Raw genomic sequence first — 63,360 nt, forward strand, 5'->3', positions numbered from 1 at the left:
CAATTTCCTCCCAGCACAAGCCTATTGTGTAGTATATAAAGAATACATAAAGAAGAGGGGCTTGGTAGAAGTTTGGTGACTGAACTACCCTAGCAGGTGGGATAGTTTCTGATTTTTTTCTAGGTGAGAAAACAAAAAATCAGGCGGGCACAGTGGCTCATTCCTGTAATTCCAGCACTTTGGGAATCTGAGGTGGACGGATCACTTGAGGTTGAAGTTCGAGACCAGCCTGGCCAAGATAGCAAAACCACGTCTCTACTAAAAATGTAAAACTTAGCCAGGCATGGTTGTGCATACCTATAATCCTAGCTACTCAAGACACTGAGGCATGAGAATCACTTGAATCTGGGAGGCAGAGGTTGCAGTGAGCCAAGATCGCGCCACTGTACTCCAGCCTGGGCCACAGAGCGAGACTCTGTCTCAAAAAACAAAATGAAAAAACAAAGAGTAGAGAGAGTTGTCCTCCAGCCATGAACCACACCCTATACTCCTTGACCTTTGCCCATGCCCAAACAGACCATGTGGGAAAGCCTCCTTGCTGACATAAATGCCTACTGGCCTTCCCGTCTGTTTTGAGTTACCAGCATCCATCTTTATTCCATCACCAGGGACCCTTTTGGAAGGTCATAGTATCTAAGTCAGGAGTGGTCAATCCACGAACCAAGTGAGGCCCCAGTGGGAAGCCTTCCTCAGAGGATCTTCCATGTTAGATCACTTGATATCATAGTCTACTTCCATCTCATGATGGAGTTAATGCACTTCTATCCTCATAGATCACATGCTCAATTAAGTACCTGGAGTGTAGATGGAGTAATAACATACTTATGTTACCAAGGTTCAGCCAAGGGACTTATCAATCCCAAGGCTTCCCTGGCCAGACTTTGTCTTTGGAAAGTACGTTATAGAGTTCTCATCACAGAGGATGTAAAAGGGTGAACAAATCCTGAGAGGTTACCTGGGTCAATGTTTTTCAAATTGGGGTTCGGAGACCCTTGGGAGTCCCACTGATGAGTTCTTAGGGCCTTGACATTATCTACAAGTATATTTTAGATTTCCCTCTATGCATAATTTTGTACAATTAACCTACACTTCTGGACCACCTGGCTAGCCACCACGTAAGTGAATCTTGACCCAAGGTTTCACTGTTCTGCACAAACTATTTAAGATATTCTAGTACGCAGTAATCAACTAAAATAATATGTAACTTTTAAAATTAAATTATGTAACTTTTAAAATTTAGATGTGGACTGAGGGTACAGTGGCTCACACCTGTAATCTCAGCACTCTGGGAGGCTGAGGCAGGCAGATTACTTGAATCCAGGAATTCGAGATCAGCCTGGGTAACATGGTGAAACCGCATCTTTACTAAAAAAAAAAACCAAAAAAACAAAAAATTAGCCAGGCATGCCTGTAGTCCCAGCTACTTAGGAGGCTGAGGTGGGAAAATCACCTGAGCCCAAGAGGTTGAGGCTACAGTGAGCCAAGGTGGCACCACTGCACTTCAGCCTGGGCAACCAGAGTGAGACTCTGTCTCAATCGATCAATCAATCAATCAAATAAAATATAGATGTAATTCATATGCCATAATGCATCCTTTTAAAGTATACAATTTAGTGGTTTTTGGTATACTCACAAGGTTGTACAACCATCACTGCTATATAATTTCAGAGCATTTTCATCACCCCCACACACTTCAAAAAACCCCAAACCCATTAGCAGTCCATTTCCCTCTCTCCCCAACCCCTGGCAACCACTAATCTACTCTCTGTCTCTTTGGATTTGCCTATTCTGGACATTCTATATAACTGGAATCATATGACATGTGGCCTTTGTGTCTGTCTTCTTTCATTTAGCATGCTTTCAGTATTCATCTGTGTTGTAGCATGCACCAGCACTTCATTCCTTTTCATTACCATTGTATCCCATTGTTTATCCACTGATCAGTTGATGGACATTTGGGTTGTTTTCACTTTCTGGCCATTACAAATAATACTGGTATGAAAAATTTGTAATTCTGACTTAAAAAATTGGGGTCTACAAGTCTTCAGATATGGTCTTGGGCTCTGTGACTTCTCAAATTTGAGAAATACTGAATCAAGCTCCATCGCTTAATAAAGAAAAAAATTGATCAGGTCCCACTCACAGTTAATCTATGACTAGATTTGTAGCACAAGCTGCTGTCTTTCTTATCTATAAGAGGTGGACATCTTGTTTTAGGGCCTTCCTAAATCAGCTGTTCGATTCTTTCCAGGAGAGGACTGCGATTAGCAGTGTGGTTAACATTTAACTAATAATACTGATGTATGTTGGTTTAGCCCAGATGCTGGCAGCTTTTAATTCTCCAAACTCCTGGCCTGAATACTGATCATGTTTCCTCAGGCTAAAAGCCAGCAAAAAGAATCACCTGGCCAAACATCCCCATTCAGTCTGCTTTCCTTAGAATGGCCTCCCAGGGGAGCTCTCTGGGCAAACAAAGCTGTTGACCTAGTTTGAAGGCCTGGAAAATTATCATGTGAGTCACTGGGACAACAGAGCAAAGTGCCAGGCCCCTGAGAAACTATAAGCACAGGTTTCCGATGTCATCTATGTCCTCATAGGCTGAGAGAGGAGTCCCAGAGCGGCCTGCCACTTCTCACCCAGCTGCTCCTCCAAGTGGTTTCCAAGCTCCTTGGCCCTGTGCATGGTGCCGCAGGGGCCCATTCCTGTCTTCCTCCCAGCGGGCTCTGCAAACAGCAACTCAGAGAGTGACAGCTCAGTTGTAGGAAACCAAAACAAAACCGGATACTTAGCGGAAGTCGTGTGGTGTTGTTTGGAGCAAGGCCACAAGCTCTCTCTGGGAAGGAAGTGCTGAAGCAGCTACAAAAATTTCAAACTGAAGACCAGGAATCCAGAGGCAGTATTTTAAAATAATACTCACATGAGCGAGGCAGGGCCTTGCAAAAGAGCACCTACACATTACTTAAGGAGTGTTTTATAATGTTCTAAAGATGCTACTTCCTAAATTACACAAAGAGCTAGAGAAACTTAGCCAGAAAAGCAATGTGAGTAAAACTGTTGTTACATTTAAATGGGTTGGACAGTTTGTAGCCCAGATGTCAGAAAGAGTGCTAAAACCTCCATGGGTCCTCATGTAACTTCCCTGGGCATAAAGGACTCCTTACGAAGGGTGAGTATCAAAGCAGGGGCTTCTAAATATTCAGGATAGCATGAAGACAGAAGGAGTACATGTTGACAGGACTAGGTGAGGAGACAGTTCATTCATGGCTTTTTTTTTTTTGGTAACACTTGATTTTTTCAACACTTATACTAGGGTCTTCCTCATCAGGAGGATGTGGATGTTTAACATATATCATTAGGCCCAGGATCATTTAAATCCATGTTTGCTGAGTGCTTTAAGAGACTGAGTGATTATGAAATTCCTCCCATTGTAGGAATGGCAAATGAAAGCTCCTTAATGGTTTTAGAGGATAAGCTTTTTTGCCTGGAAGAGCTAGAAGACAATTCAGTCACCAAATTTTGATGTCTTTAGCCCCACTCCTCTCATTCTCCTCACTTCACTTCTTTCCTTTTTCCTTTCTGCCTTCTGTCTACTTCTGACAGAGTGGGTGAACAAACAGCAGATGTGCAGAAAGAGGGTGTTCACTTCCCACCCTGGTGCTGTTGCTGCAGACTGCTTTAGAGCTGCTGTCTCCTGGGCTCAGGCAAAGTGCCAGCATCAATCTTTGTCATTAAAATCTCAGTGTCTGCTCTGTGTGCCGGGTGCCCTGCAGACCCAGCGGGCCAGCTCCAGGCATGCATTTAGGTAGAAGACTGAACGGGGGACTAGAGAGAACATTCAGAATTAGACAATAAAGATAAAAGAGGGGCAGAATCAGGTAAAAGTAAATATTTCATCGGTCTGACTATGTCTTACTGATGCATACAGTAGTGTGCCAGTAACGCTGTTCATTTCAACTTTTTGCAATGATGGAAATGTTCTATATCCATGCTATCTGATATAGTAGCCACACATGGGTACTGAACACTTGAAATGTGGAAAGCGAGGATGTTTTTATTCAGTTTAATTTTTGTTTATTTATTTGTTTGAGACGGAGTCTCGATCTGTTGCACAGGCTAGAGTACAGTGGTGTGACCTTGACTCACTGCAACCTCTGCTTCCCAGGTTCAAGCAGTTCTCATGCCTCAGCCTCCCTAATCAGCTGAAATGACAGGTGCATGCCACCATACCTGGCTTTTTTGTATTTTTAGTAGCGATGGGATTTCACCACATTGGCCAGGCTGGTCTTGAACTCCTGACCTCAAGTGATCTGCCCACTCCGGCCTCCCAAAGTGCTAGGATTTTAGGCATGAGCTGCCACACTGGCCCAGTTTAATTTTAATTAATTTAAATGCAAATAGTCATTTGTGGCTGGAGACTACTGTATTAGAGACACTAATGTTTCGTTGTTTGTTTTTTTTGAAATAAGGTCTCTCTGTGTTGCCCAGGATAGAGTACAGTGGTGCAATCATGGCTCACTGCAATCTCCGTCGTCTCCTGGGCTCAAGCTATCCTCCCACCTCAACCTGCTGAGTAGCTAGGACTACAGGTGAGTGCTACCATATCTGGGTAATTTTTGTATTTTTAGTACAGATGGGGTTTCGCCATGTTGCTCAAGCTGGTCTTGAACTCCTGGGCTCAAGTGATCTTCCCGCCTCGGCCTCCCAAAGTGCTGGGATTATAGGTGCCCGCACCCTCACCCGGCCAAGACACTGGTGTTTTAAAATATAACAGAGAAACATAGGAGACCAGACATTAGTGTTGGAGTTCTGGGGTCAGATCCCAGCTCTGCTTGTAAAGAAGACACTTAACCTCTCTGTACCACTTTTTACACAACTGTAAGAGGGGGCTAATAATGTTTACCTTATGGTATTGTTATGATAGGTATGGTGGAAGGAGGCTTGGATGGGAGGAAGGAGTCACTGACAAGTGTACTCTATCAACAGAACTGGCCATAAGTATCAGGAAGAGGCAGAGGCCCAGGGGATGTGTACCTTTTCACAAACCAGGCAACCCTGGATTACCAATTGTGTTGCCAAATTGTTGCAGTTGCATTAAGATGTCACATTCATAGCTCTTTTTACTTTTTCAATGTTTTCATTGGAATCTTTCACTTTTATTCTGAGAAACAGATGTTAAAAGAAAAACTGTAGCCAAATTAAATTTAAAAGAGTTTTATTGAGCAAAGAACAATTTGTGAATCGGCAGCCTCCAGAGACAGAGTAGGCTCAGAGACTCCAGCGCAGCCACATGGTGGAAGATTTATGGGCAGAAAAAGGAAAATGACACACAGAAAAAAGAAGTGAGGAACAGAAACAGCTGGATTGGTTACAGTTCGGTGTTTGCCTTATTTGAACACAGTTTGAACAGCTGGCCACCCTTGACTGGCCAAAACTCGGTGATTGACACAAAAGTAGACTACAGCCTGCATACAGCTCTGTTTAGGTTATAGTTCACAATGTACAGAGAAACCTTTAGGCTGAACTTAAGATATGTAAGGAGGCAGCTTTACACTAAACTTGATTTAACACTTGTAAGGCAAAGGCTATCAGTTGGATTTTCCAGATGAGAACACAGGCTAGGCACAGTGGCTCACGTCTGTAATCCCAGAACTTTGGGAAGCCAAGGTGGGAGAATCACTTCAGGCCAAACAGCCTGGGGGACATGGTAAAACCCCATCGCTACTAAAAATACAAAAATTAGCCAGGCATGGTGGCACACACCTGTAATCTCAGCTACTCAGGAGGCTGAGGCAGGAGAATAGCTTGAACCCAGGAGGTAGAGGTTGCAGTAAGTCAAGGTCATGCCACTGCACTCCAGCCTGGGTGACAGAGTGAGACTCCATCTCAAAAAAAAAAAAAAGTGCGTGACAAAACCCTGCTCTCTGGAAGACAGCAACTGCAGTCTTTACCACCAGAGAATCTCATATATGGTTTCCACATGACTGTGAAGAAATGATTTTGTCCTGCAATCTCCTCCTTTGTTTGACTGAGTTTATAAAGCACTTGCTACTCAGGCATCAAGAGTATTTCAGCAGACCTCTGCACATCCATTTGCTTATATTGTCATGCCTATAATTATTTAATTACCTTCTTTTAGTACCTATAAATAAGAGCTCTGTCATCTGAGAGAAGCCCAGGAAAAACAGGACCATAGAATTTATTTTATTTTATTTTATTTAGTTAGTTTTTTGAGACTGAGTTTTGCTCTTGTCACCCAGGCTGGAGTGCAATAACACGATCTCAATTCACTGCAATCTGCCACCGGGGTTCAAGCGATTCTCCTGCCTCAGCCTCCAGAGTAGTTGGGACTACAGGCATGCACCACTACACCTGGCTAATTTTGTATTTTGAGTTAACCTCAGGTGATCCAACTGCCTGGGCCTCCCAAAGTGCTAGAATTACAGGTATGAACCACTGCGCCTGGCCAGAAGGACTGTAGAATTGAAATTCAGGTAGGAAAACCACTTTCCCATGTTGGCATGCACAACAACGCCCCCTGTTGACTGAGGCATGCCAGCTTAAAAAAAAAAAAGTAAGAAAACAAAACAAAACAATCCTCCCCACAATAACAGCCAGCTTTATTGAGGTATAATTGTTGTACAATAAATTGTCTTACTTAAAGGGTACAGTCTGATGAGTTTTAACGTGCACTTATGCTGGTGAAACCGCCACAGTCAAGATAATAAACGTTTCTATCCCAGACAGCTTTTCCATTTCAGTGCAAACAGGGTGAGCGCACCTAGTTCAATACTATGTGGTAAAAGCTATACCCTCCTTTTAAAGGGTACAGCACTGGCCCCTGCAGGGCCTTATTTATTTATTTATTTATTTTGTAGAGATAATGTTTCCCTATGTTGCCCAGGCTGGTCTCAAAACTCCTAGGCTCAAGTGATCCTCCTGCCTAGCCTCCCAAAGTGCTGGGATTACTGGTGTGAGCCACCACACCCGGCTAAGGGCCCTCTTTATTTCAATGTCTATTCTCATTGGAAAGAGAGCCCTCCATTTGATCTGTATGTGGCCTTTCCTCCTTCCTTCCAGTTACAAGGCTTGTCATTCTTTTGAAGGCTAACTTCTGCGGTGCTCTGGTTCTTACCATCTTCCACCTTTCTAGAGATTCCTTGTTAGGGAGTCATCTCTCTCTCTGCTGAATCATCCACTTATCTACTAGTTCCTTTTCAATAGTAAAAACAAACACAAACGAAACAAACAAAAAAAATTAGTACCTCTTTCTGCCTCCCCCTTCCTCCCTTTAGGCACCCCTTGCTGTATCTCATGCCTTCTTTTCTTGGTCAGACTTCCAGAAATAATTGTCCAAACTCACTCTCTCTCTCCACTTCCTCACTTCCCTCACTCTCTTAAAGCCACCCCCGCCACCACCACCACACAGATACTATTCTTGACTAGGTCACTCACTACTTCCCTGTTGCTCAGTCCACTGGACCCGACTCAGTCCTTATCATATTCAGACACTGCTGACCACTCTGTCCTCTAAAAAATAGCTTTGTGGCCGGGCGCGGTGGCTCACGCCTGTAATCCCAGCACTTTGGGAGGCCGAGGCGGGCGGATCACAAGGTCAGGAGATCGAGACCATGGTGAAACCCCGTCTCTACTAAAAAATAGAAAAAAATTAGCCGGGCGCAGTGGCGGGCGCCTGTAGTCCCAGCTACTCGGGAGGCTGAGGTAGGAGAATGGCGTGAACCCGGGAGGCGGAGCTTGCAGTGAGCCGAGATTGCGCCACTGCACTCCAGCCTGGGCGACAGAGCGAGACTCCGTCTCAAAAAAAAATAAAAAATAGCTTTGTTTTTACAAAAGCAATTGATACTTTACAAAAAAAAAAAAAGGCAAACAATAAATGAAAGCATTAGGAGGCTCCTCCATGGTTCAGTCTGTCTCACTGCTGCAGACAGGGCCAGTACTGCAAGAACTCTCAGCAGCCAGACAGCCACCCAGTGCAGCTGCCCAATTCAGAGAGCAGCCCCAGGAAGTCCCAGAAATTAGTCACTGTAGCCTTCTAATTTGGGGAAATTTTCATTTTTTCCCTCTTTTTTTTTTTTTTTAGACGAAGTCTCACTCTGTTGCCCAAGCTGGAGTGCAGTGGTATGATCTTGGCTCACTGCAACCTCCGCCTCCCGGGTTTAAGTGATTCTCCTGTCTCAGCCTCCAGTAACTGGGACTACAGGCACACGCCACCATGCCCAGCTAATTTTTTTGTATTTTCAGTAGAGACGGGGTTTCACTATGTTGGTCAGGCTGGTCTTGAACTTCTGACCTCGTGATCAGCCTGCCTCAGCCTCCCAAAGTGCTGGGATTACAGGTGTGAGCCACCGCACACAGCTAAGAAATTTTCATACTTGCTTTATCATAGACATTATGGAAGCTATGGAAATTTTTTTTTTCTTTTTTTTCTTTTTTTTTGAGACAGAGTCTTGCTCTGTGGCCCAGGCTGGAGTGCAGTGGCATGATCTCGGCTCAGTGCAACCTCCGCCTCCTGGGTTCAAGCGATTCTCCCGCCTCGCCTCCCGAGTAGCTGGGATTACAGGCGTGTGCCACCAAGCCTGGGTAATTTTTTTGTTTTGTTTTTTGTTTTTTGTTTTTGAGATGGAGTTTCACTCTTGTTGCCCAGGCTGGAGCTCAATGGTGCGATTTTGGCTCACTGCAACCTCTGCCTCCCAGGTTCAAGCGATTCTCCTGCCTTAGCCTCCCAAGTAGCTGGGATTACAGGCATGCACCACCACGCCTAGCTAATTTTGTATTTTTAGTAGAGACGGGGTTACTCCATGTTTGGTCAGGGTGGTCTCGAACTCCCGACCTCAGGTGATCCGCCCACCTCAGCCTCCCAAAGTGCTGGGATTACAGGTGTGAGCCACCACGCCCGGCTTTGTATTTTTAGTAGAGATGGGGTTTCACCTTGTTGGTCAGACTGGTCTCGAACTCCTGACCTCATGATCTGCCTACCTCAGCCTCCCTAAGTGCTGGGATTACAGGCGTGAGCCACCATGCCCAGCTGGAAAAATTCTACATAAATAAGTACATACATACCATGGTCAGATGCTGTGGCTCACACCTATAATCTCAGCACTTTGGGAGGCCAAGGCAGGTAGATCACCTAAGGTCAGGAGTTCGAAACTAGTCTGACCAATGTGGTGAAACCCCATCTCCACTAAAAATAGAAACATTAGCCAGACGTGGTGGCATGTGCCTGTAATCCCAGCTACTCGGGACGCTGAGACAGAACTGCTTGAACCCAAGAGGCGGAGGTTGCAGTGAGCCGAGATTGCACCACTACACTCCAGCCTGGGCCACAGAGCGAGATTCAACCCCAAAAAAAAAAAAAAAAAAAGGAATGAATGCCATCATCCCAAACCAGGTGCTCTGGGAATGGGGTTGGCAGATTAAACAAACAAGCAAACAAACAAACAAATGTACATAACTATATAAGCAGAGAAGGGCCTATATTCAGTAACTCTTCCATTCTAGTCCTAGGAGTGGCTTTCAATCCTGCCCTACAGATGGCATGGTCCTGGATCTATGTAACTAGCCCATGTTGGTCATTTCGAGCAGGAAGCCAGTCAGGGCATGGCTCTCCTGATAGCTGCCAGTTGTGTTCCCCTCTTTAAAGCTTATCTTTAAGAGAATGACGAACGAAGCACACAGACATATGGGATCTTGGGAGGCTGATCAAGTCATTTTAAAGGCTTATGCATTTTTAGACACATACAGAAAAATGGGTTTCCCACGACCAGTGTTTTTTACCCAACATAAGAAGGAAATAAAAGTCGCCACCAAAATCCCACTGCCCATAGCATCCATACCAATTTTGGTGAATATCCTTTAGACATCTTTATGCAGTACATATACCTACAGGTATATGAATATAGTTTCACATACATGAGATGATAATTTATATGTTATTCTGTAATTGCTACTTTTACTGAAAATATGCAATGGGTAGATTTCCAAGTCAATAACCGTAGACTAACACCATGATTGTTAATGATCAACAGCTATTTGTAATATTTACAAACCATGATTTATGCAACCCTTCTTCTATTGTTGGCCATTTCAGTTGTTTGCATTGTTTGATACTGTAAACTACATGTGAAAAACATCCTGTGTTCTGCTTTTGTGCAGTTTTCTTCTCACGGTAATTTCTAGAAGTGGACTAGTTCAATACAATGGTGTGTCCATTTTATAATACAGTTACCTAACTGTCTTCTGGAAATTTTACTCCAACCAACACTGGATTTAAGGACTTGTTTGCCCCACTGTCAACCACATTGAGTTTTATTGATTTCTGATTTTAGATATGGGTCTTATAGTCTGATTCTGTTTTTGTACCAACTTAAATATTTTTCTTTCAATAACTTAGTTTATTTCATTCACATAATTGTGATTGTTAGATGTGACTTTAATTCTGTCTGTTTGGTTTTCTATTGTTACGTTTGCTTGGCATATATTGTTTTCTGTCTTTCAGTAAAGTATGTGTTCTTCAGATTTTTTTTTCTTCTGGTAATTTTGAGAGGATTTTACCTGCTTTAAAAAAGTTCTAGGCCGGGTGCGGTGGCTCACGCCTGTAATCCCAGCACTTTGGGAGGCCAAGCTGGGTAGATCACTTTGAGGTCAGGAGTTCGAGACCAGCCTGGCCAACATGGTGAAACCCCGTCTCTACTAAAAATACAAAAAATTAGCAGGGCATGGTGGCGTGTGCCTGTAATCCCAGGTACTAGGGAGGCTGAGGCATAAAAATTTCTTGAACCCTAGGAGGTGGAGGTTGCAGTGAGCCAAGATCACGCTACTGCACTCCAGCCTGGGTGACAGAGTGAGACTGTGTCTCAAAAGATAAAAAAAGATTTTTTAAAGTTCTATAAGTGGACATTTGTGCCTTTCATATATACTTAGTTTTGTTTTTCTCAAACAATGCAATATTTACTCCATTCTAATAATAATAATAATAATAGCTAACATTATGTTTGCTGTGTCCTCGTAATAACCCTATGAGGTGGATAAAAATATGTTTTCCTTCCTTCCTCCAACTTACTCATATCTCTAGGCTTGGGTCATCTAATCTGAGTGCTTTGTGTACTTCTCAAATTCCTTTGGCTGAGTGCAAGAAGATGAGGTGGGAGGATCCTTGAGCCCAGGAGTTTGAGTCCAGCCTGGGCAACAGAGTGAGACCTTGTCTCTGAAAAAAAAAAAAGCAAAATTCCTTTCTGCAGGGAATGATGGCTCATGCCTGTAATCCCAGCAGTCTGGGAGGCAGCACTTTGGGAGGCAGCACTCAGGAGGCAGCCATGAGAATCGCTTGAACCTGGGAAGCAGAGGTTGCAGTGAGCCGAGACTGTGCCACTGCACTCCAGCCTGGGCAACAGAGCGAGACTCCATCTCAAAAAAACAAAAAAAAAAACAAAAAAAAAACACAACAACAACAACAACAAAAATTAGCCGGCATATTGGTGTGTGCCTGTGGTTCCAGCTACTTGAGAAGCTGGGGTGGGAGGATCACTGGAGCCCAGGAAGTTGAGGCTACATTGAGCTGAGATCGTGCCAATGCACTACAGCCTGGGTGACAAAGTAAGACTCTGCTTCAAAAAAAAGAAAAAAAGAAAAAGAAAGGAAAATTCCTTTGGAAAGAAAAATCATACCCTGGTGGGGTCTGAGCTGAAGTAGCTCTCCCTTGCACTACTGAGCAGCCATGATTATTTCTGTTTAGAATTATTGAATGTCCCTCCCTCACTTCCACCCCCATAATCATTGACATCCCAAAGACACTGTTTTTTTAATCAATTCAGGCTACTGTGCTATCGACTGCACTTTCACATGGATAATCCCATTCAGTCCTCATGGCAATCCTGTTAAAATGTCTCTAATCCCCCACATTAGTGACAAGAAAACTGAGTAAAATAGCTTGTGTGATTTGTCTTTGTGCTCAATACTTGGTGGGTGTTCTTAGCTACTGTCCTTTGACTGCCACATTTTATTTACTTGTTTTTTTTGTTTGTTTTTGAGATGGAGTCTTGCTCTGTCACCCAGGCTGGAGTGCAATGGCGCAATCTTGGCTGACTGCAACCTCTGCCTCCTGGGTTCAAGCGATTCTCCTGCCTCAGCCTCCCAAGTAGCTGGGACTACAGGCATGTGCCACCATGCCTGGCTAATTTTTGTATTTTTTAGTAGAGGTGGGGTTTTACCATGTTGGCCAGGCTGGTCTCGAACTCCTGACCTCAGATGATCCACCTGCCTTGGCCTCCCAAAGTGCTAGGATTACAGGTGTGAGCTACTGCACTCAGCCTACTTGTTTATTTAGTTATTTATTTGAGACAGGGTCTCACTCTGTTGCCCAGGCTGGAGTGCAGTGGTGTAGGCACAGTTCATTGCAGCCTCAACCTCCTGGGCACAAGTGATCCTCCCACATCAGCCTCTTAAATAGCTGGGACTACAGGGGTACACTACCATACCTGGTTAATTTTTAAATTTTCTGCGGAGCTCAGGTCTCCCTGTGTTTCCCAAGCTGGTCTCAAACTCCTGGCCTCAAGGGATCCTCCTGCCTCATCCTCCCAAAGTGCTGTGATTACAGGCATGACCCACTGCATCTGGCCCACATTAAAAAAAAAAAAAAAGGATAAAGCAATAAAAATCAGACAATCTAAAACATCAAATAACATCATTCTTCAGGCTTTTGCCAAAGAATATACTTTTTTTTTTTTTTTTGAGACGGAGTCTTATTCTGTTTGCCAAACTGGAGTGCAGTGACACGATCTTGGCTCACTGCAACCTCTGCCTCCCTGGTTCAAGTGATTCTTCTGTCTCAGCCTCCAGAGCAGCTGGGATTACAGGTTCGTATCACCACGCCTGGCTAATTTTTGTATTTTTAGTAGAGACAGGGTTTCACCATGTTGGCCGGGCTGGTCTCGAACTCCTGACCTCAGGTGATCTGCCCGCCTCAGCCTCCCAAACTGCTGGGATTACAGGTGTGAGCCACCATGCCTGGCCCAGAATACACTTTTAATTGGATGCTATTTAGCACTTGTCTCCTTGTTGAAAGAATATATATTTATGAAATACTGTTTAAAGTAACTTTTTGCATCGTAGGATGATTTTACAACTGTGTGCATCTGTCCGGATATTTTCTTCTCTTTTGGTTTTTTATTTTAATTCCTAAGACATTATCAGCTAGTGATATTTTCTTTAAGCTATTAGCAGATTTACCAATATGTTTACTAGTTCCTTTGCTCACAATTGCACTTGGCTTCCACTTTTTTCTTTGGAGTTCAATTTCTTTCTTTCTGAACATATCCTTGAACAGCTCTTTCAGCAAGAATCTGTAAAAAGCAAACTGTAAAAAGCTAACTTTGGCAGCACATATACCAAAATTAGAACAATACAAAGATTAGCGTGGTCCCTGTGAAAGAATGACACACAAATTTGTGATGCAAAAAAAAAAATCCTTTTTAAAAAATAAACTCAATTTTTTTTTTTTTTTTTTTTTTTTTTCCAGCTAGGGTCTCACTTTGTCATACAGGGCACAGACTGGAGTGCAGTGGTGTGAGCACGGCTCACTTGCAGCCTCTGCCTTTTGGGCTTAAGCCATCCTCCTGCCTCAGCCCCCAAGTAGGTGAGATTACAAAAGCATGCTACCATGCCTGGCTGATTTTTCGTATTTTTTTGTAGAGACAGGGTTTTGCCACATTGCCCAGGCTGGTCTGAAACTCCAGAGCTCAAGTGACCCACCCACCTTGGCCTCCCAAAGTACTTAATCTTTGTTATGTCTGGAAATGTCTTGAGGGAGAGTGTAAAAGTGTTTGATTCTGTTACTGTTCCTCAGCATTTGGGAGGTGAGAGTCCATAGTCTGCCATCTACTGTTGCTCATTAGAAGTCTGCTAAGTCTAATAATAGTCATGCCTTTGTAAGATAAGCTTTATTATCTCTGGTAACTTTAAGATTTTTCTCTTTGACTTTGATGTTGTATAATTCTACTTCAATGTGTTTAGGTGAGATGTGTTGTTATTTTCGTTTGGCTAGGAGACTTCAGTTTGAAAAATCAAATATTTAACATTTCACTCATTACTTCTCCAAGTATTTCCTCTCCTTTATTTTATTTATTTGTAACTTCTATTGGATATATGTGGGGTCTTCTCATTTTATTCTCCACATCTCTGGCTTTTTAAGTTTCCTTATCTTGTTATCTATTTTGCTGCATTTTGGATGATTTTTTAAAATCCAGTTTTCAATTCATTAATTTTGCTTTAGCAGTGTCTAATATACTATGTAATTTGTCTGTTAAGTGCTTTTCACAATGATGGTGGTGATGATGATGACGATGATTTTTGAGACGGAATCTCGCTCTGTTGCCCAGGCTGGAGTGCTGTGGTGCAATCTCGGCTCACTGCGAACTCTGCCTCCCAGTTTCAGTGATTCTCATGCCTCAACCTCCCAAGTAGTTAGGATTACAGGTGCCTGCCACCATGCCTGGCTAATTTTTGTATTTTCAGTAGAGACAGAGTTTCGCCATGTTGGTCAGGCTGGTCTCAAACTCCTGACCTCAAGTGATCTGCCTGCCTTGGCCTCCCAAAGTGCTGGCATTACAGGCGTGAGCCACTGCGCCTGGCGCACAGTGATTATATTTTTTTACTTCTGAAATTTCTAATTGGTCCTTTTACCACATTGGTACTTTTAAATATAGTGCCCTGTTTATGCCCTAAGGTATCCATTCCTTAAACATTTTAGAGAAACTTCTTTAAACATCTCTGTAGATTGTTCTACTATTTTGAGTTTTCAGGGTATATTCTTGTTTGTTATTTCTGCCTCTCCCTCTTTAGTGTCTCTCGGTGACATCTCCTTATGTGATTTGTAATTTTTCACTTTGAGCATCTATGCAGCAGAATTGTTTCCAAAGGAGTTCTGTGTGCCATTTGAAGATGTTTCTAGTAGGTCAGTTTCACAATTTGCTATTTCCAAGGCCCTGCAAATCTCACTACCTATGGAAGAGTTTTGTTTTGTTTTGTTGTTTTTGAGATAGAGTCTCACCCTGTCATGCAGTGGCACGATCTCAGCTCACTGCAACCTCCTTCTCTCAGGTTCAAGTGATTCTCCTGCCTCAGCCCCCAACCCCTGTGGCTGGGATTACAGGTGTGTGCCACCACATCTGGCTATATGGAAGAGTATTTTTGTTTGTTTGTTTTTTCAGATGGAGTTCCACTCTTGTTGCCCAAGCTGGAGTGCAATGGTGCAATCTCAGCTTACCACAACCTCTGCCTCCCAGGTTCAAGCAATTCTCCTGCCTCAGCATCCTGAGTAGCTGGGATTACAGGCATGTACCCACCACGCCCGGCTAATTTTGTATTTTTAGAAAAGATGGGGTTTCTCCATGTTGATCAGCCTGATCTTGAACTCCTGACCTCAGGTGATCTGCCTGCCTTGGCTTCCCAAAGTGCTGGGATTACAGGCATGAGCCACCATGCCCAGCTGGAAGAATTTTTATGTGAAATTTTGAGCTCAAGATTTCTGCACCAGATGCAGAAAATTTTTGGGTGTGTGTGCGCATGTGTGTGCATGTGTGAGTGTGCAGTGCCTGCCTAAGGACATGAATAAATCAGTTATTTCCTTTGGCATTATGTAGGCACAGAATTAGTAGAATGGAGATCACGATTTTAAAATCTGTCTCATTTTTCTCAAAGCTCTTTCAGCTCAATTTTTCAATTTTGTTTCAAAGTAGTAAAAACTGAGTGCCTACTTTCATTCCTTTAGGTCATAAAAAGCAGGATTTGTTGTTTTAAATGAAATCAACAGTTCAATACTTGAGTACTTTTTCATGCTTTCTCTGTTAGCTGTTTCTGTTTTCTCCTCTGGGATGGAAGGCAGTGAGGCTTGAAGAATAGACTTGTCTATAATTTAAAGACTTGATTGGAATGCACTGTGAATTATCCTTATGAAAACATAATGATTCACTGCTTGTTGGGGAATTGGAAACTATTGATTTATGTTCTGCCTCAGGAGATATTGCTTCTCTTTGCGAAGGGTGCATTATAGGGTTTAGTCCGGGTTTGCATTCTCTGTCAACAGGCAGACTATTGCCTACTTTTAAATCTAGGATGCAAGGAAGTCTTCGTTAGCTCTGGCAGGTGAAGTTTTGACATAGAACTGCATATATTCCCACATATTTCCCTCAAATGTTAGCCCATTAGACCAAACTTTCCAGAAAATGACAGATTTCTTTGTTCAAGACATGCACTGTCCAATAAAGACGTCACTAACCACATTTCACCTTGTGCACATGTCACCCTTGTGGTCAGTTGGAATTGAGATGCATTGTAAGTGCAAAATACACACTGAATACAAAAAAGATGTAAAATATGTCATTAATAATTGTTATATGGATTATACGTTGATTATATAGATATATTTTTTTTCTTTGAGATGGAGTCTTGCTCTGTCACCCAGGCTGGAGTATAGTGGCGCGATCTTGGCTCACTGCAACCTCCACCTCCTGGGTTCCAGGAATTCTTCCTCAGCCTCCTGAGTAGCTGGGATTACAGGCATGTGCCACCATACCCAGCTAATTTTTTTTGTATTTTCAGTAGAGACAGGGTTTCACCATATTAGCCTGGCTGGTCTCAAACTCCTGACCTTGTTGTAATCCACCTGCCTCGACCTCCCAAAGTGCTGGGATTACAGGCATAAGCCCCCACGCTCAGCCTGATAATATTTTTGATATATGGCCAGGCATGGTGGCTTTTGGGAGGCTGAGGCGGGTGGATCACCTGTTGTCAGGAGTTCGAGACCAATGTGACCAACATGGTGAAACCCCGTCTCTACTAAAAATACAAAAAGATTAGCTGGGTGTGGTGGCGCATGCCTGTAATTCCAGCTACGTGGGAGGCTGAGGCAGGAGAATGGTTTGAACCTGGGAGGTGGAGGTTGCAGTGAGCCGAGATCGTGCCATTGCACTCCAGCCTGGGCAACAAGAGTGAAACTCTGTCTCAAAAGAAAAAAAAAAAAAAACTGGATATATATTAAGTTGAATGAATTATATTGTTTGTCTCACCTGTTTTTTTTTTTTTCTTTTTTTGAGACAGAGTTTTGCTCTATTGCCCAGACTGGAACTCAGTGGCGCGATCTCAGCTCACTGCAACCTCTGCCTCCGGGTTTAAGCGATTCGCTTGCTTCAGCCACCCGAGTAGCTGGGATTACAGGCACACACTACCACGCTCAGCTAATTTTTGTATTTTTAGTAGAGATAGAGTTTCACCATGTTGGCCTCTACATGCTGGTCTTGAACTCCTTGGCCTCAAGTGATCTGCCGGCCTTAGCCTCCCAAAGTCCTGGGATTACAGGCGTGAGGCACCGTGCCTGGCCAATTTCACCTGTTTATTTTTCCTTTAAAAAAGAATGTGGCTTTAACTGGCAGCTCTGGTGTAATTAAAAAAAAAAAACAAAAAGCGGCTCTGTGGCCCACATTATGTTTCTATTGGACAGTGCTGCTATGGAGTGTCCTACAAACAAGGAAAACCATAAATTCTCTAATAAGAACTTCTTTCTGTCTGTCATTCTTTTCCTATACTCCCATTCACCATTTTTTCCCACAATGTCATGATTTTTGGTATAAGTTAATGCTCTACTACTGCAGTCTAGGCAAATGTACAGGGGACAGTATCTCACCTGAGTGAAGTCCAAAGGTCAGCATATAGGTGAACATTGGATATAATAAAAATTGTCCTTGTAAATATTTTAGGAAGGCCTCAAGCTGTCCCAATCTTTTATTAACTCTCACCCAGTTTTTCCTCTAGCATTAGGGCAGATCATTGTTTTTTCAGGTAGCATTAATAGTTGGAGAAGTACTTGTGTTTGGTACAGTATTACAGCAAAATACTCTTAAATTCAGAATCCCCCTCAGCCTGCAGAGATGCCCAACTATTAGAAGCAGAAGGTTCCTGTGGGTGCCTGAGGTTTACACTTCTTGTTCACTTGGGGTGCACATTCACCGAGTGCCAGAGAGGAGGGCCTTGCCTGCTCTGTTTATTTCTCTCTCTTACCTCCAATCAATTTTTCTCTATTTTCCTAATTTTGTGTTTGGTAAGTTCCAGTAGTTGTATTTACATACCTTAGGATGTAAAGATCTCTCTCTTCCCCAGACCCTGTAGATATATGATTCAAAAGGTATCATTAAAGGCCACAAATGAAATTGCAAAGCTAATGTGAATGTACTTAATGCCACTGAACTGTACACTTAAACATAGTTAAAATGGTAAAGTTATGTTATATATTGCTGGGCACAGTGGCTCATGCCTGTAATCCCAGCACTTTGGGAGGCCAACTCAGGTGGATGGCTTGAGCCCGGGAGTCTGAGATCAACTTGAGCAACATGGCAAAACCTTGTCTTTACAAAAAAAAATTATATATATATATGTATATGTATATATATAAAAAATTAGCTGGGTGTAGTGGTGTGCACCTGTAGTCCTAGCTACTCAGGGAGCTGAGATGGGAGGATGGCTTGAGCCCGAGAGGTCAAGGCTGCAGTGAGCTGTGATTGTGCCCCTGCACTCCAGCCCACGCAACAGAGTGAGATCCTGTCTCATAACAAACAAACAACCAAACCCAAAAGTTATGTTGTATATTTTTTACCACAATTTTTAAAAGCCATAATGAAGCATAATTACATCTTGTGGGGAAAGAATGTGGGACTTTGACATCAGACAGAATTGGTGACTGGAAATGTTGCAGATTGAGTTCACTCTTTCCAGACTGCGGATGGGGTCATCCCTGCAGCCCTTCTAGCATGTCTCCTTCAGCTTCCTATTCATTCTGTGGGCTCTTCAATATCCCTCTGATTAAGGCCCCCTTTTTGGGCTGAACTTAGCCAGTTCCTTTTGTTTGCAACCAACATAGCCCTAACTGATGCACTAGGGTTCAGATCCTGGCTCTACCACATTTAAGCATTTGCTCTTGTGTACATCTTTCTGAATCTTGGTTTTCTCATCTGCAAATTTGCCATCATAATATCTTCCTTACAGGGTAGAGCCAGGGTAAAAGATAGTACATGTGCCTAGAATTGTAACTCATAGTCCAATAGCATTAGAAAACTAACAAGGGCAGTCCCTTGTCCCCTAGTTTACAGTGGTGAGTTATTCTACCAGAATGTCAAATGCCATATGTGGGAAATGTGGGAATAATGAGGATTTCCTGTTTGTCAAATTTCTATTTGTTGCTGCGCTTCAACACTGTCTCCTCTATACCGATCTTCCCTCAGGGGTTGAGGGGTAACACCATTCATGACACTACAGCATGAAATAGTGGGATGAGGGAAGGAGACAAGAATCTATCTCTCTGAAAATATCTCATCAATGAATAATCAGATGGAAAATTTTAAAAATAAAATTTGTCCAAGCGGGTTTATAGTGAAGTCTTTTAAAATAGCTGACATTGGCCAGGTGTGGTGGCTCACGCCTGTCATCCCAGCACTTTGGGAGGCTGAGATGGGCAGGTCATGAAGTCAGGAGTTCAAGAACAGCCTGGCCAACATGATAAAACCTTGTCTCTACTAAAATTACAAAAATTAGCTGGGCATAGTGGCACATGCCTGTGATCCTAGCTACTCAGGAGGCTGAGGCTGAGAATTGCTTGCAGTGAGCTAAGATCATGTCACTGTAACTCCAGCCTTGGGGGAGAGAGCGAGACTCCGTTTCAGGAAAAAAAAAAAAAAAATTAAATAAATAAAATAAAATAGCTGACATTGGAAAGAATGACTAATAACTGCTTTAGGATTTCGTCTTTTTTTTTTTTTTTTTTTTTGAGATGGAGTTTCACTCTTGTTGCCCAGGCTGGAGTGCAATGGTACGATCTCGGCTCACCACAATCTCCACCTCCCGGGTTCAAGCGATCCTCCTGCCTCAGCCTCCCGAGTAGCTGGGATTACAGGCATGTGCCACCACCCCGGCTAATTTTGCATTTTTAGTAGAGACGGGGTTTCTACATGTTGGTCAGGCTGGTCTTGAACTCCCACTCTCAGGTGATCTGCCTGCCTTGGCGTCCCAAAGTGCTGTGATTACAGGCGTGAGCCACTGCGCCCGGCCTTAGGATTTAGTTCTATGAAATAATTTTTGTTTTCTTTTGAGACAGAGTCTCAGTCTGTTTCCCAGGCCCAGGCTGGAGTGCAATGGCACGATCTCAGCTCACAGAACCTCCATCTCCTGGGTTCAAGCGATTCTTTGTGCTTCAGCCTCCCAAGTAGCTGGGATTATAGGCATGTGCCACCACAACTGGCTAATTTTTGTATTTTTGGTAGAGACAGGGTTTCACCATGTTGACCAGGCTGGTCTCGAACCCCTGACCTCAAGTGATCCGTCTGCCTCAGCCTCCCAAAGTGCTAGGATTCCAGGCGTGAGCCACTGCGCCTGGCCTTAAATTTGTTTTGATGATTATTTCAGTCCATGTTACACTGTTGTGTATATGATAACACCTGGAATTTTAATGGGATTCTACTGCACTTTACCACACAAAGGAAGATGGGGATAAAAATGAAAAGACTCAGTAATAAAGCTTTCTAGATGTTGTAGCTTTTATACACTCCTCCTTTGCCCCCCAAATCAACCCTTACTGCCAATATCGGAATACTTAAAAATGTTTTAGTTGAATTATTTATGTCTTTGTCTTCCTTAGGCTACAAGTGCAAAAAGCTGAATGAAAAATGGAAAGGTTACTGCTGAAATATTTACAGATGGAAGGATATGATGTCTAGAATTTGTTTCAAATAGTGAGTATGTGGGTGGGGCAAGTAGCTGGTGATGTCGATGGAATAGGACTGGTCACAGGTTAATGTTTTAAGGTGCTAGGTACTAGTACATGGGGTTCATTATTTTATTCTTCTATTTTGCATATGTTTAAAATTTGTCACAATGCTTTTTAAAATTGGATAATTACACTACTTAAAATATGCATGTGTGAAGCAAAGACTGAAAGGGAACAAGAAAAATAAAGTTATGGTGGGTTAAGAGTAGTTGAATTATAGGTGAATTACTTTTTAAAACTTTAATATTACTCTAATTTTATCTTTCAATAAATAAGTATCTGAAGGAAAAACACAAAAACTCTTTGAATGTAAGGACCAGTGGCATGCTGGAGCTGGCTTATTATCAGTTTGAGAGAACTGATGGTTAAATTTTCAGGAATTTTGCATCCTGGCTAATGTTACATGGGCAGCTTGAAATTGACCATGGTGGGAGTATTTATACCTGGAAATCAGCAAACACTACAAATCAGTACTCCCAAGAGCCAGTTGTTAAACATTTACCATTTGTGGGCTGTATTGTAAAGACTTCATTGTATACTTTTCTACCCCAAATTATCTAAAGGTTCTGAAATCAATGGGCAGGTATTTACTAATTTATTTTACACATATTTAATGAGGTTCTACCATGGGCAAGAAATCACGCTAGGCACTTTGGGGGATACAAATAATTATCTAAGAGAGGAGGATATCCTAAACTTTGTGTGAGAACATGCATGTAAAAAATTACAATACAGGCTGGGCATGGTTGCTCAAGCCTATAATCCCAGCACTTTGGGAGGCTGAAGTGGGCAGATCACCTGAGGTCAGGAGTTTGAGACTAGCCTGGCCAACATGGCAAAACCCCAACTCTACCAAAAATACAAAAATTAGCCAGGCGTGGTGGTGGGCGCCTGTAATCCCAGATACTCGGGAGGCTGACGCAGGAGACTCGCTTGAACCCGGGAGGTGGAGGTCGCAGTGAGCTGAGATCAGGCCACTACACTCTAGCCTGGGCAACAGAGCAAGACTCTGTCTGAAAAAAAAGAAAAAAAAAATACAATACAAATATGGCAATATAGGGGTGCTGAGGCAGGAGGACTTCTTGAGGCCAGGAGTTCCAGACCAGCCTGGGCAACACAGTGAGACTCCCTGACTCTATTTTTTTTTCTTCTTTGAGACAGGGTCTTCCCGAGTCACTCAGGCTGGAGTAGAGTGGTGCAATCTTGGGTCACTGCAGCCTTGACCTCCCGGGCTCAAGCAATCCTCCCACGTCATCCTCCCAAGTAGCTGGGACTACAAGTGTGCCATCACACCTGGCTCATTTTTGTATACTTTGTAGAGATGGGGTTTCACCATGTCGCCCAGGCTAGTCTCGAACTCTTAGATTCGAGCCATCTGCCCACCTCAGCCTCCCAAAATGTTGGGATTACAGGTGCGAGCCACCTCACCCAGCCTGCCCTGACTCTATTAAGAAAAAAGAAAACTTGCCATTCAGCTATAAGGAATGTAGCTGGTTGACAGCCTCCAGCTGCTAGTGACTTTAGGATCCACCTCAACTTTCTAAAATACACTGAATTGTCATGCCAGGTATGTTGGCATATGCCTGTAATCCCAGCTATGCAGGAGGCTGAGGTGGGAGGATGTTTTTGGTAAATGAATTGTATCTCAATAAAACTGTTATTAACAAAAGGAAGGAGGTTATGCATGGTGGCTCACGCCTGTAATTCCAGCACTTTGGAAGGCTGAGGCGGGCAGATCAGTTGAGGTCAGGAGTTCAAGACCAGCTTGGGCAACATAGGGAGACCCCATCTCTACAAAAAATTTAAAAATTAGCCAGGAGTGGTGGTACACACCTGTAGTCCCAGTTTCTTGGGAGGTTGAGGCAGGAGGATCGTTTGAGCCCAGGATGTGGAGGTTGCAGTGAGTAAAAATCATGCCACTGCACTCCAGCCTGGGTGACAGAGGGAGATGCTGTCTCAAAAAAAAAAAAAAAAAGGAAGGAAACAGGACAAAGATGTCAAGATGTCAGCTACTAGTTCTATTTTTAAATTTAAAAAAATGTTTTTCTGGAAGGATAGGACAATAAAAATACTTTTGAAAGAGAATTAAAAACATTATTTGGAGGCTATTTGATCTACTAAGAAAATGTCAAGAAAGAAAATAATATTAGTTCAGTAGAGTGGTCAAGTGGATATATACTATATATATACATGTGTGTATGTCTTCGTCTCTTTGTGCTGCTGTAACAAAATATTGCAAACTGGGTAATTTATAAACAATAGAAATTTCTGTCTCACAGTTCTGAAGGCTGGGAAGTTCAAGATCAAGGGGCAGGTTTGATGTCTGGTGGGGGCTGCTCTCTCTCCTTTTAAGATGGTGCCTTGTTGCTATGTCCTCCAGAGGGGACAAATGCTATATCCTCACACGGTGGAAGATGAGAGGGCAGAAAAGGAGCAAACACTCTTGAAGCCTCTTTAATAAGGACATTAATCCATTCATGAGGAGTCCTTATGACTTAATCACCTCCACAAAAGCTTCACCTTTCCATTCCACCACAATGGGGATTAAGTTTCCACATAAATTTTGGAAACACACGTTCAAACCACAGCAATATGTTTATAAACAGACAGACAGACACACACACACACACACCGCCCCACCATATACCAGTTAGAAAAATACTTGATTCATAGTAATAGCAACAGCTATGAAATACCTCTGATAAAACTTAATCTAAAATGTGTAAGACCTTTACAGAAAAAAAACAAAATTCTGCTAAAATAAATAAAATAAAACTTGAATAATAGACATATATATTTATGGAAGGGAAAACTCAATATATAAATCAACTCAAAAATAAATCACTTCTTCACATACTAATCTAAGATTGCAATGGAATTACAAACAAAATCCCAATAGATATTTTAAAATTTGTCAAATTGTTTATAAAGTGCATCTGAAAACACGGTTGTGAGATAAGCCTAGAAAAGTTTGAAAGAAAGAAAAGAATTATGAGAAGCACTGGCACAGGGGTAGAAAAAAAATTAATAGAACAAAGAAAGTCCAAAAGCTAATCCAGGTACTATGGAGTCTTAGAGTGAGAAATGAAGATATAAAAATGAGATTTCAAAACAATGGGATGGGCCAGGCCTGGTGGCTTATGCCTGTAATCCCAGCACTTTGAGAGGCCAAGGCGGGCAGATCACCTGAGGTCAGGAATTCAAGACCATCTTGGCCAACATGGTGAAACCCCGTCTCTACTAAACTTACAAAAATCAGCTGGATGTGATGGTGCACACCTGTAATCCCAGCTACTTGGGAAGCTGAGGCGGGAGAATAGCTTGAACCTGGGCAGCAGAGGTTGCAGTGAGCTGAGATCGCACCGCCGCACTCCAGCCTGGGTGACGGAGGGAGACTCCATCTCAGAAACAAAACAAAACAAAACAAAAAACAATGGGATGGATTATTCAATAAATGATGTTGGGGCAATTGGATATTCATATAAGAAAAACTAATGCTAAAATAAATAAAACTTATATATGGAAAAGATTCCATTTAAAAAGTTAAAATACAGCCAGGCACGGTGGCTCACGCCTATAATCCCAGCACTTTGGGAGGCCGAGGCAGGTGAATCACATCAGGATGGGAGTTTGAGGCCAGCCTGACCAACATGCAGAAACCGTCTCTACTAAAAATACAAAATTAGGCCGGGCACGGTGGCTCAAGCCTGTAATCCCAGCACTTTGGGAGGCCGAGACGGGCGGATTACGAGGTCAGGAAATCAAGACCATCCTGGCTAACACGGTGAAACCCTGTCTCTACTAAAAAATACAAAAAACTAGCCGGGCGAGGTGGCGGGCGCCTGTAGTCCCAGCTACTTGGGAGGCTGAGGCAGGAGAATGGCGTAAACCCGGGAGGCGGAGCTTGCAGTGAGCTGAGATCTGGCCACTGCACTCCAGCCTGGGCAACAAAGCGAGACTCCGTCTCAAAATAAATAAATAAATAAATAAATAAATAAATAAATAAATAAAAATACAAAATTAGCCGGGCGTGGTGGTGCATGCCTGTAATCCCAGCTCCTCGGGAAGCTGAGGCAGGAGAATCGCTTGAACCTGGGAGGCTGAAGTGGTGAGCCGAGATCACGCCATTGCACTCCAGCCTGGGCAACAAAAGTGAAACTCCGTCTCCGGAAAAAAAAAAAAAAAAAAAGTTAAAATACAAAGAATGAACTGAAGAAAACATTTGCAACATGTATGATTGACCAGGATTTAATATCTTTAATTCTATAAAGAGCTTTTATGACTCAATAGGCAAACAATAAATATCCTGGTAGACAAAGGATTGAATAGGCAATTCACACACATACAAAGGAAATGGCCATTAAACATTTAAAACTTCTCACTTGCAAAAGAAAACTGCTAATTATAATAAAAGATGTAATTTTTATATATTAGCAAAGGTGAAATTGATGGACAGGATAATATTCCATATTTTAAAGAATATAGAGAATCAATGGCCGGGTGCGGTGGCTCACTGGAGGTCAGGAGTTAAAGACCAGCCTGGCCTACATGGTGAAACCTTGTCTCTACTAACAATACAAAAATTAGCTGGGTGTGATGACACCTACCTGTAATCCCAGCTACTCAGGAGGCTGAGACAGGAGAATTGTTTGAACCCAGGAGGCGGAGGTTGCAGTGAGCCAAGATCGAGCCACTGCACTCCACCCCCTAAAAAAAAAAAAGATAATCAGGAACTCTCAAGCATTACTAGGAATAAAAATTGGTACCACCATCAGGAAGGCATTTCTTCTAGAAATGTATTCAAAGGAAATGTTTAGAAGGATGCTCACTACAACATGTTTATAGTATCAAAACATTGAGAAGATCCTAAATGTTTATCAGTAATAGGTTGGTTAAATAAACTTTGGTTCATCCATATAACAGACGTATATAAGAGTTTAAACTCGATCTATATTTCTTACTATTGAAAGATTCAGAGAAAAATTGAGATTGCTCAACAGTGCATATTTCACTTACATAAAAATTAAATATACATATATTGTATATTAAAGATTCTGCATGTTAAAGAGTCTGAAAGACTATATACCAAAATGTTAATGCTATTTGAGGAAAGAAGGGGAAGGTATCACTTGTATTTTCAGTTGCAAGCAACAGAAAATTAGAGTCAAATGGACTAAAACAATAAGTGGAATATGTTGGCCAAGTAGTCAAACGCCTAAAGTCAGAGTGGGCTTTGGTGAGGGGTTGACATAGGTGTTCAACAGTGTGGTTCAGTCTTTTCTCCATCTTGCCCTTTGCCTTCAAGGTAAAAGCCTCTTTTTTTTTTTTTTTTTGAGACAGAGTTTCGCTCTTGTTGCCCAGGCTGGTGTGCAATTGTGTCATCTCAGCTCACCGCAACCTCTGCCTCCTGGGTTCAAACAATTCTGCCTCAGTCTCCTGAGTAGCTGGGATTACAGGCATGCGCCATCACGCTCAGCTAATTTTGTATTTTTAGTAGAGATGGGGTTTCTCCATGTTGGTCAGGCTGGTCTCGAACTCCCGCCTCAGGTGATCCATTTGCCTCGGCCTCCCAAAGTGCTGGGATTACAGGAGTGAGCCATCATGCCTGGCGGTAAAAGCCTCTTAAAGACATTATATTGAGTGAAATAAGTCAGACATCAAAGTATAAGTACTGTATGATTCCCCTTATGGTATTTTTTTTTTTATTACCATAGGGTAATCAAACTCATAGAGACAGAAAGTAGAATAGTGGCTGCCAGGGCATTGTATAATGGGTACAGAGTTTCAGTTTTGCAAAATGAGAGTTCTGGGGCCAAGCGAGGTGGCTTATGCCTGTAATCCCAGCACTTTGGGAGGCTGAGGCAGGAGGATCACTTGAGGTCAGTAGTTCGAGACCAGTCTAGGCAACATGGTGAAACCCCAACTCTACTAAAAATACAAAAATTAACTGGGGGTGGGGGCAGGCGCCTGTAGTCCCAGCTACTCGGGGTGCTGAGGCAGGAGAATCACTGGAACCAGGGAGGTGGAGGTTGCAGTGAGCTGAGATTGTGCCACTGCACCCCAGCCTGGGCAACAGAGCAAGACTGTCTCAAACAAAAAAAAAAAAAAGAAAAGAAATAAAAGAGTTCTGGGTATATTTATTGCACAACAATGTGAACGTAAACTGTACAGTGTAAAAATGGTTTAGATGGTACATTTTATGTGTATTTTATCACAATTTTTAAGAAAATAACATTGCATAAAAAGGTATAATAAAAGCCTCATCCTAAGGCTAGCTCCCCCTGGTGGTGGGAGAGTTGCAGCACATTGCGGCGAGGCTACAGGTGTCACTAAGGTGTTGGGTGTCTCCCTTCACCCATCATGCAGCTGAAACATGCTTCTCTCGGTTGGACCATAACAGTATGTTTCTGGATCACGCACCCTGCTGGCATCACATTCTAGGGCTCTCTCTGGAAATTTGGGGAGAACCTTTTTTTTTTTTTTTTTGAGACAGTTTCACTCTTGTCACCCACGCTGGAGTGCAATGGAGCCATCTCGGCTCGATGCAACCTCCGCCTCAGCCTCCCGAGTAGCTGGGATGACAGGCATGCCCTACCACACCTGGCTAATTTTTGCATTTTTAGCAGAGACGGGGGTTTCACCATGTTGGCCAGGCTAGTCTCGAACTCCTGACCTCCAGCGATCCACCCGCCTCAGCCTCCCAAAGTGCTGGAATTATAGGCGTGAGCACCGCGCCTGGCCTTGGGGAGAAATTTCGGCTGTCACAATAATTGGTCATTTAGAGGATGTGGGCCAGGGGTATTAAACTTCTAATAATGTATGGGTAAATACATTACGGAATTTTCCTACATTCTGCAGAACGTTTAATGCCCTGCTCGACATTAATGTAGATTTTTAAAAACTTGTGTGTAATAATTTTAACCTAGTCTCTCATTCCATTTTATATATAAACTATTTTTGCATGGTTTTAATATAAACGGAATATCCAGATATGAGGCTAATGGTAAATTGACAGAAAATAGTACTTAGCTACATTTGGAACTTTACCAAAAGTTGTTCACTGTTTCAGAAAATCATGTTTTCAACAACCAACACTTGTGGTATTTGAGTCACTGATTTAGCCCTGCATTTTGCAATTCACACTGCATAATGCAATTCACACTGCATATTTTAACATCTCTGAAATCAGGATGTATCCTACAATCAATGACGTCTATGAAATACACTAGTGAATATTAGTCTGCATTTGAAGCTGTTGCATTGATTTCTTGCTTGGATTCTTATACCAACCTCCCAACTGGTCTCCCTGCTTCCACCCTTCTCCTCCTACAATGTTTTCAACAGATTTTTCCTTTTAAAATGTAGGTCAGATCATGTCACTCCTCGGCTCAAAACCTTCTCATGTTTCACCAATTTACTCAGAATACAAGCCTTACAATGGCCCGTGAGGCCCTTCAAGATCTGGCTTCTTTACTTCTCTGACCAATCTCCTACTTCTGCTTTTATTTATAGTACCTGCTCTAATCCACCTCCCTGGTCCACTTATAGACCATGCACTTGCTAGACAAGCTTCTGCCTTAGGGTCTTTACATTAGCTATTCCACCTGCCTGCATACTTTTCCCTTAGATAATCGGTGTGATTCATTCCCTCACCTCCTTTAAATTTTTGCTCAAATGTACCTTCTAGTGAGGCCTGCCTTGACTTCTCTATTTTGAACTGCAAGTCACTACCCACCTCCCTACTGCTCTGAACTCTTATTTCCTTTTACCCTGTTCTACTTTTAAAAAGTCATAACAGGGCCAGGCACGGTGGCTCAGGTCTGTAATCCCAGCACTTTGGGAGGCTGAGGTGGGTGGATCACTTGAGGTCAGGAGTTCAAGACCAGCCTGGCCAACATGGTGAAACCCTGTCTCTACAAAAACACAAAAATTAGCCGGGCATGATGGCATGTACCTGTAATCCCAGCTACACAGGAGGCTGAGGCGGGAGAATCGCTTGAACCGGGGAGGCAGAGGTTCCATTGAGCCGAGATCGCACCACTGCACATTGTACTCCAGCCTGGGTGACAGAGCAAGACTCCATTTCAAAAAAAAAAAAAAGATCATAACAGTTGTCATCTTCTAATGTAATATATAACTTACTTATGTACTATGTTGATTGTTTGTGGTCTATCCCACACCGCCCTGCTAGAATGTTTGCTCCATGAGGCAAGGATTTCTTTTTCTTTCCTTCCTTCCTTCTTTCTTTCTTTCCTTCCTTCCTTCCTTCCTTCCTTCCTTCCTTCCTTCCTTCCTTCCTTCCTTCCTTCCTTCCTTCCTTCCTTCCTTCCTTCCTTCCTTTTTTTTCTCTTTCTTTCCTTCTGTCTGTCTCTCTCTCTCTACCCGCCCCCCCTGCTTTCTTTTTATTTATTTATTTTTTTATTTTTTGACATAGTCTCACTCTGTGGCACAGCTGGAGTGCAGTGGTGTGATCTTACTCATTGCAACCTTTGCCCCCCAGGCTCAAGCGATCCTCCCACCTCAGCCACCTGAGTAGCTGGAACCACAGAGATGCACCACCATGCCTGGCTTTTTTTTGTATTTCTAGTAGGGACATAGTCTCGCCATGTTGCCCAGGCTGGTCTCGAACTCCTGAGCTCAAGCAATCTACCCACCTTGGCCTCCCAAAGTGCTGAGATTACAGGCATGAGCCACTGTGCCCAGCCTAAGGCAAGAATTTCTGTCTGTATCCCTAGTAAACAGTGCCCAGCACATAGTAGGCACTCAATAAACACTGTTACATAAATGGTGATTCTGTTAGGTGCAAGTATCTAATTACTTCATTATGTATTCTATTATACTTGTGCTCAAGTATTTACCTTTTTTTTTTTTTTTTTGTAGAGACAAGGTCTTACTACCATTGCCCAGGCTGGGCTCAAGTGATCCTCCTGCCTCAGCCTCCCAAAGTGCTGGGATTACAGGTGTGAGCCACCATGCCCGCCATCAAGCACTTACTTATTGAAACACATATCATTTTATAATGCATTATTTTATTTATCCTTTATACTTACAGCATTATATTGATTTTTAAAGTGTGTGCACTCACCTATGCAGCACTCAAAAGGTTCTCTAAAATGATGGTTGACATCTTTCTTCAGCTCTGGTGTTTTCCTATGTAACTTTTTCTAATGTAATATGTACTCAACAGCTAAAATAGGATGTGTGATATGCACATGCCTGCATGGGCATACAAAAATACACATACGCATATATAAAATAAAGAAAACACTAAAATATCAGCAAGCTTGACTTCCAACTTAAAATTACGTGTGCTGGAAGGTATAACATAAGATCTATTGGTAAGTCAGGATGGTAAAGACAGTGTTATGAAACGTTTGTTACAATATCCGGGTTTGGATGTTAGGATTGAGAACCTCAGGGTTAGAAAATTCCAGAAGCCACTCCTGGAGCTGTGGGTAGGGATAATCCCACCCAAACTGCCTGGCTGTTTTCTGGATGGAAGGGGTGGGGTGGTGCTGGGGAGAAAACCACAATGTTGGCAGCCAGGAGGAAACAAACTTCACTTTCCAAGTTTACTGTACTTCCACATTGTTTGTGTTATTTGAATAGTTTACAATGACTGTTCATTCCTTTTGTAACAAGCAAGACCAGTACAGCTTTTTTTTTAAATTTTAAAATCTCCTATAAAATATAGAAAACAGATAAACAAAATAATAAAAATCATCCGTAATCCTATTCTGCAGAAATAACCACTGCTAACATTTGATTTTTATAACCTTTTGTTTTCAAGCATGTGTGGACTAACATAGATATTTCAATGATGGCTCTGAATAATAGGAGTCATGCAGCTGGAAGGTGTCATTTGTTAAGATTATTCTGGCAGTCACCAGCATGTTGGATTGAAGTGGGAGAAAATTGAGGGTAGGATTAGGTTGTAAACAAACAGTGGAGAAGAAAATTAGACCAGAGTGGTGGCTATGGGAATGGAAAAAAAATACCAAGAGATATTGTAAAGAAAGGAACCACGGGCCGGGCACAGTGGCTCACGTCTGTAATCCCAGCACTTTGGGAAGCCAAGGCAGGTGGATCACGAGGTCAGGAGATCGAGAACATCCTGGCTAACACAGTGAAACCCCATCTCTACTAAAAATACAAAAAATTAGCCGGGCGGTGTGGCACGTGCCTGTAATCCCAGCTACTTGGGAGGCTGAGGCAGGAGAATTGCTTGAACCTGGGAGGTAGAGGTTGCTGTGAGCCGAGATCGTGCCACTGCACTCCAGCCTGGGTGACAGAACAAGACTCTGTCTCAAAAAAAAAAAAAAAAAAAAAAAAGGAAAGGAATCATGTAGGTGACTTAGTGGTTAGTGTGAGAATAGTGATAATGATTTTTGGCATCTGAGCATTCCAACCTTGCATTCAAGAATATCAAAGATGAAGGAGGACTTTCTGTTTTTGTGCTCTCCTTTTTCTTTCTCGATCTTGCTCTTTCCAGAAAACAATACAGCGCACCTGTTTAAAATGTGAAATTTGACAAGTTTTGCGATATGTATACACCTGTGAAACCATTAGCACAAGAAAGATAATGAACATATCCATTATCCCTAGAAGTGTCAGCTGGGCTCAGTGGCTCACACCTGCAATCCCAGCACAGGGAGGCTGAGGCGGGCAGATTGCTTGAGCTCAGGAGTTTGAGTCAAGCGTCAGCAATATAGGGAGACCCCCGTCTCTACAAACATTACAAATAATTATCTGGGTGGGGTGGCATGCGCCTGTAGTCCCAGATACTTAGGAGGCTGGAGTGGGGGAGGATCACTTGAGACTGAGAGGTCAAGGCTGCAATGAAGGGTGATCTTGCCGCTGACTCCAGCCTGGGCAACAAACCCAGACCCTGTCTCCAAAAAGTCTTCATACCTTGTAATCCTTCCTGTCTTTTTCTACTCTGTCCCCAGACAACTACCTATTTGCTTTCCGCTTTCTGTCACCATAAGTCAGTTTGCATTCTGTAGACTTTATATAAATGAAATAATCCAATATGTACTCTTTTTTTCCCCTCTGGCTTCTCTCACTCAGCATGATTATTTTCAGATTCATTCACGTTGTTATGTTTATGAGTAGTTGATTAGTTTTTGTTGATGAATAATAGTCCATTGTGTGGATTTACCAAAATTTTTTTCCCCATTCACCTGTTCATGGACATTTGGGCTACTTCCAGCTTTTTCTACTGCAAATAAGACTGCTATCCGAGAATCGCTAGAACACAGGAGGCAGAGGCTTCAGTGAGCTGAGATTGTACCACTGCACTCCAGCCTGGGTGACAGAATGATACTGTCTCAAAAAGAAAAAAAATTTTTTTTAAAGGGTGCTATGAACATTTGTGTACAACTTTTTGCGTGGATATATACTTTCATTTCTTTTGGGTAAATACCTAGGGGTGGATCGATGAGGTTGCACAGTAATTATTCCTCTGTTCAAGCCTTGTCTCCACATCTAGAAGTGTCATCTTTATCCTTTTTTTTTTTTTTTTTTTGAGGAGTCTCACTCTGTTGCCAAGGCTGGAGTAAGCACTGGCGCAATCTTGGCTCACTGCAACCTCCACTGCTCAGGTTCAAGCAATTCTTCTGCCTCAGCCTCCCGAGTAGCTAGGATTACAGGCGGCCACCACTATACCTGCTAATTGTTGTATTTTTAGTAGAGACGGGGTTTACCCATGTTGACCAGGCTGGTCTTGAACTCCTGACCTCAGGTGATCCTCCCGCCTTGGCCTCCCAAAGTGTTGGGATTACAGGTGTGAGCCACCGCACCGGGCCTAAGAAGTATCATCTTTATCTTCTTTTTGCTCACCTGACAATTTAGTATTGTGGTATTTTTGTTTTTACATTACCAAAAGGTCTAGTATTTTCTAAATAAATGATTGAGAAACAAAAATGAGACTCTACTAGTTTTTTTCTCCTCCTTTGAGTGAACATGGTTCTTATTCACATGGGAGAGTGCAGGAACCTGATGGAGTCCCACAGAGCCAAGGCCAGTTCACTCCTCTGGGAGGCAGTAGTAAACACACAGCCATATAGAGGCACATGGTGGGGGTGTGGGGAAAGGGGAAGAGCTGGCAGTCAGTACACAGCTAAAGAAATGACTCTCTAGTGGTGGGATTTCAGAGGCCAATGGAGGTGTCTTTTCTGGGCTGGGTGTGGCCAAGGGTGAACAAGCTGATTTTGGTCTTGAAAGCCAGCCAGTCCACAGGAATTCTGGGAGACTGTTAGGAAAGAGGCAAATAGCCCCAGAGAGACAGGGATCTTGTGAAGACTAAGGACCTCACAGGAGCCCGTCCCAGTCTTGCACCACTATCAGCCCCTTCCTCCTAACCTTCTGTTTTTTGTCTTTATTATGACAAAATCTGAGATTTATGTTCCTTTTAGTTTTATTTTCTTTGTGGTAAAATATACATAATAAAATTTACCATTTTAGCCATTTAAGTGTATAACTCAGTGACATTAGGTAATTTGCAATGCTGTGCAACCATCACCACTACCTCTTTTCTTTTTTTGAGATGGTCTCGCTCTGTCACCCAGGCTGGAGTGCAGTGGCGTGATCTTGTACTGCAACCTCTGCCTCCCGTGTTCAAGCACTTCTCCTGCCTCAGCCACCTGAGTAGCTGGGATCACAGGCATGCGCCACCACACCAGCTAATTTTTGTATTTTTAGTAGGGATGGGGTTTTGCCATGTTGGCCAGGGGTCTCGAACCCCTGGCCTCAAGCGATCCTCTTGCTTTGGCCTCCTAATGTGCTGGGATTGCAGGCTTAAGCCACCACACTGGCCTAATACATATCTTTATTTGTAAACATGTATATTTATCACTTTTTTCTTTAAGGCTAGCTGATACTTTAGTTACTATAAACAAATAATCAGGCCAGGAGTGGTGGCTCATGCCTGTAATCCCAGTACTTTGGGAGGCCGAGGTGGGTGGATCACCTGAGGTCAGGAGTTTGAGACCAGCCTGGTCAACAGGGCGAAACCCCGTCTCTACTAAAAATACAAAAATTAGCTGGGCGTGATGACATGTGCCTGTAATTCCAGTTACTCGGGAGGCTGAGGCCGGAGAATCGCTTGAACATGGGAGGTGGAGGTTGCAGTGAGCCAAGATCATGCCACTGCACTCCAGCCTGGGCGACAGAGCAGGACTGTCTCAAACAAACAAAAACCCAGCTAATCAAAGATGAGAATTTTCCTGATCATGTGTACAATTTGTCACCTCATAATATACTATATACTGTATATAACATAGTATAATATATGTTCTAATATATAATATAGTATATATTCTAATATATAATATAGTATAATATAGCATATATATTCTAATATATAATAGAGTATTATACATATTCTAATATATAATATAGTACATAAATTCTAATATATGTATATAGTATACATGTATATCTTCCTTGATCTTGCTGTCTTTCCAGAAAACAATACAGCATACCTGTTTAAAATGTGAAATTTGACGAGTTTTGAGATATGTATACACCTGTGAAACCATTAGCACAATAAAGATAATGAACACATCCATTATTCCTGAAAGTGTCAGCTGGGCTCAGTTACTGGGCCCAGTTACTGGGCTCAGTTAGTGGGATTACTATATACATGTATAGCGTACATGTATATAGTATACATTTTATATATATATAGTATAATATATATTCGAATATATTCTATATAATAGAAAAGATAAACAATACAAAAGACAAATTTCACCTCTTTTTAAATTTTTTACTTATTTTTATTTTATTGGAGACAGGGTCTCGCTCTGTTGCCCAGGTTGGAGTGCAGTCATGCAATCACGGCTTACTGCAGCCTCGAATTCCCTGGGCTCAGGCTATTCTCCTATCTCAGCCTCCCAAGTAGCTGAGACTACAGGTGAATGCCACCATACCTGACTATTTTTTCTTATTTTTAGTAGAGGTGGGATTTTGCCATGTTGCCCAGGCTGGTCTCAAACTCCTGAGCTTAGGCAATCTGCCTGCCTTGGCCTCCCAAACTGTTAGGATTACAGATAGGAGCCACCATGCTGGGCCAAATTTCACTTCATAAAGTCCATCAACTTTTCTCTCTCAAAAACATTTTTGTTTTTTTTACAGACAGGGTCTTGCTCTGTTGCCCAGGTTGGAGTGTAGTGGTATGATCATGGCTCACTGTAACCTTGAACTCCTCGGCTCAAGTGATTCTCCCACCTCAGTCTCCTGAGTAGCTGGGACTACAGGTACATAGGTGCCATCATTCTGGCTAATTTCTCCATTTTTTGTAGAGATGGGGGGGGTGGTCTCGCTAGGTTGCCCAGGCTGGTCTTGAACTCCTGGCCTCAAGCAATACTCCTACCTTGGCCTCCCAGGCACAAGCCACGATGCCCCATCTGAAAACTGTATTGTGAGGTAAACCTAATATTATTACAAAAGCGCATAAAACTGGTATATAGAGTTTAACACAGTTATAAAGGGAACAACCCTGTAAAAATCCTTTAAGAAATAGAACACTGAGGCTGGGCGTGGTGGCTCACGCCTGTAATCCCAGCACTTTGGGAGGCTGAGGCAGGTGGATCACTTGAGGTTAGGAGTTTGAGATCAGCCTGGCCAACATGGTGAAACCCTGTCTCTACAAAAATACAAAAATTATCCGGGTGTGGTGGTGCATGCCTGTAATGCCAGCAACTCAGGAGGCTGAGGCAGGAGAATCAGTTGAACTTGGGAGGCAGAGGTTGCAGTGAGCTGAGAACGCACCACTGCACTCCAGCCTGGCGATAAAGAGAGACTCCACTTCCAAAAAAAGAAAAAAGAAAAAAAAAAAAGAAAGAAAGAACTATAACAATGACATGTTTATTTAACAAATGGAAACCACTACGGAAGCTTTTTGGGTCAGGCCAGTGGCCCCCAGGCTCTGCTTTATGGGATACAGAAGGGAGGAACGTCTGTCCCTGGGGATTCTTCCTGAGACCTAGGGAATGAGGTTCACTTTCTTCAAATGAGCTAGGACATGGAGGTGAGGATCATGGCATCCTGCCCCTTTCCCATCATAGGCTCTGGCCTGGCATCTGGCTATTTCTTACAATAATAACTCATGGTTCTCAACTTTGGTAACTACTGACATTTTGGGCCAGATAATTCTTTTTGTTGGGAGTGCTATCCTGTGTGTTGTAGAACATTTAGCAGCATCCCTGGTCCCTACTAGATACCAGTAGCACCCCCAAGTAGTGACACTAAAAATGTCTCCAGATGTTATCAAATGTCTCTGGGCACAAGATTGACCCCTGTTGAAAATCACTGCATTTGGCCAGGCACAGTGGCTCTTTCCTGTCATCTTAGCACTTTTGGAGGCTGAAATGGGAGCATCGCTTGGGCTCAAGAGTTCAAGACCAGCCTGGACAAAGATGGCGAAACCCCCTCTCTACAAATAATACAAAAATTAGCCAGGTGCGATGGTGCACACCTGTAGTCCCAGCTGCTTGGGAGGTGGAGGTGGGAGAATTGCTTGAGCCCAGGATACGGAGGTTGCCGTGAGCCGACATCGCACTACTGCACTCCAACCTGGGTGACACGTCAAGACCCTGACTCAAAAAAAAAAAAAGAAAAAAAAGAAAAAGAAAAAGAAAAAAGTCAATGCATTCATAAATATTTATTATGTTCCATGCATGATGTTAACAGCTATACATATGTTACTTAATTCCGTCTTCCTGTTTGTCCCCATTTTGCAGATAAGAAACTGGGATTCAGCAGGATTAGATAAATTATTGAAATTGACATAGCTTTAGTGAATGACTGAGCTGAAGTTTAAACACAGCCTTATCAGTCCTCACTTTGTTTTTAACAAACATGTAAAGTTACTTCCCCAGATGTGGAGGGTGATATATTTTTCAGGTCTTGCTTCTCCCACATAGTCTAAGGCTAGGCATTTCTAAATTTATAATTCCAGGCTTTTTACTAGAGAGTTCCTTTTTATTTTCTTACCAACTGTATTAGTCCAGGTTCTCTAGAGGAACACAATTAATAGGATAGACATATATATATATATATAAATGGGAGTTTATTAAGTAGTATTAACTCGCACGATCACAAGGTCCCACAATAGGCCTTCTGCAAGCTGAGAGGCAAGGAAGCCAGTTCGAGTCTCAAAGATAAAGAACTTGTAGTCCAACATTCGAGGGCAGGAAACATCCAGCACGGGAGAAAGATGTAGGCTGGGAGGCTAAGCCAGTCTAGCCTTTTCATATTTTTCTGTCTGCTTTATATTCGCTGGCAGCTGATTAGATGGTGCCCACCCAGGTTAAAGGTGGGCCTGCCTTTCCCAGCCCATTGACTCAACTGTTAATCAGCTCACTGTGACCTCTGCTTCCCGGGTTCAAACGATTCTCGTGCCTAAGCCTCCAGAGTAGCTGGGACTACAGGCACCCACCACCACGCCCGGCTAACTTTTTGTATTTTTAGTAGCGACGGGGTTTCACCTTGTTGGCCAGGCTGGTCTTGAACTCTTGACCTCAGGTGATCCACCCACCTCGGCCTCCCAAAGTGCTGGGATTAAGGCGTGAGCCACTGTGCCCAGCCCTTTTTCCACTTTTAAGTACTCGTACGACAACACTGGGGTCACCCAAATAATCCAGGATAATATCCCTAATTTAATGTCAGCTGATTAGCAACCTTAATTTCATCTGTAACCTCAATTCCCCTTTGCCATGTAACCTAACCTATTCAGTCTCCGGGAATTGGGAAGTGGACATCATTGCCAGGTGGTATTCTTCTGCTTCTTCTAGGCACACTTGCCCACAAGTCTAAATCGAGAGTTTGCATATAGGAGGTAGGAGGTGTGACAATAATTGGATAAAGGCTTTTCTGGAATTACAAAATTCTCTTCAAATACAGGGAGGCCCTGCGGCATGATATCTGGCAAATCACTTGAGTCTTAGTATCCAAATTTCCGCTAAAATGGAAATTGCCATCCTTTGCTCGGCATATTAAATGAAATACTTATGTAAACGGACTTAGATTAGAGGCCTACAAATAGGACTCAAGTTCTTGATGAATCTTGATGAGGAGGGTGGGCGAAGTACTCTAAATGAAAACGAGATAGACTGAGAGATTTCCAGAGAGGAGTGAGTGACAAGCGCCTACCCGTGCATGAAGCTGGAGGTAGAAAATTCCAGCAAAAGGAATTTTCAAGTTTCATTGAAGCTTCTGAATTAAAGTTTGAGGGGCCAGGGTTAAAAAAAAAGGTAGTGAAGAGGCTCATTAAGACAACCCCCACCAGGTAGCAGATAGTACCTCAAATGCAGTGGGAAATTTGTGAGGTCTTCATAGGCAAGGATTAAATTTTACATCTCCATGTTAATATATGTCATAGTTGTTCAATTAAAAAAGTTATTAAGGGAAAAAAGCCACCAACGCAGGTTCCACCGAGATTTGAACTCGGATCACTGGATTCAGAGTCCAGAGTGCTAACCATTACACCATGGAACCGCCACGCTCATGTAGTTGCCTTCGGCTCTCTGATCCTTAGACAACCCTGCCCCCATCCACAAACCCACCACTCACAGGCGGTCCCGCCCGGTTCCAGCGAGTCGCTTCCGGGCACGGTAGCTCGAGAAATGAGCAAGAGGCCACTAAGACCATGGTAGCTAGGAATTCCAGGACTCAGTTTCCCCTTTGAGCCTCCTTTAGCGACGAAAGTTTGAAGCCCCACGCATCGGAACTCTCGTGCACACCGCCCTTCTTGGGTTCAGGGACGGGGAGCCGCCCCCGGAAGTACTTCCCCTTAAAGGCTGGGGCCTGCCGGAAGTGGCGCAGCGGCAAGGAGGGGCTCTTCACCCAGTCCGGCAGTTGAAGCTCGGCGTTCGGGTTACCCCTGCAGCGACGCCCCCTGGTCCCACAGATACCACTGCTGCTCCCGCCCTTTCGCTCCTCGGCCGCGCAATGGGCACCCGTGACGACGAGTACGACTACCTCTTTAAAGGTGAGGCCATAGGCTCTCGCACTCTACACAGTCCCCTTTCGGGGACCCGGGACACTCTCAGCGGACGTGCCGGCCACCCGTGCACTGATAGAGGCCTGCCTCAGCCCTTCCTTTTTGTGCGGTTCCGTCTCCTACCCAGCTCAGCTTCTCCCCTCCTCAGACAGGGGTCCCCGTCACATGCCGCTCTCTGAGCGACCTCTCCGTGGGCCTTGGCTGGCCTCACAGCCCCTCCCTGCGTGTCCTTCCCCTGGCGGACTGCCTTCTCGCATATCGTCGAATTCCTTTCCCCGGGTTCTGCGGCCCCGCCGCCCCTCCCACCATCTCTCTTTTCGGGTGTAGCGCCCCCTCCCCCTCAGCGTACACCTTTCCCGGCTGGCGTCCTCTCCCGAAGCCCCTCTGACGGGTTCTTCGCTTGCCTCTTGGCCTTGCCTTTTCTTATCTGCCCCCTTTCCCCCCTCGAGCGAGCCTCTCTTCTGCATCTCTCCTCCCCTCGTTCGGCCCCCCCTCTAAGCTTCTCCCATCCCGGGTCCAGGACCCGGTAAAATCTGAGCGGGCCAGGGGTCCCCACCCCCACCCTCCGCCCCGCGGTTCTCGCGGTCCTTAACCTTCTCTGACCGCTCCCTCCCCCACTCCCCATTTGGCAACTCTCTCTACCTTCCCTCCCCAGATCGTGTTTAGAGCTCCCTTGTCTCCGTTGCGACCCGGGTGGTGGGAGGGTAAGAGGGATCGCCCATCACCCAGTCGCGCACTTGTCGCAGTGACCCGGCAGGCTGACATTACTTCCCACCTAGCCTTTTATTTTCTTGCTCTCCCTACTCAGTGGCACACAACCCAGGATAACTCTTTACTCGGTTCCCGAGAAGAGGTTGCGGATGGGTGGTGGCTGTTATCCTTGCCAGACCTGAAGGCCCGGTTCCTGAGCAGGAAAGGTTGTGCGCTGCACAAATACTAGCTTGCTTTATCTCTATGGACTGGTTGCTTCCTGCTGCAACACTGGGAGGATCCAACAGGAAGGGAAGAGCCCTAGTTGGCCACATACCTTTTCCAAAAGGTTGGGGGTAGGAAGGAAGTTGTGTGCTCTTTTGGTCACATTAAATATTTATTATAAGGTACGGAAACATGTAGTGCCCTTGGATAGAACATATCGGAGGGTCAGGGTTGGTTAGAAAGAATTGCTTATTGGTTGAGTCCGGAAGGAATCCAATTTTTTTTTTTTAATCAACGAAGATAAAGGGTACATTTTTCAATGAGAAGAGAGTACAGTAGATGCTTTTTTTGTTCAGTGAATGTACTCTCACTCTGATGCTCTTTTTCTGCTCCTGAATTGGGAAGGTAGCCATCAGTAGTGTGCCGAACAAAGATCATTACCTCTGAGGGAAGAAGCCATTGCTATTAAAGCTTTACTGTGGAGGGTGGAGTTTAAAGAGTGTTAAGCATGGTGACTGTTTCTGTCTTTGCCATTGGGTGCTAAGAATGATTGGCTAAACCAAGCAGGAAAGATTTGTTTGCTTTCCCAATACTTTGCAAATCTTGTTATACTAGCCTGCTGTTGTACTCTTGTCATCTCTTACGCCTCTGACCCAGAATATTCTATTGTATAGGGTGAATACTTTTGGTATCCCTCCTCCACCCCATGCTGGAAAGTACTTTCAGGGTACTTAGTTCATTTTACAAATACAAAACTCAGACCTGGATTACAGAAAGTATACTACAGCATCCGTTTTGCCGAAGGTATCTGAGATGATGTGAAATTATTTGAATCTCTTGAGACTTTGGGGTTAAAGGGAGGTTTGTGTTTTAAAATATGGTATAATGGTAGTGTGCCTTTATAAAGGCTGTCTTTGAAGTAATTAATTCAGAACAAGATAGACCGTCAGGATATTTCTCCTATTTGGTTTGAACTGGAATGTTGGTTATACAAGGTCCTTTTATTTTTTAACAAAGAATATTAAATACTCTGAATTGGCCTAAAGTATTTCAGCTTTTTGATGAGACCTTCCTTCTAGCAACGATTGAGAGCACCGAGCTTTGGAATTACGTAGATTTCGGTTTAGATCCTGACTCAGGTCTTGTATTTACTATATGACCTTGGAAAAGTTAACTTTTCTGAGTCTCAGTTCTCTCATTTATATAAAGGAGAATACCTGCCTCTTAAGATTGTTGTGAGAATTAAGTGAGACTATTTGTAAAATTTTAACCATGAGGACTCAATAAATGGTAATAATGTGAAAGAAGTTACTGTGGTTTTGTCAGTTTTTTTTTTGTTTTTTGTTTTTTTTTTTTGAGACAGGGTCTCGCTCTGTCCCCCAGGCTGGAGTGCAGTGGCACAATCAAGGCTCACTGCAGTCTCGGCCTCCTCAGGCTCAGGTGACCCTCCCACCTCAGCCTCCCTAGCTACTCTCTAGCTCCTAAGAGTAGCTGAGACTACAGGAGTGCAGCACCACGTCCAGCTAATTTTTTTTTTCTTTTTTTGTAGAGACAGGGTTTTGCCATGTTGCCCAGGCTGGTCTCGCACTCCTGGACTTAAGCAATCCACCTGCCTCAGCCCCCGCCAAGTGCTGGGATTATAGGCGTGAGCCAGTGTGCCTGGCCTTTGTCGGTTTTTTGAACCTTAAATGTAGGTTCAACTACAAGAGCGTTTAAATATTATTAAAAAAACATAAAACTGGAAACTTCTAATGCATTTTATGTTTCCATGGGTTATGGTTTCATTTTGTTGTGCATTTTGCTGTTTAAGATAGGGTGTTAAAACTTCTGCTGAGGAGGATTTCTACTTTTTTTTTTTTGAGATGAAATTTTGCTTTTGTTGCCCAGGCTGGAGCGCAATGATGCGATCTTGGCTCATTGCAACCTCTGCCTCCTGGGTTCAAGCGATTCTCCTGCCTCAGTCTCCCGAGTAGCTGGGATTACAGGCATGCACCACCACGCCGGGCTAATTTTGTATTTTTAGTAGAGACGGGGTTTCTCCATGTTGGTCAGGCTGGTTTCGAACTCCTGATCTCAGGTGATCCACCTGCCTGGGCCTCCCAAAGTGCTGGGATTTCCGGCACGAGCCACCGCGCCTGGCCAGATTTCTAATTTTTTAAAGCTCTTACAGGATATGAGTCACTTTTTTTCTTTTAACTTCAATACTGATTATTTAGCCAATTTCTTATTTATACAAGTATCCTGCTTTAAAGTGAAGAATGATTTTATTTTAAAATAGCTTTATTGTACAGAGATTTATTCACTGAGATGGACTGCAGCTGTTTGTACTTAGAAGATTTAACCTAGCAAATGCAATAGTTGAGGGAATTGGAGTTAGTTTGTAACTAACAAGTTGAAAATAAATGGATATTTTAATTAATAGGGGATGGAGTGGTCGAAAGTCTAAATAGGAATGTAATGTGGGACGAGCAGTACAATTATTATAAATTATGACCTTTATTTAAGCCCAATAGTGAGACTTTTGGTGGGAGGGAATTAGTTTTATTTTATTTAAACTTTTTATTTTTAAAACTTTAATTCTGTATTTACAAACAATGTGGTTAAGGCCCTGTGGGACATAAGTAAGCATCAATCATAATTTCTGTTTACAAATATTGTGTGGTAGGCACCAATCCAAAGTTACATTTTCTGAAAATACCTGGATACATAGTCTATTGCTTAAGACATTTTCTTTTCAATCACATTGGAAGTCGGTAGTAATTAACCGTCAGCTGATTGTCAGTAGAAATTATCATGGAAACTTTGCTGTCTTGCATCTTGTTAGTAGTTTTTCTTTCACAAGTTTTGGTTGAGCAACTCAGATTCTGCTGAATCTGGAAAAACTTGTCTAGACTTGAGCCTTATTGTTTGCATTATATGTATAACTCTCTCTCTCTCTATATATATATATACGTATTTTTTAGGCAGGGTCTCCCTCTGTTGCCCAGGCTGGAGTGCTGTGGCACAGTCATAGCCCACTGCAGCCTCAAATTCCTGTGCTCAAGAAATCCTCCTGCCTCAGCCTCCCAAGTAGCTGGAACTACAAATGTACTCCACCATGCCTGGCTTCCTTTTTTTTTTTTTTTTTTTTTTAAGACTATCCTACTTACAGAAATAAAAATTTCTTTTTTGTGGAGATAGGGTCTCCCTACATTGCCCAGGCTGGTCTCAGACTCCTGGGCTCAAGAGATCTTCCCACCTTGGCCTCCCAGAGTGCTGAGATTACAAGCATGAGCCACTGTGTCCCACCTTGAATGCATTGTATATTAAAAACTTTTGAGGAGGTTGGACTATATGAATATAGTTGAAAGAATAGAAATGTCTCGAAATTTATGAAAACCAGAATGAAAATTACCAGTTATTCTTTCAGGTGGTAACTTTTAGGGTTGAGGTACTGTCTTTGATGAATTATATTTTGGTCCAGTAAATTAGTTTGCAAGAGAAAGTATAAAACTAAATGTAGTTGAAGAAGCAGAAATTTTTAATTAAACAATGGATAATTAATATGTATATTCTGCTTTTATGCATTTAGCAGCTTGATATTTAGTATTAGGTATTTGCGATGATACTCAAATACGGCAGATGTCTAGCTGATTACCTTTTTTTTTTTTTTTTTTTTTTTTTTTTTTTTTTTGAGACGGAGTCTCGCTCTGCCGCCCAGGCTGGAGTGCAGTGGCCGGATCTCAGCTCACTGCAAGCTCCGCCTCCCGGGTTCACGCCATTCTCCTGCCTCCGCCTCCCGAGTAGCTGGGACTACAGGCGCCCGCCACCTCGCCCGGCTAGTTTTTTGTATTTTTAGTAGAGACGGGGTTTCACCATGTTAACCAGGATGGTCTCGATCTCCTGACCTCGTGATCCGCCCGTCTCGGCCTCCCAAAGTGCTGGGATTACAGGCTTGAGCCACTGCGCCCGGCCACCTTTTTTTTTTTTTTGAGACGGAGTTTCACTCTTGTTGCCCAGGTTGGAGTGCAATGGCGTGATTTCGGCTCACTGCAAAACCTCCGCCTCCAGGTTCAAGTGATTCTCCTGCCTCAGCATCCTGAGTAGCTGGGACTACAGGCATGCGCCACCACACCTGGCTAATTTTGTGTTTTTAGTAGAGATGAGGTTTCTCCATGTTGGTCAGGCTGGTCTGGAACTCCCAACCTCAGGTGATCCACCCTCCTTGGCCTCCCAAAGTGCTGGGATTACAGGCATGAGCCACTGCGCCTGGCCTAGTTGAGATAACTTTTTAAAACATTCATGAATTTTGAGTTATTTTCAGATTAGAGTGCTTTTTTAATAGTGTTAACGTTAATTGGTTACATTAAGAAAAAAGTTCCCTTACTATCTTTATGATGGCATAAGGAGTTGAGATTGGTGAGATAATGAACATAATCATTAAAAGTGGAGGTCAAAAGGGAGGAAACCTAAACTTGAAAGTGCTGGAGTTGGCCAGGCATGGTGGCTTATGCCTGTAATCCCAGTACTTTGGGAGGCCAAGGCAAGTGGATCTTTTGAGTCCAGGAGTTTGAGACCCAGCTTGGGCAACATGGCAAAACCCCATCTCTACAGAAAATACAAAAAATTAGCTGAGTGTGTTGGCATGTGCCTGTAGTTCCAGCTACTAGGGAGGCTGAGGTGGGAGGATCCTCTGAGCCTGGGAAGTCTAGGCTGCAGTGGGCCCTGTTTGTGCCGCTGCACTCCAGTCTGGGCGACAGTGAGACCCTGTCTCAAAAAAAGAAAGAAAGTACTGGAAGATTTTTTTTTTTTTTGAGACAAGTTCTGGCTCTATTGCCCTAGCTAGAGTATAGTGGCTCACAATCCAGGCTCACTGCAACCTCTGCCTCCCAGGCTCAAGCCATTCTCCCACCTCAGCCTCCTGAGTAGTTGGGACTACAGGCATACATCACCATGCCTAATTTTTTTTGTTTGTATTTAGTCATGTATTTTTTTGGTATTTACTTTTTTTTTGTATGAGTGATTCAAAGGCCATTTCCTTAGCAAACATCCAGCCTTTTGTACTAAGAAGCAACAGTGAATGTATCCTATTGATAGTAGACTATTAACCGAAACTGAAATTTGACTTCATATCCAGAATGGTGGACCTTGGAAACTAATACATCAAATAACCATCCTATGAAATTGAAAGTGCATTGCTTTTGTACATCACTTTAATAACTTTGACATTTTATTCTGATAGCAAATAAAAGCATGTATATGTTTGCCATAGCACCTTTGACACCCTGTAGTTGACTTTTTAGTTAGAAATAACCACTCTTTGTGCTGCGTTGGATTCACTGTCTTCTGAATGATTTCTTGCTGAATCAGCTGACTAAGGAAGCCAGAAAGATATGCATTTGATAATGTACTCTGTCCAAGACTGTCCAGAGGCCAGCTTATATGCGCTCCTGTGGCAAAGAGGGAGTGTGTAATGGACTGTCTTTGCCCTCTGACCAGAGTGCAGTGAGCTTTTAGTTTTTACCGTTCTTTCCACTCGTACCACCAAATCCCAGTCTCTTTAGTAAGGAATGGTCTTATTCCTTGGCCTTATTTTTGTATGTTTGATTTTCTAGTCCTGATGTCTAAATCAATTAACTAGTTTAGATAGATAAGAAGAAGTCTTAGTAGTCAAAAGTAGGAACGAATATAATGTTTCCTGAAATGCTGATACCAATTTTACAAAGGAAAAAATGTCTAGCTCAGATTCTATAAACCTGTGAACTCATTTTGAACTTTAAATTCAGATAGAAAATACCTTAAAACAACTTAACTGCCTGTTTCTCCATTGTTTTTGAAATTCTTAAGTGTAATACCACTTTGGGTGAAAAAGAATCTCCATGTATCCACTTAGTAAGTAAACTGCTGCCTATAGAAATCACAGGAAGCAAATTCATCTAATCAAGACCTATTTTCCAAAAAATCATGGAGTCATAAGTGAAAGTGTATGCCCTCCTTGCTTTGTTTTATTTTTATTTTATTTTATTTTATTTTTGAGACAGAGTCTCGATGTGTCGCCCAGGCTGGGGTGCAGTGGCACACTCTCAGCCCTCTGCAACCTCTGTTTCCTGGGTTCAAGCTATTCTCATGCCTCAGGCCCACAAGTAGTTGGGATTACAGGCACCCACCACCATGCCTGGCTAATTTTTGTATTTTTATAGAGATGGGGTTTTCACCATGTTAGCCAGACTGGTCTCGAACTCTTGGCCTCCCAAAATGCTGAGATTACAGGTGTGAGCCACCACGCCTGGCACTTGGTTTGGTTTTGACTCACAGTATGTCAGAATTATTAGTTTCCTAGTACCCCTGTTTATCTTTAGTGGGGTGGGTTTTTTGGTAGAGGGGTCTTTAACTTTGAACCAATCTGATGAATACAACTATTAAAGGTCATTTTAGTTTCTGTGTTCTGTATGGTGAAGTTTATAAACCCTGTGCCTCGTATGTTAAATGTTTTTCATATTGTCTAGGTCTGAGTCCTGAGGTCACACCCAGTCTTTGACGAAACGAAGTATATTCATTTTGTCCTTCCCTACCCACTAACAGCCTTTGTTGTTTTCATGTCTGATACATTACATTTTAATATCATAAATTGTTCATTTAGTTTAGGATTTATCTTTGAAGTTATTTTCTAAAGTAGTAAGATTGGCATAGCATTGATGGTAATTAATGCCTGTCATCAGTGCCAAGTGCATCTGTGATTAAAACTGCATGTTTAAGACAGGATACTGTATCTGTGCTAAGCAGATGATGTGTGGAAGTCATACAGGTAGAAACACGTTGAAAAGAATAAATCGATTTTATTGATTGGTAACTGGTCAAGAACATGGGGTTCAACCCCCTGCCCCCATTCCTTTTAAAAAATCATATACCTTATTTTTCTTGCTTTATTTACTCTGAAGCCAAACTTCTTTGTGTTGAAAGCATAGTGATATTCCGAATGTGTTTGCCTTGTTCATCTGACATTAAGTTCTTTGTCTTTCCAGTTGTCCTTATTGGAGATTCTGGCGTTGGAAAGAGTAATCTCCTGTCTCGATTTACTCGAAATGAGTTTAATCTGGAAAGCAAGAGCACCATTGGAGTAGAGTTTGCAACAAGAAGCATCCAGGTTGATGGAAAAACAATAAAGGCACAGATATGGGACACAGCAGGGCAAGAGCGATACCGAGCTATAACATCAGCGTAAGTCTCACAGTTTTTAAGTTCTCTGAAATGGGTTGCCAATGAGTGAATTAGCTGACTTTTTGTATTGGAAAAAGAACTGTTTTTTCCTTTTAAGAATTGTAGTATTAGGAATCCTTAGAAATTTATTTGTAAGTATGTTTTTAAAACTCATAATCCATATTTTGAGTTCTTCCTGGTGTTTGCTTCCATCTTGTGGTTGTTTTCTGATATTAAATATGTTTCTGTTTTCAGATATTATCGTGGAGCTGTAGGTGCCTTATTGGTTTATGACATTGCTAAACATCTCACATATGAAAATGTAGAGCGATGGCTGAAAGAACTGAGAGATCATGCTGATAGTAACATTGTTATCATGCTCGTGGGCAATAAGAGTGATCTGCGTCATCTCAGGGCAGTTCCTACAGATGAAGCAAGAGCTTTTGCAGGTTAGTGATAGGAATTCCATGATATTTCTTACCATTGTGTCTTGTGGTTTTGATACCTTTCCCGTGAGAGTAATAGGTTATAATAGTTTCCGAAAGGTAAACATGAATGCTTAGCAAGAATTGTTTTGAAAGTTTGTGATGACTGTATAGCTTTTTTGCTTTGAGTCATTAAAACAGGAATATTTTTCCACCAAAAAATGAATATAAACATTGTGTATCCTGTCTCTTTTTCTGTTACGTTTCTGTGTTTACAAAGGCTGCTGTACATGAGCTCTATGTGAGTGAAAGGTAGAGGCTCAGAGTGTCAGGGACCAATAGGGATGCAGCTGCTTAGAAGCTGTAACTTTTTGGCTTCATAAAGAATTCACATGTCTCTTGCCCCTGTTCTGGTAGGGACAGCATGCCAGAAGACAATATTGTGCATTTGTGGCTAGTGAAAGTCTTGCCTTTGCTCTAATGCTGATGCTGTGGATAACTTTCTGTAACAGTTTTTTTTGATTTCCCATGCAAGAATAGCTTTATTGTAAATAATACAGCTACAACATTCTGACTGGATATTATAGCCAATGTGGTTGATGGAGAGGATAGCAAGAGATGGAAATAGCTGGCCACTGGATACATTTTTACCACATTTTAAGTGGTGTCATTCATTACTAGTGAGTAGTATTTAGATGTAATAAGTATTTATTTTAATTAAGGAGCCAATTGACATTTTCTCACTTTTTTTTTTGTTTTTTTTTTGAGAGCCAGGATCTCACTCTGTCACCCAGTCTGGAGTGGAGTGGCACAATCAAGGCTCACTGCAGCCTTGACCTCCTGGGCTCAAGCGATCTTCCACCTCAGCCTCCTAAGTAGCTGGGACTACGGGTGTGTGCCACCATGCTCAGCTAATTTTTTGTATTTTTTGTAGAGACAGGGTTTTGCCGTTTTGCCCAGGCTGGTCTTGAACTCCTACGCTCAAGCAATCCGCCTGCCTTGGCCTGCCAAAGTCCTGGGATTACAGGAGTGAGCCACCACGCCCAGCCCTCTCACTATTATTTTTAATCTATTATTGTGTAAATATTAATGTGTAAGTAGGGTTGGGCATGGTGGCTCATGCCTGTAATCTCAGCATTTTGGGAGACTGAGGCAGGAGAAATGCTTGAGGCCAGAAGTTCGAGACCAGGCTGGGCAACGTAGTGAGATCTGCATCTCTACTTAAATAAAGAAATAATAAAGTAAGTAAGTAAATAAAGTGTAAATAGAGTGGTTCCCTTAATGTCTCATAAGTTGAGGAGGTCTTAAGTTTTAAAAAGTTCTGTTATTTTTCCTTTTGAGGGCTTGAATATACCCTATTCCTTGTTTTAAAACTTGACAATACTGACATTTTTGTGTCTCCCCACAGAAAAGAATGGTTTGTCGTTCATTGAGACTTCTGCTCTAGACTCTACAAATGTAGAAGCTGCTTTTCAGACCATTTTAACAGGTAAGACTTGCATTTTCAGATGACACCAGTAGGAACTAGAAGTTTTAGGAAGGTAATTTAAACAAACTAATCAGCAACTAAACTATGTATCAGCCAAGAATGACTATCATTTGAGAGCTACTGTAGCAAAAGCTGTTTAGAGTGCAAAATTAACTACAACCCATGCTCACTGAGCTTCAGTTGTCCTAATTCATCTGATTTATAGTGGGAAAAATACTTGGAAAATAATTCATTCACTTCCATGATTACTTCAGTTCAGGTATTACATTCTTCATGGTCACAAACACAAAGTAATGTTTAAATGTACTTTTATAAGGTAAATATTGAGATCCCAGCTATAGAAAGATATAAATGCCCTTTTGAAATTTAGTAAAGAAAAAGCTAGGGAAAAAACATATTTTTAAAAATTATAGTGACAAAATAAAATTTTTCTATGATACAGAAGAAAGGTATCACTTGCGTATTCTATATTGTGCCATGGGAGATAATTGGTAGATAAAATCAGCCAATGATTGCATGTAGAAAAGTTTTAAAAAGTAGTGGGAAAGAGATGGAGTTCATGCTGATTTGGAATGTGAATGACCAGGTCAGCCTCTGAGGTAAGAAGTGTTCACTCATATTTATCGTGAAGCTATTAAAATAACCAGATTATTAGTGAGATAGTCTTAATCTTCTAATGAGTACTTTGATGGGTTGTTTTTAAATACTTTTAAATTGTATATTACTTTTAAGAACTCATGATTTAAAATGTCTTAATATATAGTACAGTTTTACGTGGCGTTGTTCTAAAAACTCTATACAGAGGTATGATTAAATGGGTTTCCAATTATAATATAACAAGTTTTGATTTATCGTTCGTATGCAGCCCCTGTATTAGAGATTAACAGATTTTAACTTTAACATATTCTTTTACTGTAAAAATGTAAGTGTAAAGTCAAAGAGGTAAGATTTGGAAGCCTGACTTGGGTTCTAGTCCTGGCTCCTCCACTTACTATTAGTTCTACAATCTTAGGCAAGTTACCTCACCCTTCTAGGCCTTAATTTCTCCATCTATAAAATTCATACATATTTTGAGGAGTTTTGTTATTTCCTTTTTGAGAGAAGTCTTATATTTATAAAATCTTCTGATAGGATTTGACTTGACTTTTGTGACCTAAAGGTTTTTTTCTCGGTAACCCTTAGCAAAGAATGGTTTGTCACTGCCCTAGACTTAAAAAATGACTACCTGTAAAGTACTTATCTATCCCTGGTATATAGAGAACAGTTGGTAAATTAGTAGCTAAATAGCAATTAAGGCATGAGAAAATTGGTGATTTATGTACCTATTTTATTATAATTCTTTTCTATCAGAATAGTGCTGGGGTTGGATAAACAGTCTGGAACACAGTAGCTTTCCTTTAGAACGTTCTCTGTCAAAGTTTCACTGATTGTTTTAAGCAAGTAAAAGTTGATTAAATATGCAGTATGTCTGCAAGTCCTTGTTTTCTTTATATCCATTTGTGTGGATTTTATTAAGTCAACATGTAGAGTGCTAGATTGAGACCCAGGAGTTCTAGGGCATTACATCTTTATCACTTTGCTTCTACTCCCTGTTTAAAGTCATTGAACCTCCCTGCTCCTCAGAGTCATAGTCTTAAAACATGTGAATTAAATTACCTTAAAGATGTGCGAGCATTTTAAGGCCTCAGAAAATCTCATCTGAGCCGGGCGCGGTGGCTCAAGCCTGTAATCCCAGCACTTTGGGAGGCCGAGGCGGGTGGATCACAAGGTCAGGAGATCGAGACCATCCTGGCTAACACCGTGAAACCCCGTCTCTACTAAAAAATACAAAAAACTAGCTGGGCGTGGTGGTGGTGCCTGTAGTCCCAGCTACTCCGGAGGCTGAGGCAGGAGAATGGCGTGAACCTGGGGGGCGGAGCTTGCAGTGAGCGGAGATCGCGCCACTGCACTCCAGCCTGGGGCACAGAGCAAGACTCCGTCTCAAAAAAAAAACAAAAAACAAACAACAAAAAAAGAAAATCTTATCTGAAAAAACTTTTTAGACAGTCCTCATTGTTGGAATATTTTTATGTTAAATCTCCTCTGCTATAATTCTGGCCCCTTTATTCTGATATTAAGTGAAGATGAGCTCAAGTCTTCCATCTGCAGTTAAGTATTTTATGCATCGTTTTGTAACATTGAACTTCTGATCCGCTCAAACATGAACTAGTCAGTACTTAAAATTGAGCCCTTTTGTCTTTAAAGATGAGAGCCAGGCATGTTGATGCACGCCTGTAATCCCAGCATTTTGGGAGGCTGAGGCAGGCAGATCGCTTGAACTCAAACATCCTAACACCTGTAGAACAACACAGATGTCTGTTGCCACATGCAGTGATCTCAAAAGTTCAAAACCAGCCTGGGCAACCTGGTGAAACCCTGTCTCTAAAAAAAAAAAAGAAATATTAGCTGGGCATGGTGGTGTGCGCACCTGTAGTCCCAGCTAAGGTGGGAGGATTGCTTCAGCCTGGGAGGTTTAGGCTGCAGTGAGCTGAGATCATGCCACTGCACTCCAGCCTTCGGGGCAGAGTGAGATCCTGTCTCAAAAAAAAAAAAAAAGATGAATGTATGGTTACTTTTCTTAAAATTCACTCTAGATTGAACTTTTGTTACAGCTTAATTGTTGCTTGAAAGCAAAGAAGACTTTAGTTTCACTTGCTACCACTTTTCCTTTCTATATTCACTATTTCCTCAGCTTCCTGCATAAATCTCACTGTTGGTTTGTAGGATCAGAGATGTGCAGCAGACATCTGTGTTGTTCTGCAGGTGTTAGGATGTTTGTTCTAAACATTCTTCTTCCTGTATGCCAGTGGAAGTGTGAATGCATAGAGAAAACAGTAAAGAGAATAGTAACTATTGCACTTGATTCTGCCTTAAATGTTAACAGTCTTAAGGGAGTATTTACATTGTATTTTGATATTGCTGAAAGAAAAAAAAGCTTTAAAATTTTTAAAAATTGAGATGGGGCCCAGTCTGATCTTGAATTCCTGAGCTCAAACCATCTGCTTGCCTTGGCCTCCCAAAGTGCTGGGATTATAGGCATGAGCCACCATGCCCAGCCAAAAATTTTAAGTTGTGAAATTATATATCAGAAAATTTACATGTTACTTCAGAGTTAATTGTGTTGTTGGTTTCAGAATAGACCCATGGCATTCTTGACACCCATAAATTTGAAAGTGACTCCATGAGATGATTTTGCTTGATGGTATTTTTTAGAGGTAGTTTACTAGTATGAGAGTGAGACTGGTAGATTGCTCTGCCTCTGAATTTCAGTGCAGCTTTGTCTTTTCTCAGGTTCACTAAAGGATGTTTTTAATGCATACCTTTTACTTTTTGCTTTTAACTTTGCATTTTCACAATTTCAAATTTAAAGAGATTAAAATAATAGTAAAAAGAATTTGCAAATATCCTTCACCCATATTCTACAGATGTTAATATTTTACCACATCTGCTTTATCCTTTCTCTTCTCTCTAAATATATACATATTTTTTTCGGCACCATGTGAGATTAAGTGGCAGACATGATGACCCTCATCCTTGAGTGTTTTTCAGTGTATATTTTGTAAAAACAAGGATATTCTCTTTTATAGCTACAGTATAATTATCAAAATCAGAGAGATAATAGTGCCACATCAATGTTTAATTACAGACCTTATTCAGATTTTGCCACTTGTTCCACTAATACCCTTATTAGTCAAAGTCCAAGATAAGGTCATGCATTTCATTTAGCAGTCATATCTCTTTAGTCTCCTCTAATCTCGAACAGTTCCTCAATCTTTTGTTTATTGACCTTGACATTTTTGAAGGGGACAATCAAGTTATTTTGTTGTGTACCTCATTTTGGGTTTTTCTGATTTTTTTCCTCACGATTAAACTCAGGTTATATACTTTTGGCAGGAACACCACAGAAGTGTTCTCAGTGCACCATATCAGCAGGTTTGTGATAATTGGATGTCTTATTAATTACCAGTGATGTTAACTTTTACCACTTGGTTAAGGTGATGTCTGCTAGATTTCTCCATGTAATTAATATGTTCAGGATGTCTTTTTGGTATAAAGGCTATATTCTTTTTTTTTTTTCCCGAGTCTTGCTGTGTCAGGCAAGAAGACTACCTCCTAGGTTCAAGCAATTCTCGTGTCTCAGCCTCCCGGGTAGCTGGGATCATAGGCCTGCACCACCATGCCCTTCTAGTTTTGTATTTTAAGTACAGATGAGTTTTTACCATGTTGCAGGCTGGTCTCTAACTCCTGGCCTCATGTGATCCGCCTGCCTTGGCCTCCTAAAGTGCTGAGATTACAGGTGTGAGCCACTGCCCCGCCTTACTCTACTTTTGGTATATCAGAAAATTTCCATTAAAAAATGTTAAAGAGAGATGCATTAACTGAATTACTACATTTTTCAAAATTAAGAACTAATTTCTCAGAAGTTGAAAAACAGTAAGATGTAGTCAACTGAATATGTAAAGTAACAAAAACAGACAGCAGGAGTATCTTTTCTTAGATTCTTTTGTGGGGAAAGGGGAGTGGCTAAAATTTATGTCTGAGAAGGTTGACGGTTCAAATGTGAACAGGCATTAAGGAAAGACAACTAGGATACAATAAAGACAGGCTACTAAAATTAAAATTTTAAAAAAGGATATGTAATCTTTATAGATTTTGTTTCAATGAAAAAGGATGGGATGGGAGTGTGCCAAGGCTAAAGAGAAGGATTTACCCTTCGGTCATTCAGTCAGATGAGTGGCTAAGGAATAAAGAATTAACTTCATCTTTAAGCTTTCCCTCTGATCTCACACTGGGAGGCTCTTCTTTTTTCAAGTGTAAATTGTGTGTGTAAATTAAGATGAAATATGTGACCCACTGTAAGTTTTAACTTCTTTATAAATTGTTTTAAAGATTAAATTAGGCCGGGCGCGGTGGCTCAAGCCTGTAATCCCAGCACTTTGGGAGGCCGAGAGGGGCGGATCACGAGGTCAGGAGATTGAGACCATCCTGGCTAACACGGTGAAACCCCATCTCTACTAAAAAAAATACAAAAAACTAGCTAGGCGAGGTGGCGGGCGCCTGTAGTCCGATTCACTCGGGAGGCTGAGGCAGGAGAATGGCGTGAACCCGGGAGGCGGAGCTTGCAGTGAGCTGAGATCCGGCCACTGCACTCCAGCCTGGGCGACAGAGCGAGACTCCGTCTCAAAAAGAAAAAAAAAAAAAAAGATTAAATTAGGGGAACCAAAACAAAAAAAAGTTCTTACATAAAAAAAAAAAATATGTAAAACTGGAAGAGAGGGAAAGGCAGACTTCTCAAAGAACATAGAGAAGTAAATAATTAAAGAGATCTCATTACAAAGCAAGAAATTTGAGCAGTGTTGGTGTCTGCAAGCATACTGTTTTTTAGAAATGGATTACTGCTGCATTTACTCCGGTTACCAAAAAGGATGTCTGCTAATAAAAATGCCACTAAAGCAATAAAGAGTGATTGGCTTTAAGAGGTTCCACAAGTAATTCACATACTTAAGTCTCTTGTGGCTGGGTGTGTCATTAAAAAAAAAAAACAACAACAAAAACCTGATAAGAAAGTAGGAAGCAGGTAACTTCTAGCTTTCTGATTAGAGGAGGTTATTTCATTGGGAGTTTTGTGGGGGTGGGGGGTAGGAACTTGCCACACTAGATCTATTTCCCTCTTTCAAAGGCATGTTCTCCTTTAAAACCAAATGAATATACCAATTCCTATGCAGTACCCCCCCCACACCGTTTTTTTTGTTTTTGTTTCTTTTTTGGAGACGGGGTCTCACTCTGTCCCCAGGCTGGAGTGCTGTGGTACAGTCTCAACCTCACTGCTTACTGAGTGAGACTCTGTCTCAAAAAAAAAAAAAAAAGGCATTCTCCTACATAATCACAATACCATATGTTGTATCCAAGAAATTTGACATTTATACAGTTTTTTTTGCTTTGTTTTGTTTTGTTTTGTTTTTTTGAGACAGAGTCTGCTCTGTTGCCCAGGCTGGAGGGCAGTGGTGCTATCTCACTGCAACCTCCCCTCCTGGGACAAGCGATTCTCCTGCCTCAGCCTCCCAAGTAGCTGAGACTATAGGCGGGTGCCACCACACCTGGCTAATTTTTTTTTTTTTTTTTTTTTTTTGAGACAGAGTCTCGCTCTGTCGCCCAGGCTGGAGTGCAGTGGCCGGATCTCAGCTCACTGCAAGCTCCGCCTCCCGGGTTCACGCCATTCTCCTGCCTCAGCCTCCCGAGTAGCTGGGACTACAGGCGCCCGCCACTCGCCCGGCTAGTTTTTTGTATTTTTTAGTAGAGACGGGGTTTCACCATGTTAGCCAGGATGGTCTCGATCTCCTGACCTCGTGATCCGCCCGTCTCGGCCTCCCAAAGTGCTGGGATTACAGGCTTGAGCCACCGCGCCCGGCTAATTTTTTTTTTTTTTTTTTTTTTGTAGTTTTAGTAGAGACGGGGTTTCACCGTGTTTGCCAGGGTGGTCTTGATCTCCTCACCTCATGATCTGCCCACCTCGGCCTCCCAAAGTGCTGGAATTACAGGCATGAGCCACCTTGCTTGGCCCATTTATACAGTTTTTAATGTGCAATCCATATTCATATTTATTCAATATGCTAATAATGTCCTTTATAGATTTGTTTTTTAATTAAAAATTCAATATCCATTTAAAGATCACATGTATAGGAGCCAAGGGAAATGTCCCTATTGCCCTCTGAAGGTTTGCTGAAAGCTCTCTGATATAGCTTTGGACCTTCCTTTTTTTTTTTTTGAGACGGAGTCTCGCTCTGTCGCCCAGGCTGGAGTGCAGTGGCTCACTGCAAGCTCCGCCGCCTCCCAGGTTCACGCCATTCTCCTGCCTCAGCCTCCTGAGAAGCTGGGACTATAGGTGCCCGCTACCACGCCCGGCTAATTTTTTTTGTATTTTTGGTAGAGATGGGGTTTCACCGTGTTCACCAGGATGGTCTCGATTTCGTGACCTCGTGATCTGCCCGCCTTGGCCTCCCAAAGTGCTGGAATTACAGGCGTGAACCACCACATCTGGCTGTGCTTTGGACCTTTCACAAGGTCCAAATGATAGGTAGAGGTTAAGAAGAAAAAGAATTCTGCTGTATCATTTTTATATCATTTACATTTCTTTTGTGGGAGAACTAAATAGAAACCTCTGAAAGTTTGCTGGAAAATCAACTCACAAAAGGCAGATTAATTGGAAAAAAGGCATACAAAATTTTTTAACATGTACACGGGGAGAACCAGAGAGATGACCCACCTCCTGATGGCATTCAGAAGCTTATGCCATTCTGGCAAAACAGGTTATGGGAAGGAGGAGAAAAGGAATTCTGTTGAGGGGATTACTGGGGAGGATGAATGGATCAGTAGACAGAAATTAATTGGTATGTTGTCTCGTGAAAGAGTCTGTTTAAGTGTGGTTACATTCTTGGTCTTACAGGGAGGGGAAGAAAAAATAATTGTTCCTTTTGGTGGGTCTGGATCTCAGGCAGGTGAAGGAACTTCAGCTTCATCCTGTGCTGGGGAGAGAGGATGAGGAGGGGCAGAAGGTCAGAGAGACCTTGAGACTTCTTTAGTTCAGTATATCAAAGTGCCATTTTGGAGTATGGGTTTCTGAGCCTCAACAGATGGATTTGTTTTGTATCTGGGATGTTGAATAGAGTAGCCACAGGTTACTATTGAGTGCTTGAAATATGGCTAGTTAGATGAAGAATTGGATTTTAAATTTTATTTAATTAAAATAGGTGGCTACTCCGTTGGATAGCACAAATTTAGAACATTTATCCCCATGTCAGTCTGGATTTATCTCATTATTTCCTCATGATTAAATTAGTTTTAAATATTTTTGGCAGGAATACATGGTGTCCTTCATAGGAATACATTGTGTCTTTCGTAGTACATCATATTAGGAGGCTAATTGTGTTAATTTGACACATTTTTAGAATTATCTTGCTTTTTGAGAGTAGTTTTTTTGGAGGGACAACTGGGAGAGTAAACAAAAATAAGGTACATTTTCTGTTCTTAAGGACTTTATAATCTAGTCAGAGGGAACAACTTTTAGGCAGTGCGGTATAAGACCAAATGTGTTACATACAGATACTTATTGTGGAGGAATTTAGTGACATTCATGTAGTTATTTATCACAACACATATTATATGTTGCAGTACAGCAGTAAGGCAGACACAGTTTTGATCCTTACAGAGTTTAACATTTAGTGAAAAAGGCAGACACTAAATTATTTTTGATAAGTGTCACGAAAGAAAAATAGAGTTTACATATAACATCTTAAGTTGCCTGTTTTGTATCATTCTTTAATTACAATTTAAGTTTTGTTCAGGAGGTCACTAATAAACACATTATCTTCTTTTCCCTTCCAAGAATCCATTGGGATTTTAGCATGTTTATTAAGTTGTACTCTACCGAATGCATCTGATAGTGCAAATTTATTTATTTAGTTATTTAGTTATTTATTTTTTGAGATGGAGTCTTGATCTATCGCCCAGGCTGGGGTGCAGTGGCCGGATCTCAGCTCACTGCAAGCTCTGCCTCCCGGGTTTATGCTATTCTCCTGCCTCAGCCTCCCGAGTAGCTGGGACTACAGGCGCCCGCCACCTCGCCCGGCTAGTTTTTTGTATTTTTTAGTTCACCGTGTTAGCCAGGATGGTCTCGATCTCCTGACCTCGTGATCCGCCCGTCTCGGCCTCCCAAAGTGCTGGGTATTTATTTTTTTGTGTGGTACAATGTCATTGTGTGTAGGCAATTTTTTTTTGTTTTGTTTTTTGGGGTAAAGGTAGACTGAAAATACTCTTACGGTTTACTTCAAATCCATAAGTCCATAAACTATGTAATACTATTGGTTTACCTCTTTTATTTATTTATTTATTTATTTTTTGAGACGGAGTCTTGCTCTGTTGCCCAGGCTGGAGTAGTGCGATCTCGGCTCACCACAGCCTCTGCCTCCTGGGTTCAAGTGATTCTCCTGCCTCAGCCTCCTGAGTAGCTGGGATTACAGGCACCCGCCATCATGCCTGACTAATTTTTGTATTTTTAAAGAGACAGAGTTTCACCATGTTGGTCAGTCTGGTCTTGAACTACTGACCTCAGGTGATGTGCCTGGCCTGGTTGACCTTTTTAAGGTCTCTTTAAACAGAGATTTATTTGACTGGTGAACCTTTCCCTCTGAAATGGAAAAACCTTTGTTTCTTTTCTTACCCCAAGGGCAATTGTTAAAGGGTTGAATCTAATCAGTGACTGTTTGAAAATAAAACTTTAACGTATTCTCTGTTCAGTTTCCTTATGGTCTTTGATGCAAATATATCTCCTACCTCTATGTATCTTTTATCCTAACTATGATAGGTTATTCACGCTAAGTATTGTGATTTCTTTTTTCCTTCAGAGATTTACCGCATTGTTTCTCAGAAGCAAATGTCAGACAGACGTGAAAATGACATGTCTCCAAGCAACAATGTGGTTCCTATTCATGTTCCACCAACCACTGAAAACAAGCCAAAGGTGCAGTGCTGTCAGAACATCTAAGGCATTTCTCTTCTCCCCTAGAAGGCTGTGTATAGTCCATTTCCCAGGTCTGAGATTTAAATATATTTGTAATTCTTGTGTCACTTTTGTGTTTTATTACTTCATACTTATGAATTTTTCCATGTCCTAAGTCTTTTGATTTTAGCTTTATAAAATCATCCACTTGTCCCGAATGACTGCAGCTTTTTTTCATGCTATGGCTTCACTAGCCTTAGTTTAATAAACTGAATGTTTGGATTCCTCAATTATTGTTTACTTTTTATCATAGAAGCCTGTCACTGTACGTAGGACATAATAGAACTTGATCACTTGAAGCTCAGGCCTATTGGTCTTGATCAAATCAAACTAAGAAGACCTTAGAAATAAGCTACCATTTTGCCACAGAGCAGCTTATCGGTAATACACTCTTCTCTCAATGCAGTGTATATTTCCACAAATATAAGAATTGCCCTATAAACATAGCAGGATTTTGAGAGCTTAAAAATTTTCCATTATCTGGACATGAATTTCTAAAATGCCTTAATAGGTTTATGTAGTTGAGTAAATTTTGTTTTTTAATTTTTGTAAGCATCAAAGTTGATTAGAGAGGGGGGCACTTTTTCTGGAGAATTCTCTTAGTAAACACAAAAGATTGTTACGGTTTCATTAGTAGTATGGTTATGGGGCCATAAGTTAAACAGTGCTGCCTGGCAGGCTGGGAACTGGAGGGACTTGTAGAATTCCATCTCAGGTGCCTCTGTTGCAATGATCAGGCAGCCCAAAAGATTTAAATGATCTATAATAATTTCCAAGCAATAGATGATGTGGCCTTTTATTGCTCAGGCAATAACTGGTTTAATGCTGGTAGTGTCAAATTTTGAAGTGTTAATTTTGTCTTAAAACCTTCCAGTAAGTGAAATGCAACCTAGTTTTGTCACCATATCCACCAGCAGGCATGGATAATTATTTTAACAATGCTAATATTTGAGTTTTGCAGTATATTATGGAATATAGTCCAGTTAAGTCTTTGGTTTCAGTATGTCTGAAGAATACAGTGAGAGGTTAATTTTTGCTCAAGTGGTACCACTTAAAGGCATGTATTCTTTTAGTATGTAAAATGAAATAGTACCTTGAGTTTAAATAGAATGCATTTTAGGCATTGTAGAGACCTGAAATAGTTTTCTTCCACTACATTGTTGAAATCAATGAAGCAATTAGTTTCTCATTCAGAAATGTGCACACTAATATTTAGTTTTGCTTTCTCGTGGATAATATTAAGCACTTACTCTGCAGTTTCCTGGAAGTGGTGTGTCAACTGCAGTGATACTATTCAGGATGGTGGGAAATCCCCCAAAATATGTATGTGTGGGCTTGCTTAGATTACTATATTTCATAGTTAATCTTTTGTCTCTTGCAGTGCTCATGATGTGTGGGGCACACGGAAGGCATTGCTGTAGTCAGTCATTTTGGTTTTCTTCTATAGCCATTTTATTATTTTAGTGTATTGGTTATGAAGATAATATTATCTATTTGTAAATTGCTACTTTGTATTTTATGCATGCTCTGTAATTTGATTTTTTTTTTTTTTTTTAGTTATTGATTTGGAATATATTCACATTCTAATAAACAGTTATAGGGGGATTATTTCTTATGTTGTCAGATTACATTTTTCCTTTGAGTGCTTTGGATGCAGCCGTGGAATCCTGATGTAAAAACATAGGTTCTTGCATTACTGAGTAAACATTGAATTGGGAGCATCAGTATGTGAATTCAGCTTTGATTTTAGACCTGCAGTTCAATTATGTTTTTCTTGGAAAAAGTATGTCCAAAAACATTAGGAAAGTAGTGTGTACTTTCATATATAACAGAGTCACCAGACCCAGGAAAAGAATCCATCTCTATTTTATTGAAAGTTGGTGGTAAATTTTTTACAAAGTAAGGAGAAAGGTGAAAAACTAAATAGTGAATTGAAAATGAATAAAGTAACTTAGAATTTTTACCCAAGTGTAGACTTAAATGTTGCTTTGGGTATGGTTGGATCTTGGGAGAATTCCAGGAAATACTAGATATTAGAAAATGACTTCAATTGCATTTCAACAGGTGTCTTTGTTCTGAGTAGTATCTAAGGAGACAAACTGTCTCAAGGAAGAAACAATACATTTTTAAATATTTTGACAATTCAGGGCTTACGGCAGTTTAGAAGTATTTTGCTACTTGACCTTGATTTTCAGTTATTTTAACTTTGAATTTTAAAAAAATTTTTATTTATTTATTTTTTTTGAGATGGAGTCTTGCTCTGTCACCCAGGCTGGAGTGCAGTGGCGCGATCTCCGCTCACTGCAAGCTTCACCTCCCCTCCCGGGTTCATCCCATTCTGCGTCAGCCTCCTGAGTAGCTGGGACTACACGCGCCTGCCATCACGCCCGGCTAATTTTTTGTATTTTTAGTAGAGACGGAGTTTCACCATGTTAGTCAGGATGGTCTCAATCTCCTGACCTCATGATCTGCCCGCCTCAGCCTCCCAAATTGCTGGGATTACAGGCGTGAGCCACCGTGCCCAGCCTTGAATTATTTTTTTTTTAACCTGTTATATAGTCTCCTGAATAGTTAGTTAGCCATGGTGCCTTGATTTAATCTTACGTCATTGTTCTCAAATGCCATGATTTCTTTTTAATAGTAGTTGTCATTATGTAAGGGTAAGTTATTGCCCATTGCATTGAATATGTTAAATTGTAATTATAAGAAGAGGTGCCAGCTAGTGACCTTACATCAGTGATCTTTTAAGTTCTGAAGGGTTCTGCAGAAAAGTTAGACTTCTTGAGTTTGGGTTGCCCATCAGAGCTGGTCACATTTCTTTGATCATTGAGAAAATGAATATCTTAATTTTTGTTTTTGCTGACTTGTATTTATAAAATACAAATGCATTTAGTGGGTTTGAGCTATTGTTATAATCTCTTCCATCTACCTTAGAGAAGAAACTGTACTACTTAGTTTTGGCCCACACTGGAAGCAAAATAATTCAGAGGCTGGGTGGATAATTAAGAACTTATTCTAACCTGTTAGGTTTCAGTTTAGGGGGCTTGCTTTGTTTGTTTTAACAGAGGAAAAAAATATAAATTGATTTTCTGATGTCTCACAAATATCACAAACCTGGAAAACAAAACAAAAAATGAATTTTGTAAAAGGTTATGTATGACTTCCATTTGCTCTATAAAAAAATGAACAAAGATTGTGAAAGGATCCTCTTCCACCACATCATTTAATAGGTTAGCAGAACAGATAGGGAGCTATGACACTAGCGCCAAAGAGAGATTTTTCTTCTGGTTGAGTGGTGCTGGTGCCACGCCCCTTTCTGGGATTTGACAGGTCTTTCCCTCTCACCTATACAATGTGCCAAGTAAACTGGAGTTGTCATTCTAATGTTTTAAAGAATGATTGGTTCCCCCCAAACTGTAGGAGGTTGATGGTAACAATAAAGTGATACAAAATGTTAATGTCATTATAACTTATGTAAGGGAGACCATTAGGCTGAGAATCAATATGATTGAGGTTATCTATTCTCCTGAAAAGTGAATTGGAGAATAGGGAAAGAATATTTGAAAGGATGTTGTGTACTAGGCAATATACTAGCATATATTAGAAAATATGGTAAACTGTGGGTTAAAAGAGTGAAAGTAGCTGGTATGATAGAGCACTGTACTGAGTAACGAAGAGTTTGTAGTCATGGCTCTTGTGGTCATTTCATTTTTGAGCCTCACCCTCACATTCTTCCAATTAATGAGAGTACCAGATTAGATAAATTCTGGGGATTCATCCCAACTCTAACTCTGTAATTCTCTGAATGAACTCTCTCTTCTATTAAAGCCAAGTTATTAACATTCTAACTCAAATTTAAATTTAATAGAGAAGTCAAAATGAGGTATACACTTTGTGGAATGTTTTTGATCTTATCACAATAGCCTGATTAAAATGGTACCTTTATTTCCATGTTTACTCCTTTAAATAGGATGAAAGCTTTCAGAACATTTATTTGCAAAATGACTGTTAATATCAATAATATGCATCAAAGTACCATATATGCTAAGGGGGAGGAGCACTTGATGGGCTGCTATATTGTAAATTGAGAACTGCTTGTTTTATGGCTTTTGCTGTTAAAAAAAAAACTGCTGGCTTTTAATATATACTTTAAAATATACTCATGTCTGGGAGAGAACTTTTAAAAACATTTTGTGTTTAATTTTTAAAAAATTATTTCTTTAATGGGAATCTACAAGAAGGTAGATCAATCCACAGGCTAGCTATCCAGTAGAACCAGTGATTAAATCCAGGTGTACAGGTTTATGTGTGCATGTACATGACATACATGGTATTTTGGGGTTGTTGATAAGGTGATCTAATTAGTCAAAACATTATTTGAATTCAATTCTTTGACATTTATTAATTATAGGATAGTTTCTGACACAGGTGTGAGCACAAAATGTTATGTATATTGGCTAACTGCTATGTTTCCAGTACCAGTGATGGTCGTGAGAATTAGCAGCCAACAGGATTCCTTTACTGTGTTTGAGTCAGTGGAACTTAACCTTGCTCCAAACCACAAAATCTCAGATCTTTTTAACTCTCATCCCAATGAATAATGTACTGTTTTTAGCGCCTATCCCCCTGTTGACAACCTCTAATCTCTCAGCATACCGTTTTCTAAGGTATCTCTAGGGAAGTGGGTACCGTTCCTTGTCATATCTTTTAAGAAGTTGCTGACCATTGTACTAGCCTCTGTGCCAAAGTGTTTCATCATATGGGCCGAAGAATACTATAGAAGATCATGCCTGAGATGGGACAGTCTGGGAAGCCCCAAGAAGTAACACTTTCCATAGGCTGTCTTTGATGTGAAACCAATTCTGGAGGAGGCAGTTGGGGTCCTCATTTACTAGTTTTGATTTACATTAGAGTGGATGCCTAAATAACAGT

General features: G+C 41.7%; 1 protein-coding gene and 2 non-coding genes across 3 annotated transcripts; 2 read left to right on the forward strand and 1 right to left on the reverse strand.

The window, feature by feature from the left end:
- The first annotated feature begins 13,376 nt into the window (after positions 1-13,376).
- On the forward strand, positions 13,377-13,480 carry LOC119628174 (U6 spliceosomal RNA). Its single transcript, XR_005244480.2, has one exon. It is a non-coding gene; the product is annotated as a U6 spliceosomal RNA (small nuclear RNA).
- Positions 13,481-38,251: 24,771 nt separating this feature from the next.
- Positions 38,252-38,323, reverse strand: TRNAQ-CUG (transfer RNA glutamine (anticodon CUG)). The gene has a single exon. It is a non-coding gene; the product is annotated as a tRNA-Gln (tRNA).
- An 84-nt stretch (positions 38,324-38,407) lies between these two features.
- RAB11A (RAB11A, member RAS oncogene family) lies at positions 38,408-58,658 on the forward strand. The gene is made up of 5 exons (XM_008016207.3): positions 38,408-38,816; positions 46,745-46,940; positions 47,175-47,368; positions 48,753-48,833; positions 58,274-58,658. The coding sequence occupies exons 1-5, from the start codon at positions 38,777-38,779 to the stop codon at positions 58,411-58,413; spliced, it is 651 nt and encodes a 216-aa protein (XP_008014398.1). The 5' UTR covers positions 38,408-38,776; the 3' UTR covers positions 58,414-58,658.
- Positions 58,659-63,360: the final 4,702 nt, after the last annotated feature.

The sequence above is a fragment of the Chlorocebus sabaeus genome, chromosome 26 (assembly GCF_047675955.1).
Source record: "Chlorocebus sabaeus isolate Y175 chromosome 26, mChlSab1.0.hap1, whole genome shotgun sequence".
In the NCBI taxonomy this organism is placed as follows: domain Eukaryota; kingdom Metazoa; phylum Chordata; class Mammalia; order Primates; family Cercopithecidae; genus Chlorocebus; species Chlorocebus sabaeus.

Bases quoted from the DNA above. Each gene is read 5' to 3' on its own strand.
- RAB11A (XM_008016207.3), top strand. From the start codon at position 38,777: ATGGGCACCCGTGACGACGAGTACGACTACCTCTTTAAAG. The intron at 38,817-46,744 runs GTGAGGCCATAG...TTGTCTTTCCAG, and splicing joins GTACGACTACCTCTTTAAAG to TTGTCCTTATTGGAGATTCT. The intron at 48,834-58,273 runs GTAAGACTTGCA...TTTTTCCTTCAG, and splicing joins TTTTCAGACCATTTTAACAG to AGATTTACCGCATTGTTTCT.